The sequence below is a fragment of the Hyperolius riggenbachi genome, chromosome 9 (assembly GCF_040937935.1).
Source record: "Hyperolius riggenbachi isolate aHypRig1 chromosome 9, aHypRig1.pri, whole genome shotgun sequence".
Classification (NCBI taxonomy): Eukaryota; Metazoa; Chordata; class Amphibia; order Anura; family Hyperoliidae; genus Hyperolius; species Hyperolius riggenbachi.
Window position 1 is genome coordinate 23,234,845 of NC_090654.1, and position 71,930 is coordinate 23,306,774.

Consider the following 71,930-nt stretch of genomic DNA (forward strand, 5'->3'; position numbering starts at 1 on the left):
ACACCAAAAACGCTCCACAAAACCGCAAAATGCTAGCTGAAACGCTACAGAAAAAGAAGAAAAAGCGTTTCAAAATCTGCTAGCATTTTGCGGATCTGCTAGCGGTTTTTGGTGTGCACCAGGCCTATGAGCATACCTCCCAACTTTTTGAGATGAGTAAGAGGGACACTTAAGCCACACCCCTGCCACACCCCCATCACTCCACTAGTCACACATACCATAAAGATTTCATAAGAAAAATATGTTGTTTTATCATTCAAACCACACTGGCTCTTTCTATCCTGGTTCATTTTCCTTTATATTAACATTTTAAAATTAAAGGATGGGAATAAAGTTTAGAGTCAAACACATTTTTTGTAGACAAATATATATACGTACATAGAAAGAGGGACAAAGTCCTGAAAGAGGGACAAATGAGGAGGAAAGAGGGACAGGGCTCCCAAAGAGGGACTGTCCCTCCAAAAGATGGAGAGAGGGAGCTATGTTTGAGGACCTAAACAAACTTTTCCTCCCCGGCAAATTTAGGGACAACATTCTGTAGTGCACATTTCCTCCTTGGTGCGGGGATAGAGCAGTAATATAAAGTCATATAAAGTATGGCTCAGTCTTAATATTCAGCAAGGGAAGGTACTGCTGCAATGTGACAGAGCTGATAATGTGATGACATCATATTATCTGTCACACTGCGGTTTCCTTCGCTGCAACTTCTCACTGTGTCATGTTTCTTATTACTGCTGTGTTCCTGTGTACACAAGGGGGGAAAAGATAACCCGGCATAGGAAAAATAGCTGCCGCTAGGGGGCGCTGTGGCTGGATAAAATAAGGCACACCTTCTGCCCCTTTAAATCAAAGTGTCGGATTAAAGAGTAACTGTAACCAAGAATTGAACTTCATCCCAATCAGTAGCTGATACCCCCTTTCCCATGAGAAATCTTTTCCTTTTCTCAAACTGATCATCAGGGGGCGCTGTATGGCTGATATTGTGGTGAAACCCCTCCCACAGTGTGATGTCAGGACCATGGTCCTGGCAGTTTCCTGTCTGTGAACCTTGTTGCATTGTGGGAAATGACAGCGGTTTCCAATTTTCGGCCTTACCCTGTGCCCAAACTTCCAGGCACCTTATTTACATGCAAACGGGGATAGAGGTGGCATAACTACCCAAAACAGGGATTGAAAAGGTGTAATCTAGATTTGAATGGTGGCTATGGATGGCACTTTGCATATCGCTATTATGTACGTCAGGGCCCAGGGTGTCAAACCCAAATACAAAGTGGGCTAAAATTGTACACTGGGACTGAATCGTGGGCCAACCTCAATGTCTATTGGCCACCTTCCTCCCTTATAAAGTTCCCAGGTGTCTTATAGCCCCCCTCCAACCCTTATGCAGTTCCCTGGCGTCTAGTGACCCTCCTCCCTCCCCTATACAGTTCCCTGGTGTCTAGTGGTCCTCCTTCCTCCCCATACAGTTCCCAGGTGTCTAGAGGCCATCTCTCTCCCCTATACACAGTTCCCTGGTGTCTAGTGGCCCCCATCCCTCCCCTATACAGTTTCCTGGTGTCTGGTGGTCTTCCTTCCTCCCCTGTACAGTTCCATTGTGTCTAGAGGCCCCTCTCTCCCCTATACAGTTCCCTGGTGTCTAGTGGTCCTCCTTCCTCCCCTATACAGTTCCCTGGTGTCTAGTGGCCCCCCATCAGTCCCCTATACAGTTTCCTTGTGTCTAGTGGTCCTCCTTCCTCCCCTATACAGTTTCCTGGTGTCTAGTGGTCCTCCTTCCTCCTCTATACAGTTTCCTGGTGTCTAATGCTTTACCCCTCCCTCACCCATATGGCTTCCCTGGTGTTCTAGGGGTTTCACCTCCAGTATAGCTTCCCTGGTGGACTAGAGTGGGCCAAACATAATGTAAAGTGGGGAAACCACTGAGGGCCAAATGTAATGGCTCTGGGGGCCAGATTTGGCCCGCGGGCCGGAGTTTGACATGTATGATGTACATTGTCTAACAGAATCCTCCTGAATTTGTCAGTGAATAGGCTACTCTCGCCAAGCGCCTGCCCAGGGTTTGGCACCCTCTTATACATATTAATACAAATTGGATCCCCAGCAATTAGGAAACAATTGTAACACATTAAGCACAGAGCTGGAGCAGCGTAGTAACCTATCCCGACACCAGATACTGCGGTAACCGGATAGGAGATACCTGCTGCGTGAGATGGAGTCACCGCTGTCAGCAGAGGACTCTTCCTTGTCAACATTCCTCTCTACCGGGGCGACCGTATAAGGTGACAAGTGTATGGGGATTTACCCAGCCCACCAAGAAGAAAACTATCATTTTCATTGGTCCAACATTTTGGGCGATTTTCTCCCCCCACCTGCAACCCCTCCCCCCCCCCCCTGCCGTGCGCTCGGGTGGGCGCTGTGTTTTTTTTTTACAGTGCTTTTCTAAAGCGCTTTTGCAGAGTAACTCTGACGGGAATCAGGAAGTGAACTCTTTGACCCGGAAAAGAATAAATACAATGTATTTATTCTTAAAAGCGGGAACGCAATCGCCGGATCAAGCAATTTGTGAGCGTTTTGCGCTTTTCCGATACCTTCCATTGTAGCAAGATCGCCCTGCAAATGGTACATGCAGCGCTTTGCTGAGCGGAAAGTGGCTGAAACGTGCGGATATGAACTATCCCATAAGCATTCATTCCACTAGCGATTTCAGGGTGTTTTTAAAAATCCCGGCGTTCAAAAAAAAAGCAAAACGTCCTAGGTGTGAACACGCCCTTAAAGCGGACCTGAACTCAGAACTTCCTCTCTGCTACGCATGTGCAGTACTCATAGGGAAGCACGGCCATGAGCAATATTCAACATTATTAAGTATAGTGCTATATAAATACATAATGATACTAATAATGATAAGACATTACACTATGACTATGGTAGGATTAGATTATTATTATTTATTTATAAAGCGACAACATATTCCGTGGCGCTGTACAATGTAAGAAAACAACAAGGGATACATAATGATACAGACAATGATATACATGAAATATGAATACTGATACACAATACAGCACTGCTGATTACAATTTGATTTAACATGATGACTAAAATGTATAAATCTCTAACAGTGTGCAAGCAATTAAATTAATAACATTCCATGACACAAAAGGGTAAGAGCCCTGCCCTTGTGAGCTTACAATCTAAAGGAATGGGGTGGAAACAAGAGGTGGGGGAAGTATACAGTATATGTACAGGCAGTGTGTAATTAGTAGGGATGGGACGAATCCACAATTTTTTGGAATCCGAATCCGAATCTGAAAAGTAGGGATGGGACGAATCCACAATTTCTTCGAATCCGAATCCGGATCCGAATCTAAAAAGGTTCTCGAATATCTCGAACCTTTCGAATCCCGAATCTAACGAATCCTGCACATACGAATTGTGCGATCCGTGGTATAGTTGCCCGCAGTATAGGTAGCGAGGTAAAGGTGCCTTCAGTATAGCTAGCTAGGTATGGGTGCCTTCAATATTTCAGTATAGGTAGCAAGGTATATGGGCCTTCAGTATAGGTAGCAGGGTATATGTGCCTTCAGTATAGGTAGAAAGGTATATGGGCCTTCAGTATAGGTAGCAGGGTATATAGGCCTTCAGTATAGGTAGCAGGGTATATGTGCCTTCAGTATAGGTAGCAGGGTATATGTGCCTTCAGTATAGGTAGCAGGGTATATGTGCCTTCAGTATAGGTAGCAGGGTATATGTGCCTTCAGTATAGGTAGCAGGGTATATGGGCCTTCAGTATAGGTAGCAGGGTATATGGGCCTTCAGTATAGGTAGCAGGGTATAGGGGCCTTCAGTATAGATAGCAGGGTATATGTGCCTTCAGTATAGGTAGCAGGGTATATAGGCCTTCAGTATAGGTAGCAAGGTATATGTGCCTTCAGTATAGGTAGCAGGGTATATGGGCCTTCAGTATAGGTAGCAGGGTATATGGGCCTTCAGTATAGGTAGCAGGGTATATGGGCCTTCAGTATAGGTAGCAGGGTATATGGGCCTTCAGTATAGGTAGCAGGGTATATGGGCCTTCAGTATAGGTAGCAGGGTATATGGGCCTTCAGTATAGGTAGCAGGGTATATAGGCCTTCAGTATAGGTAGCAGGGTATAGGGGCCTTCAGTATAGGTAGCAGGGTATATGGGCCTTCAGTATAGGTAGCAGGGTATATAGAGGCCTTAAGTATAGGTAGGTATGTAGGTAGGTATAGGGGCCTTTAGGTAGGTAAAGGGACCTTCAGTATAGGTAGCAGGGTATAGGGCCTTCAGTATAGGTAACAGGGTACATAGAGGCCTTAAGTATAGGTAGGTATGTAGGTAGGTATAGGGGCCTTTAGGTAGGTAAAGGGACCTTCAGTATAGGTAGCAGGGTATAGGGCCTTAAGTATAGGTAGGTATGTAGGTAGGTAGGTATAGGGGCCTTTAGGTAGGTAGGTATAGGGGCCTTTAGGTAGGTAGGTAGGTACGTATAGGGGGCCTTTAGGTAGGTATAGTGGCCTGTAGGTAGGTAGGTAAGTATAGTGGCCGGTAGGTAGGTAGGTATAGTGTCCTGTAGGTAGGTAGGTAGTTAAAGGGACCTTCAGTATATGTAGCAGGGTATAGGGCCTTAAGTATAGGTAGGTATGTAGGTAGGTAGGTATAGGGGCCTTTAGGTAGGTAGGTATAGGGGCCTTTAGGTAGGTAGGCACGTATAGGGGGCCTTTAAGTAGGTAGGTAGGTATAGAGGCCTGTAGGTAGGTATAGGGGCCTTTAGGTAGGTAGGTAAGTATAGGGGCCTTTAGGTAGGTAGGTAGGTATAGGGGCCTTTAGGTAGGTAGGTAGGTAGGTACGTATAGGGGGCCTTTAGGTAGGTATAGTGGCCTGTAGGTAGGTAGGTAGGTATAGTGGCCGGTAGGTAGGTAGGTATAGTGTCCTGTAGGTAGGTAGGTAGTTAAAGGGACCTTCAGTATAGGTAGCAGGGTATAAGGCCTTAAGTATAGGTAGGTATGTAGGTAGGTAGGTATAGGGGCCTTTAGGTAGGTAGGTATAGGGGCCTTTAGGTAGGTAGGCACGTATAGGGGGCCTTTAGGTAGGTAGGTATAGATGCCTTTAGGTAGGTATAGGGGCCTTTAGGTAGGTACATATAGGGGGCCTTTAGGTAGGTATAGGGGCCTGTAGGTAGGTAGGTATAGTGGTAGGTAGGTAGTATAGGGGGCCTTTAGGTAGGTATAGGGGCCTGTAGGTAGGTAGGTATAGTGCCCGGTAGGTAGGTAGGTACGTATAGGGGGCCTTTAGGTAGGTATAGTGGCAGGTAGGTAGGTAAAGTGGTAGGTAGGTAGGTGTCGCTCCCCCCCGTGCCTCCTCCGCTCACCCCCATGGCCTCCTCCGTCCCCCGTGCCTCCTCGCTCACCCCTGCATAAGTATCAACTCACATGTCCAGTGGAGCGCAGACAGAGCGGCAGACCTCATCCTTACTTCTCGGTTCCCTCTAGTGGCCGGACCGGCTTTTACTGATGACGTCAGCGAGAGGTCTGCCGCTCTGTCTGCGCTCCACTGGACGGGTGAGTTGATACAAAGTATGCGGGCGGCCGGGCGGAGGAGGCGCGGGGCGGTCGGAGGAGGCGCAGGTCGGAGGAGGACGAGTGCGAGCGGCGGATGCGCGGCGATGCAGCGTCGGGATTCGGCGGATTCGTAAAGTGGAAAATGGCGTCGGGATTCGAATCCACGAATCTCGAATATTTCCCAATATTCGAGGGATTCGTGGATTCGCCGGATTCGTCGTCCCATCTCTACTGAAAAGGTTCTCGAATATCTCGAACCTTTCGAATCCCGAATCTAACGAATCCTGCACATAAGAATTGTGCGATCCGTGGTATAATTGCCCGCAGTATAGGTAGCGAGGTAAAGGTGCCTTCAGTATAGCTAGCTAGGTATGGGTGCCTTCAATATTGGTAGCTTTCAGTATAGGTAGCAAGGTATAGGGGCCTGCAGTATAGGTAGCAAGGTATATGGGCCTTCAGTATAGGTAGCAGGGTATATAGGCCTTCAGTATAGGTAGCAGGGTATATAGGCCTTCAGTATAGGTAGAAAGGTATATGGGCCTTCAGTATAGGTAGCAAGGTATATGGGCCTTCAGTATAGGTAGCAGGGTATATGGGCCTTCAGTATAGGTAGCAGGGTATATGGGCCTTCAGTATAGGTAGCAGGGTATATGGGCCTTCAGTATAGGTAGCAGGGTATATGGGCCTTCAGTATAGGTAGCAGGGTATATAGGCCTTCAGTATAGGTAGCAGGGTATATAGGTCTTCAGTATAGGTAGCAGGGTATAGGGCCTTAAGTATAGGTAGGTATGTAGGTCGGTAGGTATAGGGGCCTTTAGGTAGGTAGGTATAGGGGCCTTTAGGTAGGTAGGCACGTATAGGGGGCCTTTAGGTAGGTATAGGGGCCTTTAGGTAGGTAGGTAGGTAGGTATAGAGGCCTGTAGGTAGGTATAGGGGCCTTTAGGTAGGTAGGTACGTATAGGGGCCTTTAGGTAGGTAGGTAGGTATAGGGGCCTTTAGGTAGGTAGGTAGGTATAGGGGCCTTTAGGTAGGTAGGTACGTATAGGGGGCCTTTAGGTAGGTAGGTACGTATAGGGGCCTTTAGGTAGGTAGGTAGGTATAGGGGCCTTTAGGTAGGTAGGTAGGTATAGTGGCCTGTAGGTAGGTAGGTATAGTGGCCGGTAGGTAGGTATAGTGTCCTGTAGGTAGGTAGGTAGGTAGTTAAAGGGACCTTCAGTATAGGTAGCAGGGTATAGGGCCTTAAGTATAGGTAGATATGTAGGTAGGTAGGTATAGGGGCCTTTAGGTAGGTAGGTAGGTATAGGGGCCTTTAGGTAGGTAGGTATAGGGGCCTTTAGGTAGGTAGGTAGGTAGGTACATATAGGGGGCCTTTAGGTAGGTATAGGGGCCTGTAGGTAGGTAGGGATAGTGGTAGGTAGGTAGGTAGGTACGTATCCTTTAGGTAGGTATAGGGGCCTGTAGGTAGGTAGGTATAGTGGCGGGTAGGTAGGTAGGTACGTATAGGGGGCCTTTAGGTAGGTATAGAGGTAGGTATAGAGGTAGGTATAGAGGTAGGTAGGTAGGTAGGTGTCGCTCCCCCTCCCCCCCCCCCCGTGCCTCCTCCGCTCACCCCCACGGCCTCCTCCGTCCCCCGTGCCTGCATAAGTATCAACTCACCTGTCCAGTGGAGCGCAGAGCGGCAGACCTCGTCGTTACTTCTCGGTTCCCTCTAGTGGCCGGACCGGCTTTTACTGATGACGTCATTGTAAAAGCCGTCACTAGAGGGAACCAGGAAGTGAGCGAGAGGTCTGCCGCTCTGCGCTCCACTGGACAGGTGAGTTGATACAATGTATGCGGGCGGGCGGAGGAGGCGCGGGGCGGGCGGAGGAGACGCGGGGGGGCTCGGAGGAGGACGAGCGGCGGATGCGCGGCGATGCAGCGTCGGGATTTGGCGGATTCGCAAAGTGGAAAATGGCATCGGGATTCGAATCCACGAATCTCGAATATTTCCCAATATTCGAGGGATTCGTGGATTCGCCGGATTCGTCGTCCCATCCCTAGTAATTAGGTTATGTAGTGGGTGCATGGCCTAAGCTAGAGAATATGCTTGTCGGAAAAGGTGGGTTTTGAGGGAGCGTTTAAAGATTTCAAAGGTGAGAGAGTGGCGGATGTGCTGTGGAAGGGCATTCCAGAGGAGGGGTGAGGCACATGCGAAGTCTTGTACATGTGAATGTGAGGAGGTAATTGTAGAGGATAAAAGAAGCTCGTTTGCATATCTGAGATTGCGGTTGGGTTGGTATCTGGAGACTAGAGATTGTGGAGAGCTTTGTAGGTTAGGGGTAAGGGCCCATTTCCACTGTTGCGACGCGATTTCGCCGGCATCCCGACGCTTGTAAAAACGCATGCGGATGCGTTTCCGCATGCGTTTTTACCCGCAATTTCGCGTGCCAGGGCAAAATAACATTGAAAAAGGTGCGAAATCGCACGCGAATCGCGGGTAAAAACGCATGTAAAAAACGCATGCGTTTTTCCTATTAAATACATTAGCGGCGATTCGCATGGATTCCCGACACAGGCGAATTCTGTGGGTCCCGTCGTGCAGATTTGGCCCGCCGCCAAATCGCTCCCGCACGCCGCACATATGGAAACAGCCCCGGCCACTTCAATGTACCAAGCGAATCCGCATGTCGGCGCCGCATGCGGATTCGCTATGGTGGAAACGAGCCCTAAGAGTTTGAACTGGATCCTCTGGTTAATTGGCAGCCAGCGAAGAGCTTGACAGAGAGGAGCAGCAGAGGAGGAGCGAGAGGAGAGATGAATAAGTCAAGCAGCAGAGTTCAGTACAGAATTGGTAGGATGGTAGGATTAGACTGTGAGCTCCTCTGAGGACAGCCAGTGACATGACTATGTACTCTGTAAAGTGCTGCAGGAGATGTCAGTGCTATATAAATACATAATAATAATATGGTAGGACATTATATGGCTATCAATTAACAAAGAGGGTACGGGATATCACCCAAAATCGGCTCGTCTCACCCATAAAAGTGTATATGCATTAAAAAGGAGAAATATAGGGAGCGCAGAGCTGGTGTATAATAGTATGAAATATTTATTACAACTTCTTATGGCCTATAGACATACAAAAACAGACAAACATATACCCTCCCTTAAAAACAAAAACCTGGAGCAACCGTGGGGCTATAGCAGCTGCATAAGACCGGAGTGCACTCCTATTTGGTCCATGAACATGCATGTAATTGAATTTTTCTTCAGGCCCAACGGTAACTTTAAGTCCAGGTGCAAACCAGATGAGGTCACCGGCAATGGCACGTTCAATCAACCCGTATAGGTATTTATATCAGTGTAGACCTCTGCAAACCAATTGCATACGCATCTCATTACTGACACTGCAATCGTGTCAAACCTCCGCTCCCCGCAGATACTACCCGGAAGCGTGTCTCGGCTTGGATCACCCGAACCTCCGCATCTCTTCCTCCCCCCGCTTCGCTACTGACAGAACTAAGAATCCTAACAGCGCTGCATGATGCCCCGATGACGACCGACACTATGGTGTGGTGAGATTATATCTACGGCAAAGCTCAATGAACGGCTGCTGTTTATTATAGGAAGTGATGGGAAAGTAAGCTGTGCTCCATCTGCGGGGAGCGGAGGTTTGACACGATTGCAGTGTCAGTAATGAGATGCGTATGCAATTGGTTTGCAGAGGTCTACACTGATATAAATACCTATACGGGTTGATTGAACGTGCCATTGCCGGTGACCTCATCTGGTTTGCACCTGGACTTAAAGTTACCGTTGGGCCTGAAGAAAAATTCAATTACATGCATGTTCATGGACCAAATAGGAGTGCACTCCGGTCTTATGCAGCTGCTATAGCCCCACGGTTGCTCCAGGTTTTTGTTTTTAAGGGAGGGTATATGTTTGTCTGTTTTTGTATGTCTATAGGCCATAAGAAGTTGTAATAAATATTTCATACTATTATACACCAGCTCTGCGCTCCCTATATTTCTCCTTTTTAATACATTATATGGCTATGGTAGGATTAGATTGTGAGCTCCTCTGAGGACAGCCAGTGACATGACTATGTACTCTGTAATGTGCTGCAGAAGAGGTCAGTGCTATATAAATACATAATAATAATGTGGTAGGACATTAGACTATGACTATGGTAGGATTAGATTGTGAGCACCTCTGAGGACAGTCAGTGACATGACTATGTACTCTGTACAGTGCAGCAGAAGATGTCAACAACATATACTGTAAATATAATAATTATAGTACATAGTAACAAATAATGATAGAATTTCCTTTCAGGTGAGAAAAGATCACAAACAGTGCCATCTAGTGGTGGTGTCCTACATTACAGAGTATCTCACTCTTCATGTACAGGTTATTGAGGTCTGTAAATTAAGAACCCAGTTGCCACTGTCGTGTGAGCTGTAGTGAGATGGAAATGGTGCAGGTCCTCTCTGGCCGATTTCCACTTAGCTGGCATGTGTCTTGCAGGACGCACGCCGCCACTTGTAGCGATGTGAGTCCACATCCTCTGATGCAGGAGACCTGGGTTTGAATCTCTGCTCTTTCTGTTCAGTAAGCCAGCACCTATTCAGCAGGAGACCTTGGGCAAGTCTCCCTAACACTGCTACTGCCTATAGAGCGCTCCCTAGTGGCTGCATGCCTGGCACTTTGAGTCCACCAGGAGAACAGCACAATATAAATGCTCTGTGTCTTGACATCGGCATTGCTTAGCTGTGCCATGCACGGCTGTAGGGATTCCAGTGCTTGCTACAGGAAATTGCAGCATGCCGCCCAGAACCACACTGCAGTGTGATATGGAGGGCAAGCCATAGGAAGGATAGGCAGAGTTTCCCTGGTTGACCTGCCTGCGGGGAAACGTTGCAAACTTGGGCTGGATTTGGTCCTAGTGGTAATAGGTCCTTAAACAATACCAGTTGCCTGGCAGTCCTGCTGGCCTATTTGGCTGCAGTAGTGTCTGAATCACACCAGAAACAAGCTTGCACCTAATCTTGTCAGATCTGACAGTAATGCCAGAAACACCTGATCAGCTGCATGCTTGTTCAGGGGCTAGGGCTAAAAGTATTGGGGACAGAGAATCAGCACAACAGCCAGGCAATCTGCATTGTTTATAAGGAAAGGAGTAAGTCAGCCTCCATAGACTTCTCGCTTCAGGTCCCTTAAAGGACTCACAAAGTGAGTAAAAAAAAAAACCCTATTTTTACTTACCTGGGTCTTCTTCCGGTCCCTACAAGTCACATGTGTCCCTCGTCACAGCTCTGGTCTTCTCCAGTCTACCCCTAGCAGCCTCAGAAGATCGCCGCCCCCCGGATGGGTCTGCAACTTCTGCACATGCGTGAGTCCACGTCACCAGGAGCATAACGCATCTGCTCAGTGAGTAGTATTGCTTCCGATGACGCGCTCATGTGCAGAAGTAAATGCTATACACGGCATTTACACGCTAATGACTGGTGCACACCAAGAGCGCTTCTAAGGCGCTTTTTAAAATGCTTGCGCTTCAAAAAGCGCTTGGCTAATGTATTGGAATGGGATGGAGCACACCAGAGCGATGAGCTTTTTTCCCAAACGCTTTCTGCTGCTTTCTGAGGCGATTCAGCCTCAATGTTAAGTATAGGAAAGTGGAAAATCGCTCTGAAAAGCGCTAGATCAGAACGATTTTCCAAGCGTTTTGTTACAGAAGCTGTTCAGTTACTGCTGTAAAGTAAAAAAATAGAAAAAACGCTCCAAAAATCGCTAGGCACATGCCTAGAATCACCTTTAAAAAAATCACTTCAAAAAGCGGTAAGCGTTTTATTTTACGCTAGTGCTTGTTGGTGTGCATAAACCATAAAGGCCGGTGGAGTAGACAATATGGAATGTAGGGGTTGGTCCATGACATGCTAATAATTCTGAGCTGATGCCAAGTTTATCTAACTGTATGCAGCTTGTAAATGGACCAATGAAATCCTGCATGGTGTGGGTGTAGCTAGACCAGGAAGACACGCCCCCTCTGCTGTGACTGAAAAGAATCCCTGGCTTGGATAACTGAACCTTTAACACCACTTTTCCCACAAATAAGCATGTAAGAGTGAGTTCACCCTATGCGCATTGCATTGAATTCACCCTATGCACATTGCATTGGGCCGTGTTGAGGTCACACTATGCACGTTAGCATTGAGCTGTAATGAGTTCATACTATGCGCATAGCCTTGAGCCGTGTTGGGTTCACACTATGCGCGTTGCATTGACCTGTGTTGTTTTCACACTATGCGCGCTGCATTGACCTGTGTTGTTTTCACACTATGCGCGTTGCATTGACCTGTGTTGTTTTCACACTATGCGCGTTGCATTGAGCTGTGTTTAGTTCATCCTATGCACACTACATTGAGCAGTGTTGAATTCACACTATGGGCTTGATTCACAAAGCCATGATAACTCATATCATGGTCATGCTAGCGTTTTGCGCGCCCTATAATGCGCATAACGGTTTTCGCACGCAATTACAAATTCGTGAAAATTCATGATTGCGCGTGGAAACAGTTATGTGCATTATAGCGCGCGCAAAACGCTGGCACAACCGTGATATGAGTTATCACGGCTTTGTGAATCAAGCCCTATGCGCGTTGCATTAAGCTGTGTTGAGTTCACACTATGCGCGCTGCATTGACATGTGTTGAGTTCACACTATGCACGTTGCATTGACCTGTGTTGAGTTCACACTATGCTCGCTGCATTGACTTGTGTTGAGTTCACACTATGCTCGCTGCATTGACCTGTGTTGAGTTCACACTATGCGCGTTGCATTGACCTGTGTTGAGTTCACACTATGCACGTTGCATTGACTTGTGTTGAGTTCACACTATGCTCGCTGCATTGACCTGTGTTGAGTTCACACTATGCGCGTTGCATTGACCTGTGTTGAGTTCACGCTATGCGCGCTGCATTGACCCGTGTTGAGTTCACACTATGCGCATTGCATTGACCTGTGTTGAGTTCACACTATGCGCTTTGCATTGACCTGTGTTGTGTTCACACTATGCGCATTGCATTGAGCTGTGTTGGATCACACTATGCGCGCTGCATTGACCTGTGTTGAGTTCACACTATGTGCGCTGCATTGAGCTGTGTTGAGTTCACACTATGTGCGCTGCATTGAGCTGTGTTGGATCACACTATGTGCGCTGCATTGAGCTGTGTTGTTGCAGGTGATCGCACTGATCATACAATAGGACTGCCATGTTCACATCCCTGCGTTGTAACCTACCACATTATCCTACTGGACTTTCTACAGCATGTCTGGCTTGCATGCAAATGTAATGAATTGTATGCAGGTTGAAAATGTAGGACTAGTCTAGTTTAGGGGACCCGGCAGGAAACCTCATAGGAAACAGTTCTCCAATCACAGCACTCTCTACAGCTGGAAGCATTGCGATTGGCCGAATAATGTGGCCGTAGTTTACTCCAACCTATCGCTTTGGTACTGAAAGGCTATGGGAGGTAGCCCAGAGTAGCGTTGTGTTAGGGGGTGATTGCTGCACTACAGCACATCTGCAATGTATCCGGAGCGATTGCATTCAGGCCAGCGAGGGCCAAATCGCGATCGGTCCGGAGTCACCGCGAAACTGTGATATTGTGGTGATTCATAAATCGCTCATGATTTCCGAATCGCCAAATGCTTCTCCAAGTCGGCCCCTGGCCAGAGGCTGTGAGCGTACTAGGCAGCGCAGAAACCCATGCACTCTGCATTGTGCAGTTTTTCATTTTTGTGTGCTTTTTCCCCCCTCCCGGCGCTCCACTGTGTGCTGCGTTTCTGGTAAAAGCGCTTTTCCAGAGCGGTTTTGTGATTCCCTCCCTGACGCAAGCAGGGGGAGCAGTAACTCACCTCTCCGAGATCCACATGTTGCATATCTCCTTTCTCCTTCTGTCCATGCTGTTGCCATCACATTCTGTTGCCATCACATTCTGTTGTCCATCACATGTCCCCTGTGGTACTACTTCCAGGTCGCTGTCTCTCAGTAGTACGCATGCCCTGGCCCGACGGTGCCGGTGCGCATCTTTGATTGCACTCCTGTGGCTGGGCATGCTTCATGACATCCCACACATGTGCAAAGCATGCCTGGCCACAGGCGCGCAATCAAGGACGCGCACCGCCAGGCCAGGGTATGTGTACTACTGAGAGACAGTGACCCGGGAGTAGTAAAGGGCCATAGCTGTTCGCAGGCAAGCTGTTCTCCTATGCAGGCAAGCTGTTCGCCTACATCGCTTGTGGTGACATGCTCTTATATCACCACAAGGGGGCACTGATACCAAGGCGGCTAAGTAGACTGAAGGCGGAAGAAGATAAGCAGTGTGTGGATCACAGAGAGGTAAGTTACTATGGCAGCATAGTGGAGGAGAGAGGGAGGACCTCTCTGGCAACCTATAAAGTGGGAGGTAAGAGGGGCCCACTGGCTACCTATACAAGGAAGGGGGGTGCTAACTGGCTACCTATAAGAACATCAAGCAGTTGCCAGGCAGCAGCAAGCAGTTGTGAGGCCCAGTGCACACCATAAACCTCTAACACAGGGGTCTCAAACTCAATTTACCTGGGGGCCGCAGGAGGCAAAGTCAGGATGAGGCTGGGCCGCATAAGGAATTTCACAATAGCGGCGCATGGCCGCCTCTGCCCGCCCCTCTCACTCTTCCTTCACAGAGAGGGGCGGGGAGAGGCGGCGATTTGACGTCAGGAGGGGCAGAGCTGAAGCTGAAAGCTCTGCCCCTTCCAGGAAGTGCCGGCGGATTGTCCCCCGGGCGATTTGGGGGCTCTGCAGCCCTCGTTTAGCGGCGGATATGCGGCGGATTACTTGGGAGCACTGAAGCGAACTATAAGGAAGCTTTTGCCGGCGAGGGCCACAAAATATTGTATCGAGGGCCGCAAATGGCCCGCGAGTTTGAGACCCCTGCTCTAACAGATCCGCAAAATGCTAGAGGTTTTTGAAGCAGATTTCAGAGCCATTCTAGGCACGTTTAGAGACGTTTTCTACACATGCCTAGCGGTTTTATGTAGCAGATAACAAATTTTGTTATAGTAAAGCTGTTGCTGAACAGCTTCTGTAACAAAAACGCCTGGAAAACCGCTCTGCTCTAGCGTTTTTCAGAGTGGTTTTCCACTTTCCTATACTTTACATTGAGGCAGAAACGCCTCAGAAATCTAAAAAATGCTGCAGCCCCCGAGTTTGCGTTTGTGGAAAAAAACGAACTGCTCTGGTGTGCACCATCCCATTCACTTTCATTAGCCAAGTGGTTTTCCCCCTGCAAGGGTTTTAAAAAACGCTCCAGAACCGCTCTGGTGTGCACCAGCTCTTAAGGCTCATACACACATCAGACCATAGTCTTTGGAAAATGAAAGATCACAGACCAATCTTACCCCCTTCCATGTAGTATGAGAGCCATACCTACACAGTCTATTCTATGGAGCTGAACTCCCCATCAGACAGAAATCTTTGCAAGATGCTGCACACACAGATGCTGTACAGACACAAAAGATCAGTATCTGCAAAAGATCTGTTCCTGGCTCTATTCACTATTCACACCTGCGTTTTCAAAACACCGGCAATTTTTGCCAGCATTTTGCAGGAGTGATTTTTCCACGATTTCATGCGGAAGAATCACTGGACAGTGTGGCGATTTTGCCGCGATCGTGTTTAGCGCTTCTATAGCACTGAGACGCGATTGCCGGGAAATCACCTGAAAATGGGGCAGGCTACGTGTTTGCGTTGGGCGTTTTTGCCCGTTTTTGCGTGATTTGTGGCGATTAGCGCAAATCGCCCAAGTAAGAACGGGGCCAAAACGCTCTAGTGTGAATGGGGCCTCAGAGTTTGAGAGGCATTTCACTGCCTATCAGTTGTCTGTGGAAAAGAGGCCTTAGTATCTCACTGATAAAGAGACTGGGCTCTATTCACAAAGGGCAGGTCAGTAAAATAATTGTCTTCAGTAAAATACCTTATCCGGTATTTTACACTTTTTCTTTCCAAATTCACAAAAGTTTTCCCTCATGAGGCAGAAGTTCGGTAATTTACATAACAAACATGCCTCAATTCACTAATCCCTGGTTGGTAAGGGCTCATTTCCACTATAGCGAATCCGCATGCGTTGTCCGCATGCGGATTCGCACAGCCAATACAAGTGGATGGGCCTGTTTCCACTTGTGCGTTGTGCGGAGCGTTTTTGTGTGCGGGGAAAATCTGCACGGTAGAGCCGTCAGAATTCGCTCCCCGCACACCGCTAAGCGAATCGCATACAATGTATCTAATAGGGAAATCGCATGCGGTTTTGGCATGCGTTTTTCCCCGCGATTTCGCATAGGAGGTAATGTTAATTTACACAGGCAGTAACATGGTTAAAATTGCCCACCTACTACCCTATGCGAAATCGCATGCGAAATCACGGGAAAAAACGCATGCAAAATCGCACCCGCATGCGATTTCGTCTGCGGTGATTTCCTGGCGATTCCGCACCGCACAAGTGGAAATGCAGCCTAAAGGCTCATACACACATCAGACTATAGTCTTTGGAAAATGAAAGATCACAGACCAATCTTACCACCCTTCATGTAGTATGAGAGCCATACTCTACACAGTCTTTTCTATGGAGCTGAACTCCCCATTACACAGAAATCTTTGCAAGATGCTGCACACACAGATGCTGTACACATGCAACGCATCAGTATCTGCAAAAGATCTGTTCCTGCCAAAGATCCATTCCTGCAAATTGCAATGATAGTCTATGAGATCTGCAGATCATCATACACACATGATTTAACTGACATTCATCTGCAGATCAAGCAATCATCCGCAGATCTGAAAATCCATCCTGGTGGATCTGATCTGCAGATGAATGTCAGTTAAATCATGTGTGTATGATGATCTGCAGATCTCATAGACTATCATTACAATTTGCAGAAACGGATTTTTGGTAGAAACAGATCTTTTGCAGCTACAGATCTTTTGAGTGTGTACAGCATCTGTGTGTGCAGCATCTTGCAAAGATTTCTGTCTGATGTGGAGTTCAGCTCCATAGAAAAGACTGTGTAGAGTATGGCTCTCATACTACATGGAAGGGGGTAAGATTGGTCTGTGATCTTTCATTTTCCAAAGACTATAGTCTGATGTGTGTATGCACCTTAAGTGTTACTTACCAGCATGTAGCAGGGCTGCAGGCAGGCATGGGAGCTGTGTGTAGGACTAGGTTTTCCCTACAGTGCAAAAACCCTGTTATCCCTTCATATGCAGCCACCAGGGGGAGCTCTTCTGTATGCTACACTACAAATAAGCACATCTGAAGGGATGCTGGGATGCCTTTTGGAAATGTCTCCCCCCCCCCCCCCCCCCCCCCCCCCCCCTCTGCTTTGCTACACTGGAAGTCCCACCCGATTACCCTTCGCTTCAAATCAGCGTGAGAAGCAGGCTGTTTGGTTCTTCCTATTGGCTGTCTGTCAAATCTACCGCACAGAGACAGCAGGGGGAGAGCAAATTATTGGCTGCTGTGAGCTGAAGTAAATTACTGAACACTTTTTGCTGGTAAACTTAATGCGGAAATCTTTGTGAATTGGCATCTCTTGAGGCAATTACCGCACAAGTCGGTAATTTACCTGACTAGTCGGTAATGTTTATTTTCTGTGTGGTGGTGATGGGTTTAGTGAATTGGAATTTGGGAAGATTATCGGTAAAATCAGCCGTTTTCAGCATTATCAAATGCGGTAATGCTTTGTGAATATAGCCCATAGTATGTAAACAAGACTGTGTTGTTAGCAGCAGCAGGGGGCACACGACAAAGCTATTTACAAGCTGGATAATCTGCAGATGAGCTGATAGATTTGAGCTGCCTTGGATGAGAATCTTACCTACTGGACAACCACATTTTTTTTTTTTTTTTTTACCGATCGACTGTGGCGGAACACTGCGCTACTAATGGCAAATAAGTGCATTCTCTTGCATGCAAATTTGCAATGAGCTCTTTTACAACCAGCTAACGCCCATAGGCGTCAGCAGGTCTTAAAGAGACACTGAAGCGAAAAAAAAAATGATGATATTATGATTTGTATGTGTAGTACAGCTAAGACATAAAACATTAAGATCAGATACATCAGTCTAATTGTTTCCAGTACAGGAAGAGTTAAGAAACTCCAGTTGTTATCTCTATGCAAACAAGCCATTAACTCTCTGACTAAAGGCCCATACACACGTCGGATTTCTGCGAACGACGGGTCGTTTGAACGTCCCGTCCCGTCATTCACCCGCTAAATCGGGCGTGTGTACAGACTATTGTTCGTTTGATAAGAGTGAGTTTGAGTGATCCACCGGGCGGATCGCTCAAAACCACTCTTATCAAACGAACGATAGTCTGTACACACGCCCGATTTAGCGGGCGAACGACGGGACGTTCAAACGACCCGTCGTTCGCGGAAATCCGACGTGTGTATGGGCCTTAAGTCTAGTCAGTGGAGAGGGCTGTTATCTGACTTTTATTATCTCAACTGTAAGTGAACTGTTTACTTTTCCTCTGCTAGAGGAGAGGTCATTACTTCACAGACTGCTCTGAAAGAATCATTTTGAATGCTGAGTGTTGTGTAATCTGCACATATTATAGAATGATGCAATGTTAGAAAAAACACTATATACCTGAAAATAAAAGTATGAGAATATTTTCTTTGCTGCTAATCTTCTAGTAATTATTCATAGTACACAACCAATTCACTATATCATATTTTTTTTTTCGCTTCAGTGTCTCTTTAAGTGGGTTACCATGGAAACGGCCGCTCCATGTCAGTTCACGGAGGGTGTCTTCGTGAACAGCCGGAGAGCCGCCGATCGCGGCTCGCCGGCAAAATGTAAACACGCGGGGAAGAAATCCCCGCTGTTTACTTCATACGGCGCTGCTGCGCAGCAGCGCCGTAGAGCAGATCGACGATCCCCGGCCTCTGATTGGCCAAGGATCGCCGTCATTTGATAGGCTGAAGCCTATCCTACAATGCGCAGGACGGATATCCGTCCTGCGCTGCTCACAGGGGGAGGGAGAGGGAGGGAGTGCCGAAAACGCTGCAGAGGGGGGCTTTGAAGAGCCCCCCCCCGCAAAGCGCAGCAAGCCGGCGGCGATCAGACCCCCCCAGGAGGACATCCCCCTAGTGGGGAAAAAAGGGGGTAAGTCTGATCGCCCTGGTATAATCCTGATCTGTGCTGCGGGCTGGAGAGTCCACGCAGCACCGATCAGAAGAAAATCCCCTGGTCCTTAAGTGGTTAAAGAGACTCTGAAGTGAGAAATAAGCCTAATATTGTTTCTAGTACAGGAAAAGTTAAACTCCAGTTGTTATCTATGCAAAAGACCCATTGAGCCCCATGACTTTCAAAGTCGCAGAGAGCTCCGTCTTCTCAACTTGTCAGTCACTGTAACTTATGTTTCTCTCCAGTGGACAGGTCAATAGCTCATTGGTCTGCTCTGTAAAATCATTTAGAATTTTGAGTAGTGTGTACAATGCACATATTAGAGAATGATGCAATGTTAGAAAAAACACTATATAACTGAACATAAAAATGAGAATATTTTCTTTGCTACTAATGTTCTAGTAATTATCTATACTACACAACCAATTCATTGGCTATCATTCATAAAACTGTTGTCGGTACAGTAAATCCATGCGGGAAAACACCGCTGGCGGTATTTTAGACTCCTGGCTGCTCATTCATAAAAATGTTGCAGTTGCGATAGCAGTGCGGAGATTTCCCAAACTAGGCAGGCGGTAGGCTTGCGGAGACACGGAAGCTGCCGAGTTGATACATTTCTCCGTGTTCCGCTCTGCTGCAGCTGCCTGGGAGGTCTGTGTCTCCATTAAAGCTACATACACATGGGGGACAATTGTCCCCCGTTGCATGCGCGCACGCGAACAGGGAGCGACAGCTGTCCACACGTCTCGCCAGAAAGGCAGAGATGCGGCGGACGCTGTTTGTGAATGGAGCATCCCCCGGCCGGATGCTCCATTCACTCACGTAGGTCTCCTGTCGCTAGCCCGCGTATTTACGCGGGACTAGCGACAGTTCCGGCGAAGTCGCGGCGACAGCTGTAGCCGGCGATTGAACATGTCAATCGCCTGGGGACACCTCCGACCGGCGACGGTTCGGGGCGCGCGCGTTATACACACGGGCGACCTGTCGCCGCAACACGCGCGTGCCACGTGGTTGCGCCGATGGCCGTACCCCGTGTGTATGGGCCTTAACTTAACATTGTTATCGGTATTTCCCGACCTCACACCGATTGTGTAAATCTTTATGAATTAACATTTTGTTACATTTGTTACGATAGTCACAGCACAAGGCGGTGATTTATCGCTCAGCTTTTCATGCGGAAAGAGCCTTTATGAATGGAGTCAGGGGCGTAGCAATAGGAGGTGCAGAGGTTGCGACCGCATCGGGGCCCTTGGGGCTGAGGGGCCCCAATAGGCCTTCCCCCAACTGCAGTATTGGCTCTCTATTGGTCCTGTGCTCATAATAATCATTTCTATAAATACTTTGAATAGTGGTAATCATTAACAAACTGTTCCCCATCCCCTTCTTGCACCTCTGACACTGTAGTTGCCATTGGCAGGTTTTGGTGCACCGTATCAATTGTAATGGATAGAGTACTTGGGGGGGCCCCAATGTAAAACTTGCATCAGGGCTCACAGCTCCTTAGCTACGCCACTGAATGGAGTTCTTGCATTGTGTTCAGTAAAGTCGGCTGTTTTCAGCATTTCCGCATGCGGGAATGCTTTATGAAATGCAAATTGATAGACTTACAACCTTGCAGTGCAATTTTTTCACACTGTGTGTTTTCTCATTGATGATCGATGAGCTTCGGTACAATAACAGGCATTGCAGTGCAGAAGAATGCGCATAATGTTCCAAATATCATGTGGCAAATAACTTTTTTTCTCTTAAAGAGAGTCTGAAGCGAGAATAAATCTCGCTTCAGACCTCAGATAGCAGGGGCATGTGTGCCCCTGCTAAAACGCCGCTATCCCGCGGCTTAACGGGGGTCCCTCCACCCCCAAATCCCCCTCCGTGCAGCGGGGGGAGCGCTTCCGCATTGGGGCAGGGCTAACCGCCGCAGCCCTGCCCCACGCGCGTCTGTCAGGCGCGTATCTCCGCCTCTCCCCCGCCCCTCTCAGTCTTCCTTCACTGAGAGGGGCGGGGGAGAGGCGGTGATGCGCGTCTGATAGACGCGACTGGAGGCAGGGCTGCAGCCGTTAGCCCTGCCTCCAGGAAGAGAATTTTACGACCAAGTTTGCGACCAACTTTTGCGGGGGTGGGTTTGGGGGTGAAGGGACCCCCGTTTAGCGGCGCGTATGCGGTGGTTTAGCAGGGGCACACATGCCCCTGCTAACTATGAGCTCTGAAGCGAGATTTATTCTCGCTTCAGAGTCTCTTTAACTGTGCTGGAAAGTGTGAATTCTCAATAAGGATAACCACACGTTGGGTGTTGGCTAATGCTGAATCAGCATTGCTGATGATGTAACACAGACATGACACAACACCTCTCTGCGTTTAGATAATCTGATTTGCAAACATCTAGACACAAATCTATATAATCCGTGAAACCTATACACAAGTCCTGCGTGACCTACATCTCTGACCTGGTCAGCAGATACACACCTGGCCGCCCACTTCACTCCTCCAACAACCTCCTCCTAACCACCTGACGCATCTCCCACTCACACGCACGACTACAGGACTTTACTAGTGCTGCCTCCATCCTATGGAACTGTCTCCCACTGCCACCCGGCTTGCACCCTCCTTCAGCACCATCAGACAAGCCCTCATAACTCACCTCTTCAAGGAGGCCTGCCCCAACCACTTGATGCTGCTATCACCCCCTCCCTTTAAACTTTGTTCACATCTAAAATCGAAGTCGCTGAGAGATGAGTTTTGTGATTTTGAGTGAGTTTTCTCTCCCTCCCCTCCCGGTGCTTCCCTGCGCGCTACGATTTTGTGTAAAGCGCTTTTAAAAGCCCTTTTGCAGAGTGATTTCTTTTTTCACTCCCTGACTCAAGTCAGGAAGTGAACTGTTTGACCTGGGAAAGAATAAATACATTGGGCTCGATTCACAAAGCGGTGATAACCCAGTTAAAGACTTTAGGCGTGATAACCATTTTACCATGCTTAAACTCAGTTTAGGCATGATAAGTTTAGGGATGATAAGTTTAGATAAGTTTAGATCGCTTGCAAAGTCCCGCACGCAAAGCAGCGCCATTAAACTCTATGCAAAGTGCACCAGACTTTGCTAGTGCAAAACTTTTGATCAGCTGTGCACTGCGGTGCTAACCCAGTTGGTGCCTAAACTTATCACGCCTAAACTTATCACGCCTAAACTTATCACACCTAAACTTATCACACCTAAACAGAGTTTAGGCGTGATAAAGGGCTTTTCACTAGCGTGCTAACTGTTAGCACCGCTTTGTGAATCAGGCCCATTGTATTTATTCTTAAAAGCGCGAACGCAATCGATGTACAAAGAGATTTTGTGAGCATTTTGTGTTTTTCCTATACCTTCCATTGTAGCAAGTCCGCCCTAAAAAAAGGTACAGGCAGCGTCTTGCTGAGCGGATCGGAAACGAACCGCTCAGATGTAAACACTCTCATAGAGAATCATCGCACAAGGGCTTTTAAGGCAATTTTGGAAATCACCAGCGCTTGCAAAAAGCCCTAGGTGTGAAGCAGCCCTTGTGCTAGGAATACACGGTTCGTTTTTGAGCCAGATAAAACATTTCCGACAAGTCCGATCTCCCATTCTATCCTTTCGCCACTCGATTTGTGATAGAAGCAGGGCGGGATTTAGGCCAAGGCCACCTAGGCCATGGCCTAGGGCGCCACAGAAGGAAGGGCACCAAAGCAGCAGCAGACTAAACAAGTGCAGCATTTGCAAGCTTGCAAATGCTGCAATGCAGGGAGATAGGCAAGCGCCTGACTGTGCAGCAGCCACCTCGCTCTCTGCGCACGTTTGCATTGTGGCCGGCGGTTATAGACTTAGGCAACGTTGGAGAAGGAAAGGAAGAGGAAGCTTCTGCACTGGAGAAGAGCGGAGTAATGAGTGACACTGATGGCTGCTGCGGTGTGAAGGTGAGCTGGCTACCTACACTGAATGGTTGGGGGGGGGGGGGGAGGGATTAAAGGAGTCATCTGGCTACCTATACTGGAGGGGGGGTCATCAGGCTACCTATACTAGAGGGAAGGGGGGAGGGGTCATCTCACTACCTATACTGAAGGGGGGAGGGCTGGTGACAGTGGCCTAGGGCAGTAAAGAGTACAAATCTGGCCCTGGATAGAAGTGAATGGAATAATATAAGAAAAAAATGAGCGGAAGATAATAGAAATCGACTGCAGAATCTGGTGGTAAAATTATCAAACGGGAGAACCAAAGGGTGGAATCGAACCGTGTATGCCCAGCATTAGAGTGTAAGCCTTTGGTAGTAGACTCCCTCCTTGTGTATCAAGTGTAACTTTATTTATTGTGCAGAGCTGCGCTGTGTAATATATGGGAGCTATATCAATCAATATATCGATTAAATAACATGCCTACAGGGAAGTGTGTTTTTATCAGGGCTGTGGAGTCGGGACAAAATTCTTCCGACTCCGACTGCTCAGTTTATGAACCATGACTCCAACTCCGACTCCGGGTACCCAAAATGGCTCCGACTCCTCGACTCCGACTCCTTAGCCTAATACTTAACAGGGCTGTGGATTTTGTACAAAAATCATCCGACTCCGACTCCTCCGTTTATGAAATCAACGACTCCAACTCCGGGTGCCCAAAATTGCCCGACTCCGACTCCTCGACTCCGACTCCACAGCCCTGGTTTTTATGCAGCACTCAGCAACACACTTATGGTACGTACACACTTGCGACTATGGTCGTTTCTAGCAGCAGCTTAACGATCGGTCTGCCGACAATCGGGTAAAGAACTTTACCAAACGATCATTAAGTACAACGACAAACGAACGATATCGGCACGATGAGAAAATCTAACAGGACGTATCGTATCGAGCGACAATCGTTACAGAACTATAGTGTGTACAGTTATCTGCCGTGCATGATCGTTACAAGAGCCAATGCGCCTGCGTTGGATTCTGCCCACCTTCCGTACTTCCTGTGTAGCGCGGCCCGTAATGATCATTACATTATAAATTTCAAATAAACTTTGTTTTCAAGTTACCTATCATATATTTGTATCTATTGTAACCCCAGGTTTGTGTTTTTTTTTTTAAAATATATATAAATATGTACGCAACGTTTCCCTCTGGTCGTTCTTTTCTGCAAGGAAACTATAGTTCCTTGCAAACGATCGTTATCACAAGTGTGTACGTACCATAAGGCTGGGAGCACACTAGGCAATGCGGAAAGCCATGCGCTTTAGAAATTTTTGTTATATTTTTAGTGTTTTTTTTCAATTTGTTTCCCTTTTTCAATGGAGTAAAATACAGTAGCATATTTAATAAAAAAAAATGCATCAAAAGCGCATGTAAAAACTCAGCCCTCTGTGTTTCCAGTGAAATACATGCGTTTTACATGCGTTTTTGAGAAATATGCAGCAAGCTGTGCGTTTTCAAAAACACACAATGTAAACCCTACATATATGTGTTGTTTTCATGCGGCCCATAGACTTTAATTATGGGCAAAACCGCTAGCGATTCTGCCTAGTATACTCCTAGCCTAAAGGTGCACACCATTGATACAATCTTAGGGCCCATCCACACTAGAAGCGCTTTTCTGAGCATTTTGCGATTGATCAGAGTTTTTTTTTAAATTGCTCCCATTCACTTTCATTAAAATCGTGGACAAATCACCGCGATTTTGCAATCGTGTACGTGAAAATCGCGGTGATTTTTTCCGCAATTTTTACTGTGATTTTAATGAAAGTGATTGGGAGCAATTAAAAAAAAAAAAACTCTGATCAATCGCAAAACACTCAGAAAAGCGCTTCTAGTGTGAATGGGCCCTCACAGCTTTTATGTAATATGAGGGACTACTTTAAAGAGGAACTCCAGTGAAAATAATCTAATAAAAAAAGTGCTTCATTTTTACAATAATTATGTATAAATGATTTAGTCAGTTTTTGCCCATTGTAAAATCTTTTAAATCCCTGATTTACATTCTGACATTTATTACATGGTGACATTTTTACTGTTGGCAGGTGATGTAGCTGCTGCATGTTTTTTTGGCAGTTGGAAACAGCTGTAAACAGCTATTTCCCACAATGCAACAAGGTTCACAGACAGCTACTGATTAGGATAAAGTTCAATTCTTGGTCGGAATTTCTCTTTAAAGGAAACATGAAGTGAGAGAGATATGGAGGCTGCCATATTTATTTTTTACCAATACCAGGTGCCTGGCAGTCTTGCTTATCTCTTTGGCTGCAGTAGTGTCTGAGTTACACACCTGAAACAAGCATGCAGCTAATCTTATCAGGCTTCAGTCAGAGTACCTGATTTGCATGCTTGTTAAGGGCCCATTCACACTAGAACCTCTTTTCTGAGCATTTTGCGATTGATTCGCGTTTTCTAAAATCGCTCCCATTCACTTTCATTAAAATGGCAGGAATACAATTTTGGCAGTTAATCTGCTGTTCAGGAAATGCTGTTGAAAACAAAGAAAACCCTGAGAATCCCCCATGAGGAGATGGACTGGCCCAAAACCTGTCGGTTCTGTCATTTTTACTGCCTACTTTTTTCGCGATAGTGGTCCTTTAATAAGAAAAAAAAATGGCAGCCTCCATATCCCTCTTGTTACAGCTGTCCTTTAAACAATACCAGTTGCCTGGCAGCCCTGCTGATCTATTTGGCTGCAGTAGTGTCTGAATCACACCAGAAACAAGCATGCGGATAATCTTGTCAGAAACACCTCATCTACTGCATGCTTGTTCGGGCTCTATGGTTGAAAGTATTAGAGGCGGAGGATCAGCAGGACAGCCAGGCAACTGGTATTGCTTACAGGGAAATAAATATGGCCGCTTCTATAGGTTTCACACCTCGGGTTCACTTAAAAAGAAAAAGAGTAAGCTTTTGGCTGATAAACCTTCTTCAGACTCTATTCCTTTTTAAAGGGCAACTGAAGTAAGTGGTATGTGGAGGCTGCCATATTTATTTCCTTATAAACAATATCAGTTGCCTGGCTGTCCTGCTGATCCTCTGCCTCTAAGGGCTCGTTTCCATTATCGCGAATCCGCATGCGTCCAACGCATGCGGATTCGCACATGTAATGCAAGTGGATGGGCCTGTTTCCACTGTAGCGTTGTTGAGGTGCGTTTTTTTTCAGCGGTGAAAAAACGCACAAAAGAGCCGCAGAATTCGCCTGCGAGTGGAATGCATGCGAATCCCATGCAATGTATTTAATAGGGAAATCGCATGCGATTTGCCCATGCGGTTTTTGACGCAAATTCGCATAGGTACCAATGTAAATTCACACAGGCAGTGACATGGTTAAAATCGCATATACCCTCACCTATGCGAATTCGCATGCGAAATCGCGGCAAAAAACGCACGGGGAAGCGCATCCGCATGTGATTTCATCAACGGTGGAATCCAAGCGATTCCGCACCACAATAGTGGAAACGAGCCCTAATACTTTTAGCCATAGACCCTGAACAAGCATTCAGCAGATCAGGTGTTTCTGACATTGTCAGAACTGACAAGATTAGCAGCATGCTTGTTTCTGGCGTGATTCAGACACTACTGCATCCTAATAGACCAGCAGGACTGCCAGGCAACTGGTATTGTATACAAGGAAATGGCCTCCATATATTTCTCACTTCAGTTGTCCTTTAACGTGAACCTTAACTGAGAGGGATATGGATGTTTCTTTTTAAACAATACCAGTTGCATGGCAGCCCTGCTGATCTCTTTGGCTGCAGTAGTGTCTGAATCACACACCTGAAACAAGCATGCAGCTAATCCAGTCTGACTTCAGACAGAGCACCTGATCTGCATGCTTGTTCAGGGGCTGTGGCTGACAGTATTAGGCCACATACACACATCAGACTATAGTCTTTGGAAAATGAAAGATCACAGACCAATCTTACCACCCTTCATATAGTATGAGAGCCATACTCTACACAGTCTTTTCTATGGAGCTGAACTCCCCATCAGAAAAAATCTTTGCAAGATGCTGCACACACAGATGCTGTACAGACACAAAAGATCAGTAGCTGCAAAAGATCTGTTCCTGCCAAGAATCCATTCCTGCAAATTGCAATGATAGTCTATGAGATCTGCAGATCATCATACACACATGATTTAACTGACATTCATCTGCAGATCAGATCCACCAGGATGGATTTTCAGATCTGCAGATCTGCAGATGAATGTCAGTTAAATCATGTGTGTATGATGATCTGCAGATCCCATAGACTATCATTGCAATTTGCAGGAATGGATTTTTGGCAGGAACAGATCTTTTGCAGATACTGATCTTTTGTGTCTGTACAGCATCTGTGTGTGCAGCATCTTGCAAAGATTTTTTCCTGATGTGGAGTTCAGCTCCATAGAAAAGACTGTGTAGAGTATGGCTCTTATACTACAGGAAGGGTGGTAAGATTGGTCTGTGATCTTTCATTTTCCAAAGACTATGGTCTGATGTGTGTATGGGGCCTTAGAGACACAGGATTAGCAGGGATGTTGGGCAACTGGTATTATTTTAAAAGGAAAAATCCATATCCTTCTCAGTTTAGGTTCCCTTTAAGTCAGCCAATAAATGGTATGATCCTGATTCAGAACGTCTTCCTTTTACTGATGGCTGGTCCGGTACAATACTCTGCTGCGGACATGTAATGAGTTAACCTTGTCACACACATATGCTCCAGAAACAGGAGGCCTATGTAAATAGCTGGATGTCCTTAGCAGCTCTGATAGGGCCGGACTGTCTCGCAGATTGTGATTGGCCGGGAAGGTACACACCCCCCTCACACATGTTCTGACCCACCTATTCTCCTTTCTGCAGCTCTTTTCAGAATGTGGACTCGCTGGATCCGCAGATTTTGCCCGCAGCCCGGCCGGCCGCAGTCCAGCGTCGCTCATCTGCGGGGGATTCTGAACGAAGAGCTCGCAAACATCAAGGAAGCCGGGACATGGAAGAGCGAGAGGATCATCACCTCCAAGCAGGGACCCCACATCACCGTGCAGGGGAAAAGCACAGGTATATTACACGTGCCTGCGGACCAGAGAAAACGCGTTCTATCGTTCAGCAGATGGCAGATCTCGTGTGAAAGTCAACTTTCCAGGCTTTTATCTCCACTTTACACTTGGCAAAATATTACGAGGGTGAAGCGGAGATTTGCACGGGGCTAATCAGATACCGAGATCGGATAATAGGTTACCTGAAAGCAAAGTACACACATCCAATCTTGATTGACCAATTTAACCATGTAGTGTTAAAGTGGATCCGAGATAAACTTTTACTCATTGCATAATTGTGTTCCTTTCATATAGTTTATAGGGCATTCCTCAAGCTAAATTCTTTTTTTTGTTTAGTTTTAATACTCTAATTCCCTATAAACTAAACAAGCCTCGCCCACAGCTCCTTTTGTGCCTTGGCACTGTAGCAGGGGCTTATGGGAGCTCAGTCTGGGCAGGAGGAGGAGGAGGAGGTTACTAGCCATTGGATTTCAGAGGCAGAGGGGAGGAGGGAGGAGGAGAGGGGACTGAATTTACACACAGGCAAGCTGATAGCATCTCCAGCCCTCATCCTGTGACAATGTGACAAACAGAACATGGCTGCTCTCATTGTATCACAGGAATAAATAATCATAAACTTTTGAAGCTGTTTGCAGCTAGATTTGCTGTATAAACAATCTAAACTCTAGATAAGATATATAGACAAGTTACTTGTTATAGTTAGCTTTTCATCTCGGATCCGTCTTAAGCTACGTACACACTTTAGACTATAGTCGTTTGAAACGGCTCCGAAACAATCGTTTGGCAGATAATCATGCATAAATCTTTCACAAACTTATGCTCAACACACACCATACAATCTTGGTTGTTCAATCTTACACCTTTCATGTAGTATAAGAGATTATCCAATCAACCATTGAAGGTATTTTCAATCTGTTGGCCCTTATACTACATAAATTTGGTAAATCTGTACAACCAAGATTGTATGGTGTGTGCTGAGCTTAAGGATGAATGACTGACATCAGTGGAAGACACAGATTGGTCGGGAAAGATCTGATTCAGCGACAATCGTTTATCTCAAAAAGTGTGTATGGATATCGTTAACGATCATTGGCACATGCGCAGAATCATCATGCGCAGTGTTCACTACTGATCTGTCGTTTGAACATAAAGCTAGTTGTTATATCTTGTATAAGGTCGTTCAATTAAGTGATCGGCATTCCAGCTGGCTTATGCTCGTTCATCGGCTAATTACGTTATCTGTTGTTGCAAATGATCGTAGTCTAAAATGTGTATGTAGCTTAAGGGCCCATTCACACCTGAGCGGGAATCGCACGATTCCCGCTCACGGCAAACCGCTAGCGGTTCTGCAAGAACCGCTACACAATGTAGCGAGTGGCAGTGTTCTCACTGCCGCGGTTGCGGTTAGCGATAACCGCAACCGCGCTGCATGCAGCGGTTTGCCGGCGACGAGCGTTCCGCGATTTGAGATCGTGATTAGCGTGCATAGCACGCTAATCGCGATCGCTCCAAACCCGCCGCAGTGTCCAGTGATTTTTTTTTTCCGCGCTGATCGCGGGAAAATCACTCCCGCAGAACGCCGGCGGTAATCGCTGGCGTTCTGCGGTTTTAAGTGTGAACGGGCCCTTAAGCCTAATACACACCATACAATTTCCTGTCAGATAGATGGGTCAAATAGATCCCTTCTGATAGGTCCGGTCTGATTTATGATCGTTTTTCTGATCGCTTTTGCATAGAAGTGATCAGAAAATCGATAAGGAAAAAAAAATCTGATCGGATCTGTCAGGTCAATAGATAATTTCCATCTATCTAATTGGAAATTGCATGGTGTGTACCAGGCATTAGAGCTTGCCTACACAGTCTATTCATACTATTCAAATTCTGTTGTCCCCAGCATAGACATGGTAAAATTGGCCAATCAAGATTGGATATGTGTACGCACCTATACAGGGGGTTTTGTTTCTGGTAGGAGAAGGAGAATTCACGTGGGCTGAACCAGAACTCTGCACAGGGCTAATCAGATTTCGAAAGCTAATGGTACATCTAAAAGGTAACTATACACAATACAATCACATCTATCAATTTTCCTTTTTTTATTTTTTTTAATAAAAACAATTAATTGTATGAGTAATTGAAATGAAATTTGATTTTTTTCCCCATTTTTTTTAAAATAAAAATCTGATGCCTTGGAAAGAAATCAAATAGAAAAATATACTGTAAAATCTGTTTTTATTCAATTATTTGTGTGATATTTTCAGAAATATCTATCATAAATGTTTGGTATATTGGCCAATCCAAATTGGGTGTGTGTACTAGGCTTTATCCGATCAAACCAAGTGGCTACTGGTTAATTAAACAGCTGCTATCTGATTAACGATGCTGGACTTGATTAGGATTTTCCATGGACTGTTAGGCAGTGAAATGCCTCTCAAACTCTCACAACTGCTCACTGCTGCCTGGTAACTGCTTGTTGCTGCCTGGTGACTGCTCACTGCTGCCTGGTAACTGCTTGTTGCTGCCTGGTGACTGCTCACTGCTGCCTGGTAACTGCTTGTTGCTGCCTGGTGACTGCTCACTGCTACCGGGTAACTGCTTGCTGAGCACACAGCTCAACAGTCTGTGGAAAAGAAGCCAAGGCCGCTTTCCCACGGGCAGTTGAACTGTGTGCTCAGCAAGTAGTTACAAGGCAGCGGTGAGCAGTTACAAGGCAGCGGTGAGCAGTTACAAGGCAGCGGTGAGCAGTTACAAGGCAGCGGTGAGCAGTTACAAGGCAGCGGCGGTGAGCAGTTACAAGGCAGCGGCGGTGAGCAGTTACAAGGCAGCGGCGGTGAGCAGTTACAAGGCAGCGGCGGTGAGCAGTTACTAGGCAGCGGCGGTGAGCAGTTACTAGGCAGCGGCGGTGAGCAGTTACTAGGCAGCGGCGGTGAGCAGTTACTAGGCAGCGGCGGTGAGCAGTTACTAGGCAGCGGCGGTGAGCAGTTACTAGGCAGCGGCGGTGAGCAGTTACTAGGCAGCGGCGGTGAGCAGTTACTAGGCAGCGGCGGTGAGCAGTTACTAGGCAGCGGCGGTGAGCAGTTACTAGGCAGCGGCGGTGAGCAGTTACTAGGCAGCGGCGGTGAGCAGTTACTAGGCAGCGGCGGTGAGCAGTTACTAGGCAGCGGCGGTGAGCAGTTACTAGGCAGCGGCGGTGAGCAGTTACTAGGCAGCGGCGGTGAGCAGTTACTAGGCAGCGGCGGTGAGCAGTTACTAGGCAGCGGCGGTGAGCAGTTACTAGGCAGCGGCGGTGAGCAGTTACTAGGCAGCGGCGGTGAGCAGTTACTAGGCAGCGGCGGTGAGCAGTTACTAGGCAGCGGCGGTGAGCAGTTACTAGGCAGCGGCGGTGAGCAGTTACTAGGCAGCGGCGGTGAGCAGTTACTAGGCAGCGGCGGTGAGCAGTTACTAGGCAGCGGCGGTGAGCAGTTACTAGGCAGCGGCAGTGAGCAGTTACTAGGCAGCGGCAGTGAGCAGTTACTAGGCAGCGGCAGTGAGCAGTTACTAGGCAGCGGCAGTGAGCAGTTACTAGGCAGCGGCAGTGAGCAGTTACTAGGCAGCGGCAGTGAGCAGTTACTAGGCAGCAGTTACTAGGCAGCAGTTACTAGGCAGCAGTTACTAGGCAGCAGTTACTAGGCAGCAGTTACTAGGCAGCAGTTACTAGGCAGCAGTTACTAGGCAGCAGCGAGCCGTTACTAGGCAGCAGCGAGCCGTTACTAGGCAGCAGCGAGCCGTTACTAGGCAGCAGCGAGCCGTTACTAGGCAGCAGCGAGCCGTTACTAGGCAGCAGCGAGCCGTTACTAGGCAGCAGCGAGCCGTTACTAGGCAGCAGCGAGCCGTTACTAGGCAGCAGCGAGCCGTTACTAGGCAGCAGCGAGCCGTTACTAGGCAGCAGCGAGCCGTTACTAGGCAGCAGCGAGCCGTTACTAGGCAGCAGCGAGCCGTTACTAGGCAGCAGCGAGCCGTTACTAGGCAGCAGCGAGCCGTTACTAGGCAGCAGCGAGCCGTTACTAGGCAGCAGCGAGCCGTTGTCAGGAAACGGTGAGTCATTCCCAGGCAGCAGTGAGCCAATCAAACTGTCTGTGGAAATGAGGCCTTATGCTGGGAATACACCATGAGATTTTTCAGCAGATAGATGGTTTGATAGATAATTTCCGACAGGTCCGATCTTATTTTCGATCGTTTTTCTGATCCATTTCTCATAGAAGTGAATGGAAATCAATTAGAATCGATCGGATAGTAGATCTGCTGAAGAATGTCATTGTGTATTCCCAGCATTAGGGCTCATTTCCACGGGCAGTTGTACGGTGTCCTCAGGAAGCAGTGAGCAGTGACCAGGCGTCAGTGAGCAGTTACCAGGCGTCAGTGAGCAGTTACCAGGCGTCAGTGAGCAGTTACCAGGCGTCAGTGAGCAGTTACCAGGCAGCAACAAGCAGTTACCAGGCGTCAGTGAGCAGTTACCAGGCGTCAGTGAGCAGTTACCAGGCGTCAGTGAGCAGTTACCAGGCGTCAGTGAGCAGTTACCAGGCGTCAGTGAGCAGTTACCAGGCGTCAGTGAGCAGTTACCAGGCGTCAGTGAGCAGTTACCAGGCGTCAGTGAGCAGTTACCAGGCAGCAGTAAGCAGTTGTGAGAGTTTGAGAGGCATTTCACTGCCTATCAACAGTCCATGGAAAAGGGGCCTAACTTCACATGCATGAAAAAAGGGCGCCAGGAAAAAGGGCCCTGCTGGATAACGAAATTTTAATAACGATAAACATCGGTGTCAAACTTGGTTAACGATAAGTACCGTTTTAAAAACAGATGGGAAATAATAACGGAAAGATATAAACGTTAAAAATCGTTATGTAATTCAACAATACAACTTAACCCAACCCTACTCTCACACAGAACCCCCCTCCGGTGGTGCCTAACCCTAACCACCCCCCTCCGGTGGTGCCTAACCCTAACAACCCCCCTGGTGGTGCCTAACACTTACCACCACCCCCGGTGTATCGCTAATCAGAACGCTGTACAGTTTTCTGTACAATGCTTCCAAGTGTAGGGGAATGGCTATTGAAATCTCCCTAGGAACCGCTGCACTCGGGGCTGCAGCAATTCCTAGCAAGATCTGCTAAAAAAAAAAAAATAAAAAAAAAAATAAATAAATAAAGAATTGTCACATCTATGTATAAAGTTGAGAACAGTCAATCAAATGTGATCCTTTTAAAAAACTGCGTACACACGTCAGATAAAAATCCTTGCCCAGGAATCTGCCGCTTAGGTTTGATTGACAGATCGTTCACACGATGCTGCACACATGCAAATATATCTATTCCTACAAAACCTGAGAAATGTTTTTGTAGTCGATTTACTTACATCTTTTTCATGCTTGCGCTGTGCACACAGGAGTTTAGAAATATCTGGCGATCTTATACACACCTTGAGACAAATATCTTTGATTGCTATTTTATAAGGATTATTGGCAAATCGATAATCTTTAGTTTCCAAAGACTTTTATCTCACGTGTGTACGACTTGGCGGCCGATCGACCATCCAATTCGATTATTATAATCGAATTGGATGAAAATTGTTGCCGCTTAGTGTATGACTGACAAAGCGACCAATTTCGGGACAGAAATTGGTCGCTTTGTCTATCGCGCATGCTGCAAGATGTCGGGCCAAAGTTGCTTGGGTGGGTGTGCGGCAGTAGAGCAGCGATTTGCGAGCGACAACACAATGAAACCCCCTTCGCAATGTATAAACGGCTATCCGTACACACTACTGACGCATAGTGTCTGACGTCAGACGCTATGCGCCGACGTCAGACGCTATGCGCCAACGTCAGACGCTAGGCGCCTGTAGCATGCAGTAGTGTGTACGGAGAGCCGCCTGGAGGTTATGGGGCACCGCGCGGAGGATGCTACATGAGAGGTAACGTATAAATCCACACATGGGGGGAACATTAATACATTGGGGCAACGGCGGGGCGGGCGCGGCGGGCTCAGCCGATTCCCTGAAGATTTCATGCTGAAATCGGACGGGAATCGGCCTGCAGTGTATGGGCAGATTTAACAAGAGACAAATGTATCTCTAATCAGATTCGATTAGAGATAAATTTGTCTCTTTGTCGAATCTGCCCATAATCCTTAGGTCTATGGGCACCTTTAGTCTGAATTTTGAAAAGATGATCTAATTTATTATTGAGCAGTTCACGATGGCCTTAAAGGACACCTGAAATGTGAAAAAAAGTTAGATATTTACCTCCAGTAGTACCAGGGCCGGTTCTGTCATGAAGAAAGGTGAAACACTTTCATCAGGCACAGAGATTACAGGGGCAGCATGTTTGTACTGTGTGGTTACACTTACAGCATGCGGACAAAGCAGGAGGAGAAGCGATAGGAGAGCGAGGTGAAGAGGTCATCATTGGGGATAAAAACAGCTTTTTGTGCTGTGTGAGGAGTCTGACAGTGAGTGAGGAGGGGGGAGGCAGGAGAGCAGCATTGGGGAAAAGCAGCTTGTTGTGCTATGTGAGGAGTCTGACAGTGAGTAAGGAGGGGGGAGGCAGGGGAGCAGCAGTGTTTCATTTGACTTGCACAGCAGAAGGGAGGAGGTGGCACTGCTGTCCTGACTGAGGAGGAATGGAGCTAAATGAAGCAGACTAAATTGACGGGTGCTGTGATCATTCCGAATTGGGGGTGGGGTCTGCTCTGGATCCTCACAAGTTTGCCTCAGGCAGCAAAAAGTCTAGAACCAGCTGTGAGTAGTACCCATTTGGACTGGGCATGTGCAAGTAAGTAAGGTCTGTTTAATCCGCACGCCCATTAGAATTAAGCTCTCGTGCACAATGGTAAAAGCCATTCACGAGTGATTATTTTACAACCGACTAAACGCCAACATTGCGGATCAGTCTATAGAGGGAATTTAACCCTTAAGACCACATCACAAAAAATTGCCAAATTTAAAATACATGAGAACACATACAAATAAGAAGTATGTTTCTTCCAGAGTAAAATGAACTGTAAATGACTTTTCTCCTACGTTGCTGTCCAACAGGTTTTTGACTAGTCCATTTCTTCATGAGGGAATCTCAATATTTAATGTATTCTTTACAAAAGCACTTTATGGGAAGGGTCTATACCAGGCATGGGCAAACTTGGCCCTCCAGCTGTTACGGAACTACAAGTCCCACAATGCATTGAAGGAGACTGACAGCCACAGTCATGACTCATAAAGGCAAATGCATTGTGGGACTTGTAGTTCCGTAACAGCTGGAGGGCCAAGTTTGCCCATGCCTGATCTATACAAAGGTGCAAACCACAATCCCCCTCCTCCCCTCTTACTTATCTGCACACTATGGCCCAGTTCACACCGAGCGGTTTTAGGAGCGATCCGCCTGTGAAAACGCTTGGCTAATGTATCTCAATGGGATGGTGCACATCAGCGGTTTGAGGTTTTTAGCAAACCGCAAACGTGCCTCTTGCTTCACGTTTGCGGTTTGCAGAAGCGTTTCTGCCTCAATGTAAAGTATAGGACAAAAGCAAAAAGCGGTTTTCCAGGCGTTTTTGTTACATTAGCTGTTCAGTAACCGCTTTACTGTAACAATATTTGTAATCTGCTGCACAAAAATGCACCCAAAACCGCTCGGTATGTTTAGAAAACCTCTCTATACATGCCTAGAATCGCTCTGAAATCTGCTACAAAAACCTCTAGCGTTTTGTGGATCTGCTAGCGGTTTTGGTGTGCACTGGGCCTATTCTGGAAGTGCCATTTAGGGCTGATTCACACTACAAGAGCTTTTTAAATGCTAGAGATTGTTAAAAGCTCTTGCTAATGTCATGCTATTTATTTATTTATTTATTTTTAATAAAATCACATCACTCCAGTGTGAACACACACATGGAATAACATTAGCAAGAGCTTTTAAAATCACAAAGCGCTTAGAAACGCTCTTGTAGTGTGAATTAGCCCTTACTAAGTGTTTTTGAAAATAAAGAAAACCCTAAGAATCCGCCCATTAGGAGATGGACTAGTCTAAACCCTGTCGGTTCTGTCAGATTTCTACCACCTACTGTAAGCGACAGCAACATAGGAGAAATGTTTTTTATAGTTAATTTTGCTCTGGAGGAAATGTACTTCTTATTTGTATATGTTTACATGTATTATACATTTTAACATTTTTCGCTATAGTAGTCCTTTAAAGAGACTCTGAAGCGAGAATAAATCTCGCTTCAGAGCTCATACTTAGCAGGGGCATGTGTGCCCCTGCTAAACCGCCGCTATCGCGCCACTAAACGGGGGTCCCTTCACCCCCAAACCCACCCCTCCAAGACTTGGTCGTAGTCTTGGTCGTAAATCTTCCCTTCCTGGAGGCAGGGCTAACGGCTGCAGCCCTGCCTCCAGTCGCGTTTGTCAGACGCGCATCGCTGCCTCTCCCCCGCCCCTCTCAGTGAAGGAAGACTGAGAGGGGCGGGGGAGAGGCGGAGATACGCGCTGACAGATGCGCGTGGGGCAGGGCTAAGGCGGTTAGCCCTGCCCCAATGCGGAAGCGCTCCCCCGCTTTACGGAGGGGATTTGGGGGTGAAGGGACCCCCGTTAAGCCGCGGGATAGTGGCGGTTTAGCAGGGGCACAAATGCCCCTGCTAACTATGAGCTCTGAAGCGAGATTTATTCATGCTTCAGACTCTCTTTAACGTCAATGCCCAATGCTTGGTATTGGCTAGATTAGATGTTTTTGTCTTATTGAATTGGGCAAAAAGGTTGTACAGTGTATGACCCACTTTAGACACATACTTACGTAAGGGTCCGTGTGGTAAAAGCACACACAAATTAGCAATGTATGTATGGTGTTTGGCCACATTTTATACTGACACTGGTTTCCTTTTTGTATATTTTTATGTAAGGCTGGAAAACCGCTCAGTATGTAAAATATGCAGTAATGGGGTGAGCCTGGAGGGGGAGACATACTCTCTGCGCTGTAATGTATACATGTGGTTGAAGACGTGGAGTGCATTCCTGCTCCAAAACTGCTGATGTGAGCATTCTGTCCCCCCCCCCCCCCTCCGCTGGATCATCCCTGGAATCCTGCAGAGATGGCGTCTGTCGCACGAAACAGTCCTGTGTCTTTCCACATTCATTACAGTCTAGACGAGCCAGAGAAGCAAATTACACGTGCAGAAATTATGCCGGGCCAGTTCATGTCATTAAAATAATACAAACCAGTCTGGCCAGACAGCTGTGAGTGGAGCGGCGTGTTTATTCCTGCCGGGGGAGGGTGTGGCTATGTCACCGTGGCTCTCTTGCTGCTAGGCGCAGGACTGGGAAAGCTAGTTGTGGCTTTGATCGCCACTTTTTAACTAGTTGATGCTTTTAGGCCCCATTCACACCACGGACTGTTTATAGGCAGTAAAATGCCTCTCAAACTCTCAGAACTGCTTGCTGCTGCCTAGTTACTGCTCACTGACGTCTGGTATCTGCTTGCTGAGCACACAGTTCAACTTTCAGTGTAAAAGAGGCCTAAAATATAATATAATCCCACTTTAACCTGCTTGGCGGTAATCCCGAGCTAGGGTCGGGGTGGAAAACCGTAGCTAAGAGCGGTAATCCCGAGTTCTGCTCGGGGTAGCCGCCGGAAGCTGTTTGCAGGGCTATGCGCGCAGCGGGCGTTTCTACATACCTCCCGAGGAATCCCGATGTTGACCGCCATTCTTCTTCCTCTCCTCCAAGGCTGTGTTTCACTTTAGAGTTGCAGCGCCACCCGGAGGATGGAGGGGAAACTGCAGCGCTGCAGATCTCCCTAGCAGCATAATTTTTAGACCCTTAAATCTGGAAAGAATCATAATGCCAAGGGGGTTAAAGAGGCACTGTAGTGACCAGGGCCGGATTACCAACCAGGCAACAAAAGCAGTCGCTTGGGGCCCCATTCAGAGTCAAAGGGGCCCCATCAGCACATAAACCAGCCCTTGCCATCCTGTCAGCGGTGGCTGGATGGTATAATGGTAAAAGGGACTCTGAGCAGTGCAGTAACTATGGAAAGATGCATATCATTTTAAAGCTCTCTTTCTCCTCTTTCCAATTATATATAAACGGCTGCTCTATGCCTTTTAGTTTTCCATATTTTCGCGATCGAAATCGCGGCCACAGGACGACTTTTCTCCAAAGTCAGCGGTGGCTGGATGGTATAATGGTTAAAGGGACTCTGAGCAGTGCAGTAACTATGGAAAGATGCATATCATTTTAAAGCTCTCTTTCTCCTCTTTCCAATGATATATAAACGGCTGCTCTATGCCTTTTAGTTTTCAATATTTCCGTGATCGAAATCACGGCCACAGGACGACTTTTCTCCAAAGTTGGCAGCTCGATTCAGCACAATGCAATGAAATATAAGGAACCCAGGGGGATATAATTACAAACATCATGCTGGTAGGTGTGAGGATGTAATGAATTAGTTGTGGGTATGCTTAAAGGCATATCCACAGGCACTGCTTGGAGTCCCTTTAAGGGCTCTGCCGCTGACACAGGAGACCAGGGTTCGAATCTCGGCTTAGCCTGTTCAGTAAGCCAGCACCTATTCAGTAGGAGACCGTAGGCAAGTCTCTCTAACACTCCTACTGCCTATAGGGCGCGTCCTAGTGGCTGCAGCTCTGGTGCTTTGAGTCCACCAGGAGAAAAGCGCGATATAAATGTTATTTGTCTTGTCTTGTCAAATGATGCCATGCGCTGCTGATTGTCTTCAGAGCCAGGCTCTCCTCCTAGGTCCCCCTCCTGCTACTGTGCGCTCTGCCGCTGCCCACTCCTCCCTCCCTTCCCACAGAGAACCACAGCTGCAGCTAGAATGATAGCAGCAGATGGCAAACGCTCACTCACCTATCCATGATCCAAGCGATAGAGATCCCGTCATCTGAAACCCATCTGTCTCTTCTACAGTGCAGCCGCTCGCTCTGAACTTCCTGATTCTCAGATCAGACAGGAAGTAGGAAGTAGTAATAATAGTAGTAACAGAGTGGCAGCACTCTAGAGGAGACAGATGGGCTCCGGATGACGGGACCTCTATTGCTTGGATCGCAATAGGTGAATGTGAGTCATCTGGTGCTGTCATTCTCCCCCGCTGCGGCTGCCTTCTCTGCTGGACTATCGTATTCACTGGGATGGAGGCTGCATGGTGGCTGTCTAGTTTGGGAGGAAATTGGTTGTTCGGTGGTGGGGGTGGTTATGTAATTATGTGTTATGTAATTATGTCTGGGGAACGGCTTCCGATTTGGCGGTGTCCAGAGCTTTCTGCTATTGCCAGGCTGGAGATGCAGGGGGAAAGTGCTGCTGCTGTGATATCTGGCGCCCTGTTCACAGGGGTGCCCCAGTCTCTGAGTGCAAATGTCCCAGCCATTCATCTCTCACTCTGCATTTTGCCGCTGCTATTCCCTGCATTGTGCACCCAGAGGAAAGCGTGCTGTTGCCCATAGCAACCAGTAGCTCGGCTGCCCGGTGTGTGCGGCATATTGCTGTGCAGCTGCATCTTCTGATTCTATTACGACATGATGGGGGGGGCCCAAATCAGTTACTTTGCTTAGGGCCCCATTTAGCCTTAATCCGGCTCTGGTAGTGACCTATAAAAATGTCACGAACCTCCGATTTTCAGTTCGCGAACCCTGTTCGCGAACCTCAGCGAAAGGTTCGGTTCGCGAACCGCAATAGACTTCAATGGGGAGGCGAACTTTGAAAAATAGAAATAGAAAAAATTCTGTCAGCTGGAAAAATGATAGAAAACATGTTTCGAGGGCTCTAATACCTGGAGGCAAACATGATTCAGTGAAATACACATCAAAAGTCCCAGCCAAAAATCTAGTTTTCACATAAGCCCCTATTTTAGGCCTCCCTCCACCCTCCTACCCTCCTACCTATTCCCTCCTCGGAGGAGGGTCTCATCTGCCAGGGAATTCCAGTATTTCAAAAACCAGCTTACATACTGTGACTGGGATTTGAACCCAGGTCTCAGTGTATGGTAGGTAACTAACATATCCATTATACCACCAACACTACTAGCTGAACTAGCCTAGCATGTACCATTTATGCTCAATCCAAGAGAAAAATTAGACAAGACAAATAACATTTATATCGCGCTTTTCTCCTGGCAGACTCAAAGCACCAGAGCTGCAGCCACTAGGGCACACTCTATAGGCAGTAGCAGTGTTAGGAAGACTTGCCTAAGGTCTCCTACTGAATAGGTGCTGGCTTACTGAACAGACAGAGCTGAGATTTGAACTGTGGTCGAGAGAGAGAGAGAAAGAAAGAGAAAGAGAGACACTGCAGAACGTTTTATGCCACCAGAAGGCAACTTTACCACCTAAAACCACCGGTGAGAGTCTGGGTAAAGATATTCAACAGCATCATCACCCCAATCCTGCTCTATAGCAGTGAGGTATTTTTCTCTTGCATTAAGCGTTAATGGTACATGCTAGGCTAGTTTCAGCTACTTTCAGATAGTAGTGTTGGTGGTATAATGGATATGTTAGTTACCCTCCATACACTGAGACCTGGGTTCAAATCCCTGTCACAGTATGTAAGCTGGTTTTTTAAATACTGGAATTCCCTGGCAGATGAGACCCTCCTCCCTCCGGGAGGAGAGAATAGGTAGAAGGGAGGAGGGACGAGGGTCCCACAAGAGGCTAATTAAAATCTCCCTAGCAGATTGTGTAGCAGCTGTTCCTTAACTAATTAGTGTAGGTAGACTAGTGAGTCAAATGGTATAAGGACCTAGCTTGGAGGAGGGAGGGGGGGGGGGGGGCAGGCCTCCAGCATTGAGAGCAGTGTGTTTGGCAATAATGTGCCTGCTGACTGTGATGTAGAGGGTCAAAGTTTTGCTCACTAGAGCATTATGGGGCGAATCGTACTTCTGGGAAAGTTCGCCTTTGGTAGGCGAACACGAACCACCGAAGTTCGCCTGGAACCGTTCGCCGGCGAACCGTTCGCGACTTCTCTAGTGACCTAAAGGAGAAGGCAGTAAATTATCCAGGATATCCACTTTAATGATGTTTTTTTTCCTGTTTTCAGTATCAGAAATACAGTATCTAAATTTTGGTATGTAGTATGTCTGTATATTGGTACGTAGTACCGCCCTCCCAGTGGTGCTTAGCGTACGCAGTTTTAGATATGTGGTATTTTCCCCCCTGAGCATTCTGGGAGTCTCCAGGTATATTTTCTATGGGGGGGGGGGGGGGGGGAACAGTATAGCAACAGAGGCTAGGCATTATATGCAGACCCAGCCTCTGTGTGCTGATAGCATTCTTAGAACCCACCTCGGGTTCGATTTAAGGACAGTGAATGGGGTGGGATAGAGGAGGGAATAGGAGGGTGATAGGCGGGGACATCACAGCAAGCCTGCCTCTTCCTGTCTGAAAATTTCACTTTTGCCAAAAATCAACTGTTTTGAGAAATGATTACGGGGGAGGGAATGACGAAAGGAACGGACAACATGCAGAGGGTTGTGCATTCAGCATCAACATACCTCTCTGCTTGTCTTGGGCCTCTTTTCCATGGACAGTTGAACTGTGTGCTCAGCAAACAGTTGCCAGGCAGCAGTTGTGAGAGCTTGAGAGGCATTTCACTGCCTATCAACTGCCTATGGAAAAGAGACCTTCGGAGTTATGGCTTTCTTCACCACTTTCTAACTAGTTGAGGGCTCACTTCCAAGGGTAGTTGAGCTGTGTGCAGGTAGCAGTGAGCAGTTGCCAGGCAGCAGTCAGCAGTTACCAAGCAGCAGTCAGCAGTTACCAAGCAGCTGTGAGCAGTTACCAGGCAGTGACAAGTAGTTACCAGGCAGTTGTGAGAGTTTGAGAGGCATTTCACTGCCTATCAACTGTCCGTGGAAAAGCCGTCCTTAACCTGCCTGGCGTTCTATTAAGATCGCCAGGCAGGCTGCGGGAGGGTTTTTTTTGAATAAAAAAAAACTATTTCATGCAGCCAACTGAAAGTTGGCTGCATGAAAGCCCACTAGAGGGCGCTCCGGAGGCGTTCTTCCGATCGCCTCCGGCGCCCAGAATAAACAAGGAAGGCCGCAATGAGCGGCCTTCCTTGTTTTGCTTATATCGTCGCCATAGCGACGAGCGGAGTGACGTCATCGACGTCAGCCGACGTCCTGACGTCAGCCGCCTCCGATCCAGCCCTTAGCGCTGGCCGGAACTTTTTGTTCCGGCTACGCTGGGCTCAGGCGGCTGGGGGGACCCTCTTTCGCCGCTGCTCGCGGCGGATCGCCGCAGAGCGGCGGCGATCAGGCAGCACACGCGGCTGGCAAAGTGCCGGCTGCGTGTGCTGCACTTTATTTGAGCCAAATCGGCCCAGCAGGGCCTGAGCGGCAGGCTCCGGCGGTACTGGACGAGCTGAGCTCGTCCAGACCGCCCAGCAGGTTAAGTAGCTTTGCCTCGGGTGAGGTGATTCCATGTCTAACTTTAACTTTTTTTTTCTTTTTTTTTGTAGGCATTTTAAACTTTTGTGCCAATAACTACCTCGGCCTCTCAAGCCACCCTGAGGTTATTCATGCCGGACATGAAGCGCTGGAAAAGTATGGAGCCGGTCTGAGCTCTGTGAGGTTCATCTGTGGAACCCAGGTGAGTATTCCTCACAGGATGTATGTGGTGGGTCCTGCCATGCCATACCTACCGTGTTTCCCCTAAAGTAAGACATCCCCTGAGAATAAGCCCTAGCAGGACTTCCTAGCATGCTTGGAATATAAGACATCCCCTGAATGTAAGCCCTAGCAGCAGCCCACATGACACCGACAAGTCACGCTCAATACAAAGCATGGATACAGGAGAGCAGCAGTATAATGTGAGTTCTATAGTCCTGTATATGTGTGTCAGGCAATTTGTGTTTTTGTTGGAGCCAGCCCTCCTGATCTGTCGTGATAAGCATCAGCAGCACTTCACCTTATCCCAGGACACACAGCTTATCCTATCATAGCTCTGGGGAGCCTGACAGAGTTCTCTGCCTGCAAGAAATACTCTTACCCACATGATCAGCAGAATCAATTTCTTGTAAGTGAGAGCCAATATCTGCAAACCACAAGCTCTGTGCATGCTGCTTGTGTTTCAGCGTGGCGTTCAGTATTTACATGTTGTATAGGAAAACTACCAGTGTTTCCCCCCCAAAATAAGACATCCTCTGAAAATAAGCCCAAGCACTTCTTTTGGAGCAAAAATGTAATATGACAGTGTCTTATTTTCTGGTAATCGCGGTAGGAAGAACAAATGCCGTGCTAATCATTCTGGGCTGATGTCAATTTTGTTCTAGTTGCTTGCAAATTTATGTATCTTGGAAATGGACCAAGGACATCTTTGCTGTATTAGTTCATTTCCAAGATTTATACAATTGCATATAATTAGAACAAAATTCGCATGAATTCAGATTTATTATCATCGTTTCAAAGGATGCCTGAAGTAAGAGGTATACGGAGGCTGCCATATTTATTTCATTTTAAACAATACCAGTTGCCTGGCAGTCCTGCTGCTTTATTTGGCTGCAGTAGTGTCTGAATCACACCAGAAACAAGCATACAGCTAATCTTGTTAGATCTGACAACAATGTCAGAAACACCTGATCTGCTGCATGCTTATTAAGGGTCTGTGTTTAAAAGTATTAAGGTGCGTACACACATGCGACTATAGTCGTTTGTAACGATCGTTCCCCGATCTTTACCAACGACGATCGTTACAAAAAACGAACCACCGACTATTAAGGCAAACGATGAACGAGCCAAATCGCTACAAAAGAAAGTTCTGTCTCGGCGGATTTTAACCAACGACGATCGTTTGCAAAAGTAGTACATCATTGGAAACGGCCGTTCGTACTAGGCTTGACATGCGCATTTCACTATTTCTCCATGAAACTTCTCATTTTTATGCGCAGGCGCAATAGTTGCTTTATGTGATGTAACGTTCATTCTAACGATCAGATCGTTACACACCTTTTAAAACTAACTTTACTTAGGTCGTTCTTTCATCAATTAAAAGTTCGTTCGTCGTTCTCAATGAACGATCATTGTCGCATGTGTGTACGTAGCATTAGAGGCAGAGGATCAGCAGGATAGCCAGGCAACTGGTATTCCTTAAAAGGGAATAAATATGGCAACTTTCATATCCCTCTTGCTTCAGTTGTCCTTTAAAGGACACCGAGGTGAAAATAAACGAATGAAATAAACAATTTGATCGATCTTCCTTCTCCTAAAAATGACACTTTAAGATATTCCACAAAACCTGATTACACTAGATCAATACACAATTATTACCTCGTGAATGGGACTAATTAAAACGTAACTTTTACTAGTTTACATATAAAATAGATCAAGACTATTTAACCATCTTAGCGGTCTGGACGAGCTCAGCTCGTCCATCACCGCCGATGGCTGCCGCTCAGGCCCTGCTGGGCCGATTTCAACCAAATAAAAAGCAGCACACGCAGCCGGCACTTTGCCAGCCGCGTGTGCTGCCTGATCGCCGCTGCAGCGCGGCGATCCGCCGCGTGCAGCGGCGAAAGAGGGTCCCCCCAGCCGCCCGAGCCCAGCGTAGCCGGAACAAACAGTTCCGGCCAGCGCTAAGGGCTGGATCGGAGGCGGCTGACGTCAGGACGTCGGCTGACGTCCATGACGTCACTCCGCTCGTCGCCATGGCGACGAGGGAAGCGAAACACGGAGGGCCGCTCATTGCGGCCTTCCGTGTTATCTCTTGCCGCCGGAGGCGATCGGAAGATCGCCTCCGGAGCGCCCTCTAGTGGGCTTTCATGCAGCCAACTTTCAGTTGGCTGCATGAAATAGTTTTTTTTTATTTAAAAAAAACCCTCCCGCAGCCACCCTGGCGATTTAATCAGAACGCCAGGGTGGTTATGCTGCCTGTCATGTATAAATAGATCTCTGATTAATGAACTAGGAGTCGTTAGTGAGCATCTTTAGAGAATATTTCTCTGCCCCATAGTTCATAACATACATTAATATATTACACAAAACCCCCACCAAAAAATAACCCAACATGTTTCACTTCCTAGCGGAAGCTTTTTCAAGGGAATAAAGTGAAGGGCGACAGTGCATAGGTGCTAAGGTGCAATTACATTAAAACAAAAACCAGAGAGTTATGTAGCATGTCTGCTCATAAAATAAAACATTTCTTTAAAAATATGATCTATAGGAAGAATAATGTAAATGATTCTGACAAACATTGTCTAGACTCCTCCTCCTTGCTCTTTCCTCAGAATATACACAAAGATCTGGCCCTGTATAGACTCCTCCTCCTTGCTCTTTCCTCAGAATATACACAAAGATCTGGCCCTGTATAGACTCCTCCTCCTTGCTCTTTCCTCAGAATATACACAAAGATCTGGCCCTGTATAGACTCCTCCTCCTTTCTCTTTCCTCAGAATATACACAAAGATCTGGCCCTGTATAGACTCCTCCTCCTTGCTCTTTCCTCAGAATATACACAAAGATCTAGAACAGAAGATTGCACAGTTCCATAACAGGGAGGACGCCATCTTATACATCAGCTGTTTTGATGCCAACGCTGGGGTATTTGAGGTAAGTGTTTGCAACTGCACATGCTGTATTTTTAACGGACAACTGAAGTTGGAGGGATTTGGAGGCTGCCATCTTTATTTCCTTTTAAAAAATACCAGTTGCCTGGCTGTCCTGCTGAGCTTTCATGCATCAGTAGTGTCTGAATCACACACCTGAAACATGCATGTGGCAAACGTAAGTTAACATCTGATCTGCATGCTTGTTCAGGGTCCAGGGATAAAAGTATAAGAGGCAGATGATCAGCAGGACAGCCAGGCAATGCGCATTGTTTAAAAGGAAATACATATGGCAGCCTCCATATCCCTCCATATCAATGAGCGCTGTAATAACAGTGTAGGAGATTTGGGCGCAGCCGGCGCCACCATTGACCGTAATAGGAATTACTGATATAGCGGCGCACAGTCAGTAACTTCGGCGCCGTCAGAAGACTGAGATGAAGTTTCTTTTAAAACACAATAATTTGGCCGCCAGCAATAGCTGGAAGCCGAATTACATCATTCCCTACTATCCATGGCGGCCTGGAGGGGGAATAGTATTTAACGCCTCCGGGACTTGTGCAGCAGCAGGATAAGCCATATACCGGCTGTATCCTGCACCCAAATCTCCTGCGCCAATTCATATGTATGCGAAAAACATCCCCGGGGGATACTTGCCTTACCCGGGGGTCCTCTGGATCCTAATGAGACTTTCCCCATCCTCCTAAGTAGAGGGGATCCAGCACCGGCAGCCCCAGAAAATCCACTGGCAAATGTGGTGGCGCAGTAGGGGCTTCATCGTGCGTTAATATAAGCCTGATTGCGTCCGCTCTACTGCGCAGGTGCAGTGTGGGCATGCCGCCTTGCCGCCTGCGAGCTTCTGGCGTCTGAATAGCTGTCAGCTGAATTACGTCTTATCCACGAGTCAGTGGTGGCCTGGAGGGGGAATAGGAATGAACGCTGCCGGGACTTGTGCAGGAGCAGGGTGAGCTGTCTTTCGGCTTTACCCTGAACCCAAATTTCCTGGTGCTAATATCACTGTCCCAATGTTTGCATGTGACAGTGCTCCAGTAATCTGCCATCAGATTGACCATCAGATAAATCCCTAATCTGATCAGAGGGGGTGCCTGCCCACACACTGCAAAGATTTCAATCTTCCTAGCACCACTGCCGTCCGGCCAAGACACCATCCCATGTAACGTGCACCCCCCCCCCTCCTCCTGGGCCGAGTGTGTCACATGGTAGGTACAGGCTCTCACGGCTGCAATTCAAAAAGATGCAGGACACAGGAGGAGGCCAAGAGATTTTACAGGTGAGTATGCAACAGCCACCACGGGTCCGAGGGATACACATTACATACGGAGGTGAGGGAGACCGGCCAGGGGTCCATTGGGAAATCAAAAGCCTATACCAACATGCACACGACTGAGCCTTTCCAACCAAGATTTTTACAACATACACAATCAATCCTTTTAACCAATTTTGTCCCAAATACTGATAAAATCGATGGATCAGGTGCTGCCAGCGGATGAACGAAGGTGACCCAGAGCACGCCGGGGGACCTCACGGAATACAGGGGGCATGAAGAAGCCCCAAGAAGGTAAAACTCTACAAATTTAAACACGGTTCAGGCGTGCTTTATCTTTTCTTCTGTATTTTCATATGACTGTGACCTTAAACATTAAACATCATGTGATTTTTTTTTTTTTTTTTTTTTTTTTTACTAGAAAGATTCAGCTGAGAATGTCCAGAGGTACTGCCCCTGACTATGAAGCATGATGTCATGAGTTTGACTCTAGGGTTAGAGAAAAAAGTAGATAAAGAAAACAAGTTAAAGGGAACCTGGAGTGAGAGGGATATGAAGGCTGCCATATTGATGCACTTTTAAACCATGCCAGTTTTCTGGCAGCCCTGTTACTCTTCTGGCATAAGTAGTGTAAGTCAAAACCCTGGAACAAGCATATGGCTAATCCAGTAAAACCTAAATCGGCGTACCTGATCTGCTGCATGCTTGTTCAGGGTCTATGGCTAAAAGTAAAGAGGCAGAGGATCAGCAGGACAGCCAGACAACTGGTATATCTGAGCTCCATTGTTTATTATTCAGCTAGTTGATCTTTACTACTCAGCACTGCAGTAAAGCAATAATTCAGAAATACTTTAAAAAAACATTATTCCTAATTTAAACAAAAATGAGAAAAATAAACTATATACTTATGCTTGAATGCATGGTACTTTCACAGATTGCCTTATTGCTGTGTTACTGAGTCTCTTGTGGGTTTCAGGCCTTGCTGACGCCGGAAGACGCGGTGCTGTCAGATGAACTGAACCACGCCTCCATCATTGACGGGATCCGCCTCTGCAAGGCCAACAAGTACCGCTACAAACACCTGGACCTCAATGACCTGGAGGCCAAGTTAAAGGAAGCTCAGGTAGTCTATCTAACAATCGCACGTTTTAATTGTTGCTGGGGATGAGTGAGCAAAAGGTTAAAGTTCGGTCTCAAAGCGAATCAATTGGGGGGATGGGTGGGGGGGGGGGGGGGGGGGGGCGCGCTCGCTTGCCAACATTGTTCTGGGGGACCCAGCATATTAAAGTTCTACGAATGCCTGCAGTCTGTTCAGATTGTAGTCTGTGCTCTTCTTAATGTAAGAGGTTTTACACCTGGTGTGCAGAGTGTTGGCAGTATCAACAGAATTACTTGAAACGGCAGTATAGTAAACCAACCACAAGATGTCACTGTGTGTAAAGTGAAGTAATAATCTGTATGGTATTGTGATTTCTCTGTTCTCTGTCTCTGTTCTAAGTAAGCTACATTTCCTGATGGTGGTGTAAGTTTAATATCTGCATGTTTTGTTGGAGCAGAGTGTTCTGTACACGCAGATACCCAATATAACAAGTCAGAACTCTTTACTGAAGAAAAACATGCAGCGATATATCACACACCACCATCAGGAAATGCTGCTTACTTAGAACAGAGAGAATAGAGTGAATACAGGAAATAACAATCCCATTCAGATCAACATCACATTATACATACAGTTAGTGACATCTAGTGGATGTTTTACTATGCTGCAGTTTAAACTTCTTAAAGGGAACCAGAGACGAAGCACCCTTGTGTATTTTACCATATATATCAGTAAGAACATTAGAGAAAACGCCTACCCTGCTCTGTTTCATCCTCACTGCTAAGTGTCTGTTATCAGCTGTGATAAGAATCCCTGGACTGAGCATTCAGTCTGGCTTTGCAGGGAATAATTATAGCTGAGTCATTATGGCAGAGCCACAAGGGGGCAGGCTTGGGCTTGAAAAGACACCAGAGAAGACAGACTCAGCTATAATCTTTCAGTAGCCAAGCTAGACTGAGTGCTCAGTCGGGGATTCTTATCAGAGGTCATACCAGTCAGATTAAAGAGAACCCGAGGTGTGTTTAAAGAATGTTATCTACATACAGAGGCTGGATCTGCCTATACAGCCCAGCCTCTGTTGCTATCCCAAACCCCACTAAGGCCCCCCTGCACTCTGCAATCCCTCATAAATCACAGCCGTGCTGTGAGGCTGTGTTTACATCTGGAGTGTCAGTCTCAGCTGCTCCCCCGCCTCCTGCATAGCTCCGGTCCCTGCCCCCGTCCCTTCCCTCCAATCAGCAGGGAGGGAAGGGATGCAGGCGGGGACCGGAGTTCTGCAGGAGGCGGGGAGAGCAGAAGACTGACAGTATAGAGATAAAAACAGCCAGCTCTGACAAGCTGTTTGTCAGCAGCGTGGCTGTGATTTATGAGGGATTGCAGAGTGCAGGGGGACCTTAGGGGGGTTTGGGATAGCAACAGAGGCTGGGCTGTATAGGCAGATCCAGCCTCTGTATGCAGATAATATTCTTCAAACCCAGCTCGGGTTCTCTTTAAGCAGAGAACAATGAAACAAAGAGCAGATTAGGTGTTTACTGTCATGCTCCCACTGATTTATAAGGTAAAATACAAGAGGGTGCTTCATCTCTGGTTCTCTTTAAACCTCCAACATGTTTCCATTAGTAAAGAGTTCTAACTTGTTATACTGGGTGCCTATCTGCGTGTACAGATCACTCTGCTCCATCACAGAGATGGTCAGTTAGATACAAATAATTTCAGCTTGTATCCAAATGCATTGCAAAATGTATGTAGTATTGCGCTGGGTCAAACAAATGCGGTTCCTTGCGATTTGGACCGACCCGATTCCGAGACATGAGCGAAATCTCATTGACAGACTCCACTGGTGTGAATGTATCGGTGGTCCGGTCTGTACATTTCATTCTGCAAATATTCTCTTTTTGTAGAAACACCGGCTCCGCCTTATCGCCACGGATGGCGTCTTCTCTATGGACGGCGATATCGCTCCGCTTCGAGAGATCTGTGACCTGGCAAAACGCTACAATGCCTTAGTGTTCATAGATGAATGTCACGCCACCGGGTTCATGGGACCAAACGGCCGGTAAGGGAAAATTAAGGTGAACACAATGAATATATAGTGTATACACACAGGACATGAAACAGGGGCGCAAAGAAAATGGGCGCATGTTTTCGTTAATCATTTTTGAAATGTGAATATTTCAAATTATTGTAATAAAATATTGGTATATATTAACGATAGTTTATTACAACTTAACCTAGCCCTACTCTCACACAGAACCCTCTTTTCCAACCCTACCCCCCCTTCCTGATGTTTAACCCTAAAACACCCTTTCTTGACGTCTAACCCTAAAACACAACAAACACACATTCCGCAGTGATTCACCTGCCAGCAGTAACGATTTTGCCACCTGTGATAAACTTAAGAATGTAAATCGGGGTGAGGAAGATATTACTATGGGCAAATATTGACTAAAATATTTATAAATAAATATTGTATAAAAAAATAAGCACTTTTATTCATTAAAGTGAACCTCCGGACTAAGAATCTACTTAGCAGAACTGAGAAGGCTTGGTGTTTCTTTAACAGTTTCACAGCATTAGAACTTTGTTTTTCTTACCAAAGCATCATATTTAGCTGCATTTTTATCTAAGCTCCACCCATCAAAGAAAAAAAGCCTGGGCTTTTTTTCCATGATGCTGTGCAGAGCACGATGGGATTTCCTATGTTGTTGTTCACGTTGCCTAGCAGCTGGGAGGTGTGATCAGCACACAGGACAGTTGGAACTGTGTCTCATGCTCCCTGTCACCTCCTTTCAACCAAAAAGATGGCTGCCATCATGAAATCAAACCTTTGCCTGTTCTTTTAAAAGAGGGTGGGTAAGAGATTATATTACCTATCTATTTTAATTAACATAACTAATGTAACTTAATGACACTATGTTTGTTTAGGCTGGAGTTCCCCTTTAAGTTATATTCAGTAGCGTTCCTCTCTACATCATTCCTTGTTGTTTTTGTTGACCTGTTTCTTTCTCTTGCCAGCGGCACAGATGAACTCCTGGGAGTCACGGACCAAGTGACTATCGTGAACTCCACGCTCGGCAAAGCGTTGGGTGGAGCTGCAGGTCAGAGACATGAAAAATGTGCCTTCTATCTATTATATAACAACCTGACCGTACTTTCTTTTAAGCACAACAAGACTTAAAGAAAAAGACAGAAGGCAGCAGCAGGGTGCACATTCTTGTGCAAAGCACTAAGGGACATAGAGGATAAAAGTTTTCACCATTTTTTTAGGAAAGGGTTCTTTACAGTAAGAGGGATTCAAATTTGGAATGTATTACCCAAGGAAGTAAAATCTGGCAAATTCTATTTCTGCGTTTAACTACTTTCGCCTTTTGGACATTGCTATTACGTCCAAAAGGCTGCTGCTGCTCTCTCCCGCGTGCTCCCGAGCTGCCGTTCGTTAGCCCGGAGCTCAATGAAGGGGAACACAGTTCCCTTTCATTGATCTAAGTCCCCGTTAGAAAGACCAACGGCTTCTTTTAGAAGCCGCAATCTTTCTAAAGATTAAAAGTTTCCCGTCCTCCCTTCACTTCCTGTAAGCGAGAGAGCACTCAGTGACATGACTATGTACTCTGTAAAGTACTGCAGAATGTATCAGTGCTGTAAAGATGCATAATAATAATAATGTGGTAGGACATTATACTATGACTTTGTTAGGAATTAGATTGTGAGCTTCTCTGAGGATAGAAAAATGTCAGTCAGTGACATGACTATGTGCTCTGTAAAGTGCTGCAGAAGATGTTAGTAATAGTGATAATTGTTCCATTCCATTGTAGGTGGATACACAACGGGTCCCAAGCCTGTAATTGACTTGCTGCGGCAGCGCTCCCGGCCGTACCTCTTCTCCAATACTCTACCTCCAGCCGTGGTGGGCAGCGCCTCAAAAGCTCTGGACCTCCTAATGGAAAGCAATGCGATTGCTCAATCTATGGCTGCTAAGACTTCTCGGTGAGCATTTATGACAATGAAGATAAACTGTTGGATTGGGAAAACTTCTCCATCTGAGACAGCTGACATTGTGGTTATTTTTTATTTATAGAGCGCCAACGTCTTCCGTAGCGCTGTACATATTGCAAAACAAATAGCGGTGAGCACAGACACATGAGTAGTTCTCTACAATCAGGACATCCAACAACACAAATACATATATAGGTGATGTGAGAGGCAGGAAAATTGGGCGCATATGAGGAGTGGACAAATCCGGCGCTGCCATTCACTGTAATGTTAAATATCGGCTATTGGGTGCCAAACTGGACGATTTGGGTGCCAGGTGCAGCAGCCATCAAACCACTTTTTTTTGTTTTTGTTTTCAGAATTAGTGGTTTGAAAAATATTGTGATGAAATTCGTTTTGACAATGATCATTTTTGTAAATTATTGGTTTAACTTTTCAACGTTTTGATATTCTACTTTTTTTAAAAATCATTTTGACAATCATAATTTCGTTAAAGGACCACTATCGTGAAAAAAGTGGGCAGTTAAAATCTGACAGAACCGACAGGTTTTGGGCCAGTCCATCTCCTCATGGGAGATTCTGAGGGTTTTCTTTGTTTGCAACAGCATTTCCTGAACAGCAGTTGCAAAGTCTAACTGACAAAATAATGTGCAAGTGAGGCTGGCTGGTATCTTACTATTTACTTACTATTAAGCGCTCTCGCCTTGCAGCGCTGGGTCCCCGGTTCGATCCCAGCCAGGTCAACATCTGTAAGGAGTTTGTATGGTCTCCCCGTGTCTGCGTGGGTTTCCTCCGGGCACTCTGGTTTCCTCCCACCCCCACCCCCAAATAAAACATACAGATAGGTTAATTGGCTCCCCCCTAAAATTGGCCCTAAACTATGATACATGCTTTACACAATACATACATAGACATAGGACTATGGTAGGATTAGATTGTGAGCTCCTCTGAGGGACATTTAATGACAAGACCATATACTCTGTACAGCGCTGCGGAACATGTTGGTGCTACATAAATACTAAATAATAATAATATTTTGGCAGTTAAACTGCTGTTCAAGAAATGCTGTTGAAAACAAAGAAAACACTGAGAATCCCCCATGAGGAGATGGACTGCAACAAAACCTGTTGGTTCTGTCGATTTTAACGGGCTACTTTTTTTTTTGCGATAGTGGCCGTTTAATTATCCTATGCAGCAGAGAAAGGGGGTTTTAAGGTTAGGTGTTAGGAAGGGGGGTTTTAGGGTTAGGAACCACCAGGGGAGTCTTAGGGTTAGGCATCAGTAGAAGGAGGGCTCTGTGTGAGAGTAGGGTTAGGTTTAGTAGTAGTAAATCTCTGTAATCTTTTTTTCGGCTACATGTAAGACGTACACACGATTACACTTAAAATACCTGTATATGGCTGTGGAATACTTAAAATACTGTATTTTTTAGACTATAAGTTTTTCTCCCCCAAAAGTTGGGAAAAAAGTCACTGCCTCTTATAGTCCAAATGCAGGGAGCAGGGCCGGGCCGAGGCATAGGCTGAAGAGGCTCCAGCCTCAGGGCGCAGTGTAGGAGGGGGCGCACAATTCATTCAGCTGTCATTCCTAATTGTGTATGAAGCAGAAAGAAATAAGAAAAGGGGATACATAGCAGTGACTGCAAGCCAGATAACTAGATATTTAGGTGTTGGGGAGGTTGTGGGCCCTTTGCCCCTCTTATTCTAATAGCAATCAGTGTGTGACAGCTGGGGTGGGAGGGATGGAGGGGCGCATTTTGGTGTCTCAGCCTTGGGTGCTGGAGGACCTTGTCCCTGCTCTGGCAGGGAGTTCCTGACTTGTGAATGCCTGCCAATACAAACCTCCAACCCACCGCAATGTCGGGGACTTCCTGTACTGTGCCCATGCAGAGGAGGACACGGGGACACCAAGGGGCATAGGAGGACACAAGGGGGATACAGGGAGGACAGAGGAGGACACACGAGGTACAAGGGGGGGGGGGAAGGGGACATAATCCCCCAGAAGCCCTTTCACCAGGGAGGCACCAGGTTTAGTATAGATTTTTCCCCTGGTTTGTGTCCTCTAAACCTGGGTGCGTCTTATGGTCAGGAGTGTCTTATGTAATTAAAAAACACTTTAGAGACCATTGCTAATTTTAAGCCATATTTCTTTGTAAACCGATATTTTAGCTCTCCTTACCGGAAAATAATGATTTCGGCTCCATCCTGCACCCTTTTTTCACAGCGCCTCTATTTCATCCTCGCGGTGATGTGTGGTTTGAGATTTGTGTTGTGATCGCTGGGTTGCCTACCAATCCTTTTTATTTGGTGCTAAAAATGAACACCAAAAATTCGCTAAATCCTCAATCCCAATATTTGTAATATCCGCTAAAAGCTCAGTCCCTTTAGCAAGAATACACATCCAATAATCTGTAAACAAGTGTGCAACTTTGATGTACTGTATATGCATGCATAGACTGAAGCTACATACACACGTTCAACAAGCGCCCAACGTGCAAACGACCACCCGCACGACACGATGAACCGAATGACCGGAAGTACCGCACGACCTGTATGTCATTACATCAAGTCCAAGTCGTTTAACAGTCGTTCAAACGCCTTATACACACGGATCAACTGCACAATATTAGGCAACCGTAGGCCAACATAGATTTGACCGTTATCAGCTCGTCAAGTCGTTTGCACGCGTACACACAATCAGACAGTTTTGTTTAGCGTGTGTATCAGCCTTTAAAGGACAACAGAAGCAAGAGGAATATGAAGACGTCCGTATTTATTTATTTTTAAACAATACCAGTTGTCTGGCATCCTGCTAATTTTTCATGCATCAGTAGTGTCTGAATCACCCTCCTGAAACAAGCATGCATCAAATGCAGTCAGACATCAGTCAGAAACATTTGATCTGCACGCTTGTTCAGGGTTTATGGCTGAAAGTATTAGAGACAGACAAGCAACAGGACAGCCAGGCAACTGGTATTGTTTAAAGGGAAATCAATATGGCAGCCTCTTTATCCCTTTTATGTAAGGCAGAAAGCTGACACATCTAATATATTTCTTTATCAGTTCAATTCCATATAAATAAGAAAGCCACATTTTGAAACCATGTAGGGTTTCTTTATCAAGGCAAGATTTGCTTGTAGGCAATGGTCTGTCTGCCGCTGCCTGCTGGATACATGTCATGCTAGTGAGTGTCTAGAGGAGTCCACTCTCCCACTTCTACTTCATGAGTATTGCGACAGACAGATCGTTGCCTATTGGATGTGCCAACAGGGGGTGTCATCCGCCTTCTACAGCTGCAGCACTCCCTTGTCTTACCAATGCTCAATCCAGTAGTGTGTGCGAGACGACACAATCACTTAGATGAGCCTCTTTATCCCTCTCACTTCAGTCATCCTTTAAGCAGCGTACACACTTTCAATTTCTGTCACCCACAGGGATCGGGATGTGATCCCTTGGGAAAGCAATCTAGCCTCCACGCTGTGAACAAAAAGTTCCAGAACAGAGTCTGTGTCATGTAAAGTGTACATGAGACAGCGGTGAGAGGAAAATCCATACATACCTGGTGCTTACTCCATCCCCATTGAGACCTTTGGCTCCCTTGTTGTCCTCCCGGGACTTGTCGTTCCATCGCTAGGGTCCTCTGAAGTGTCTGCAGTCCAAGGGTACGGTGCAGGACGGCCGCAAACGGGCAGCCAAACTGTGCGTGCTCAGTATGCCTGGACTGAAGACAGGGGACCCTAGCGGTGGAACAAGACGTCTTGGGAGGACCGCAATGCAACTAAAGGTCTCAGGGATGGAGGAAGCCCCAGGTATGTATGGATTTTTCCACACTTTAAAGGGATACTGTAGGGGGGTCAGGGGAAAATGAGTTGAACTTACCCAGGGCTTCTAATGGCCCCCCCCCCTCCCCCGCAGACATCCTGTGCTAGCGCAGCCACTCACCGATGCTCCGGCCCCGCCTCCGGTTCACTTCTGGAATTTCAGACTTTAAAGTCTGAAAACCACTGCGCCTGCGCAGCTGCATCCTCGCTCCCGCTGACGTCACCAGGGGAGTATTGCACAAGCCCAGTATGGTCTTTGGTCTGCGCTGTATGCTCCTGGTGCCATCAGCGGGAGCGAGGACACGGCAATGCAGGCGCAGTGGTTTTCTGACTTTAAAGTCAGAAATTCCAGAAGTGAACTGGAGGCGGGGCCGGAGCATCGGTGAGTGGCTGCGCGGGCACAGGATGTCTGTGGGGGGCCATTAGAAGCCTCGGGTAACTTAAACTCATTTTCCCCCGACCCCCCTACAGTATCCCTTTAAGAAGCCAAGGATTGCCCTTTAGAACTTCTCAGGTTGGGGCAGCTGGGTACGCCATTCAGATGTGCAGCCACGATGTGCAGAGATTGAAGGACCACGGTATTCTAGGTAGTGATGTAGCCCTGTAGACCTGGAGCAGAGGTGACTCAGGCTGAGGCGTCACCACCAGTGATCTGTGGCTCCACCCCTCATACATGTAACACAGCAGGTAAACGGTTTTATCACTCTGAATGTTTCACACAACATTTACTGTGGTATTTCTCAGGTTCCGGACCAAGATGGCCGCCGCTGGCTTCACCATTGGCGGGATGGGCCATCCGATATGCCCGGTGATGCTGGGAGACGCAAGACTCGCTGCTACAATTGCAGATGACCTGTTAGAAAGAGGTGTGTACCAGTGGCCACGAAGGACTTCACGTTACTCTATTTATTTATTTTTTCTGAAGTATTTTTTTTTTCCTTTTTTTTTGCCTTAATAGAATGTGCACTTCAGTGGCATAGCTAGACATTATGGGCCCCATAACAAATTGTTTATGACGCCATTCGATGAACCCACTCTTGAGCAAGGCGTAGCTAGGGTTTTCAGCACCCAGGGACAAAGACTATTAGTGCGCCCCCTAAAGGGACACTTGCGCCACGCCAAAAAAGTGGTGTGGCCACCTTCATGACCACCATGTACCCATCCTCTGATGGCTACTTCCAGCAGGATAATGCACCATGTCACAAAGCTCAAAGCATTTCACATTGGTTTCTTGAACATTTTACATAAAAATTACATAAAAATGAGTTCACTGTACTAAAATGGCCCCCAAAGTCACCAGATCTCAACCCAATAGAGCATCTTTCGGATGTGATGGAACGGGAGCTTCGTGCCCTGGATGTGCATCCCACAAATCTCCATCAACTGCAAGATGCTATCCTATCAATATGGGCCGACATTTCTAAAGAATGCTTTCAGCACCTTGTTCAATCAATACCATGTAGAATTAGGCAGTTCTGAAGGCGAAAGGGGGGTCAAACGCCGTATTAGTATGGTGTTCCTTTAGGTGAGTGTAAATGCATAATATGGTAGGACAGTACACTAGGAGTGTAGTAGGATTAGACTGTGAGCTCCTCTGAGGACTGTCAGAGACATGACTATGTACTCTGCTTTGCTTGCTTGCTTGCTTATTAAAAAGCAATATAAGTATTGCCTGCCATATTCTAGTCCAGTGTCCAGTCCACTAGTGCTGTTTGACTCTGACTTATGATCTTTTCCTGGCTGGGGGGGAAGGGGGGGGGGGAAGAGGGGGGGGGGAGGCCCAGGCTGGACTGTATATATTTTTTCAAATGAGTCAGGTGGGCAGTCAGCGGCTGGCTGGCCTGGTGCTGGAGACAGTGAGTGGTGCTGTGCACTTACTAGCTGTCTTGCTCGGTGGTGGGTGGCTGTGGCTTGCTGGCTGCGGCTGGCTCTGGCTGCGACCACTCACACTGTGCAGGCTCCCTACTCCCAGCGTTGTCTGCTCCTCCCCCCGTCACCCGGGCAGAGCGAAAGGCTTGGGACTGCCAGTTTTCCGCTCTGCGCAGCGTTCCACTGCAATCTTGGACGCTGCGCAGCGGTGCGCCGACGTGACGTCACTGGGAGAGGGAGATGGAGATCGGGCCGGAAGACGGCGGCCTGGCGCGGCGGAAATAAAAGTAACAAAAAAAAAATAATAAGCACCCTGCTCACCCCAAGCTACGCGTCTGATGCCAATATTGGAAAAGATTCTCCATTTTATGGGTAGCCAGTGTAGTGAGTGAAGGGTTGGTGCTATGTGGCAATGGCGGGGTTGGCTTGGTAACAGTCTTGCGGAAGCATTCTGTACTAGCTGCAGGCGGTGTAGGTCTTTATTTGGAAGGCCTACATAGAGGGCATTGCAATAGTCTATTCAGGGCCGGATTTGTACTTTTTACTGCCCAAGGCCACAGTCACCAGCTGCCCCCATTCAGTATAAGTAGCCAGATGACCCCTCCCCCCCCCTTTCCCTCCAGTATAGGTAGCCAGATGACTCCCTTAATCCCTCCTTTTCCCACCACCCTTTTAGTATAGGTAGCCATATGACCCCTCCCCCCTTTCCCTCCAGTATAAGTAGCCATATGACCCCTCCCCCCTTTCCCTCCAGTATAGGTAGCCAGATGACTCTCTTAATCCCTCCTTTTCCCACCACCCTTTTAGTATAGGTAGCCAGCTCACCTTCACACCGCAGCAGCCATCAGAGTCACTCATTTCTCCGCTCCTCTCCAGTGCAGAAGCTTCCTCTTACCCTCTGCCTCCAATGCTGCCCAAGACCATAAGCGCCCACCACAATGCAAACGTGCACAGAGAGCAAGGTGGCTGCTGCACAGGCGGCTGGCAGCAGAGTACCACGGTCAGGCGCTTGCCTGACCTCCCTGCATTGCAGCATATGCAAGCTTGCATATGCTGCACCAGTTCAACCATGCTGCTTTGGTGCCCTTACTCCTGTAGTGCCCTAGGCCATGGCCTAGGTGGCCTTGGCCTAAATCCGGCCCTGAGTCTAGCCGTGATGTGATGAAGGCATGAACTAGGGTTGTAAAATACTGTGAAGGAATGAGGTGCTTTTTTTTTTTTTTTTTTTTTTTTGCAAAATTCCAGCTAACCTGAAGTGAGTTTTTGTTTTTCTGCTGACAGTAAATTGAACCCGTCTCACACAGTTCTTTATAGTAATCGGAATCTGCATCTGCTCATCACGTATTCCTCGTCCTCCTTACCATCATTTCCTTTATTTCCTTCCAGGTATCTACGTCATCGGGTTCAGCTACCCCGTGGTGCCCAAAGGCAAAGCTCGCATCCGCGTTCAGATCTCGGCAGCGCACAGGGATGAGGACATTGACAATTGCGTGCAGGCGTTCACAGAGGTGGGCCGGAAACATGGCGTGGTGTCGTGAGATACTGGCGGACACGTGGCTGGCCATCGCCTCTGGGGTCCGGACCTCCCGTCACGCTGAAAGGTTTTATACAACGCAAGGGCATTCATTCCTAATACAATACTTGCCTAAAGGCGGGAACGGATTTACCTCTGAAGAGTCTATAGGCACAGAAAGCCTGACGTCTTAAACTCCACCCACCAGCACATGCCATGCCCTGCCTAGGTCATGCGCCCCCTGGTGCTGAAACGGCAGAAAATGATGGCGATATTTATGTACTTTAAAGAAGAGGCAATATTAGTAATGTACAATTGCCATTGCTTGGACCACATATCGCCTGGCCGGCCAATCAAGCTGTTAACTACACTCTCAGAGAATCTCAAGCATCTCATTTAAAGGGGCACAATGGCGGAAAATTGTAAAGTTTGCAATAAGTGCAAACATACAACTAAGAAGTACGTTTTTTTTCAGAGTAAAATGAGCCATAAATGACTTTTCTCCTATGTTGCTGTCACTTACAGTAGGTAGTAGAAATCTGACAGAAGTGACAGGTTTTGGACTAGTCCATCTATTCATGGGGGATTCTCAGGGATTTATTTATTTTCAAAAGCACTTAGTGAATGGCAGTTGCTCTGTCCAACTGCCAAAAAACTGTGTAGCGAGCAGGGAAGCTGGCCAGCATCATTGTTTAAATCCTATTTAGGGAATAAGTTTATAAAGAATAAAAGCCTTGCTGAGAATCCCCTATGAGGAGATGGACGAGCCCAAAGCCTGTCGGTAGTGTCAGATTTCTACTGCCTACTGTAAGTGACAGCATTATAGGAGAAAAGTAATTTATGGCTCATTTTACTCTGGAAAAAAACTTACTTATTATTTGTTTATGCTTGCACATATTTTACATTTTTACAATCTTTCGCCATAGTGCCCCTAGTTCTAGACTCATGCAAATATAAATGTAAATTAATGAATTAAGTGTTTCGGCCAGTACTTAATAAAATTATTCCATGCTCCTCACCGTGGTGTATGTATTTCAAGCCGGATTGGCAGCCATAAACTCAAGATACATTCTGTGTTTATTATGCAGTCTACAATCTGACCCTGCGTTGCAAGCATTGCAATATAATCATAAATGTTTCTGTCGTTATGAAACTTATGTCAGTCAGCCTGGCTCTATTCTGGAACTTAGCTGGGTAGAAGCTTGTTATCTCCCCTCTAATGCTGGGCACACACGTTGCGATTTCCCGCGGGATCGATTCGATTATTTCCAACATGTTCGATCGGGTTTCAAAGGATACAGCCGTCGATTTTGCATACTTAATATGGAAAATCGATGGCTGTATGCATCGAAACCCGATTGAACATGTTGGAAATAATCGAATCGATCCCGTGGATCGCGCGAGAAATCGCAACGTGTGTACCCAGCATAACATTCCTGCTCCTCACTGATTTGGCTGAGAGCAGCTCAGTGTGACACAAGACTGAGAAGGGAAATATACCTCACCTCTGCAGAAGCTGCTGAAATACGATCTATGCTCAGGACCGGATTTGTACTCTTTACCGCCCTAGGCCACTGTCACCAGACCGCCCCCTTCAGTATAGGTAGCGAGATGACCCCTCCCCCTTCCCTCCAGTATAGGTAGCCAGATGACCCCTCTCCCTTTCCCTCCAGTATAGGTAACCATATGACTTCCTTAATCCCTCCTTTTCCCACCCCCCTTTCAGTATAGGTAGCCAGCTCACCTTCACACTGCAGCAGCTATCAGTGTCACTCATTTCTCCACTCATCTCCAGTGCAGAAGCTTCCTCTCCCTTTCCGTCTCCAATGCTGCCGAAGTCCATAACCACCGGCCACAATACAAACGTGCACAGAGAACAAGGTGGCTGCTGCACAGGCGGCTAGCAGCAGAGTACCGCGGTCAGGCGCTAGCCTGATCTCCCTTCATTGCAGCATTTGCAAGCTTGCAAATGCTGCACCAGTGGTGCCCTTGCTCCTGTGGTGCCCTAGGCCATGGCCTAGGCGGCCTTGGCCTAAATCCGGCCCTGTCTATGCTGTGCTCACGTGTGTTTACAAAGCAAGCTAGATATGACAGTGCAGTTTTTAGCACAGAGCTCAGTTGGGCGGAGGTCTGGCAATGCATACACCATTTTAGGCAGGAGAAAAATGAGTAAGGGAGGAAATACCATCAGGATTGGCTTCCGTCAGAGGCAGTAAAGATGGAAAATGCCTGGAACAGTTTTCTCTTTAATTACTACGCCTTGCCTTCCTTAGTTATGCGCATTGCAACGGGCGAAGCAATGTGCATAACATTAACTGTGGGTGGCCCTGCTTCTGTGAAGTATCGCTACCGCAATACTTCACTCGTGGCCGCCACTGTATTAATATAGCAATGTAAATTAATTCAGTAGCGGGCGCGAGTGAAGTATCGCGGTAGCTTCACAGAAGCAGCCACCCACAGTTCATGTCATGCACATTGCTTCGCCTGTTGTAATGCGCGTAACTAAGGAAGGCACACTCCTTACATGGCAGCGCGCACTGCTATGTGAGGTGTGCACTACGGATCATTAAGCCGCGCTGCTTGATAAATCAAGCACATTGTGTATAGCAGTTGTGGCAGCAGTGTGTATAGCAGTTGTGGCAGCAGTGTGTATAGCAGTTGTGGCAGCAGTGTGTATAGCAGTTGTGGCAGCAGTGTGTATAGCACTTGTGGCAGCAGTGTGTATAGCACTTGTGGCAGCAGTGTGTATAGCACTTGTGGCAGCAGTGTGTATAGCACTTGTGGCAGCAGTGTGTATAGCACTTGTGGCAGCAGTGTGTATAGCACTTGTGGCAGCAGTGTGTATAGCACTTGTGGCACACAATGGCCTCAATTCTGGTAGGGTTATCAAACAAATTACCTCATGTGAGGTAATTTACATCATGAGGTAATGACATTTAGCAATTCTGGTAGGTTTTAGTCATGTTTTACCTAATGAGGTAAATTCTGAGGTAATTTGCATGAATTTTACTGAAATTAGGGGGAATGTTAGCACATAATTTACCGATCAGTTTAAGACCTGCCTGTACCTGGAGGTGAAGTCAATTTATATGCATTTTGCAGTTTTCAGTGGAGTTCCTATTCAGGCTGTGTAATAGAAAAGAATAGTAAAAATAAAACTCCAAATATTTACTGGATTTTTTTATTATAAGGGATGCCTATAAACATACTTTTCAGGTTGCTACATAATCAAATACACCTCCCCCCCCCCCCAAACAAAAACAAACAAAACAAAGACTAATTTTATTTGTTTACGGCTGAAATGCCGCACGTTTTACTGCACTTGATGCATTTCACTTTATGCATTTACCACACGTTTTCCTCTTGTTTTGCCGCATGTTCGGAAAGAAGGCAGAAACATTTTTCAGAATTGCTAAGAAAAATAGGAAAATGATGTAGGAGGGTATGAGGTATTTTACCTACATAAAAAACATTGTTTACCTCACATAGCTACCAGAATTGAGGCCATTGTGTATAGTGGATGGGAGCAGAGTTGTGTGGTGCAGTCCTTGCATTCCTGTGGTGAGGCTGCTGCAGTCTGGGCACTGGTGTCCTTGTTTGGGTTATTGTGGGACCTTCACTCTTATCCTAGACTCGCCGTCGTCTCCCTGGGCTTGTTATGTGCTTCCCCTTCTATAACAAATTAACCTCAAATCACACACAACTTATGCCATTCCCAATAAACCCCTTTACTGCCAGGTGGCCATCTGAAATATGTGTTGCGTAAGGTGTCCACTAATGGTACAATCATGTATGTAATAGAGGGGTAAACTGAGTGAATACACTTTGAATAGATACTTTAGGTAGTTCTTCATATTACGTAAGATTGTACAATCAAAATTGCACCATTAGTGGCCACCTTTAACCTATTCTGGCTCTGGTTCCTTAAAGGATACCCGAGATGAAAATAAACAAATGAAATAAACAATTGTATTTATCCTCCTTCTCTTAAAAATGACTTTTTAAGATGATACAGTTTTTTATTTTATATTTAAATCTACTTTTTAAGTTTTTATTGTTTTATTGTTTTTGCTCAATGACACATTCATTGAAGTATGCCAGAGCTAAAATCTATGTACTATTGATTCTTTTATCTCTTGATCCTGCACCCATTGGTTGAACTAATAGGGGGTTTGAGCGTTTTGATTTCTACAATTTGTTCTTTTATCTCTGGCCTGCTCTCAGAAGCCATTTTCAGCTAGGAAAGTGTTTTATAGTTGTGATTTCTTATCAGTGATGGTCACACTGTAGTCTGACCCAATCCTGACCCAGACAGGAACTGCACTTACATACCTGACGCTTGCACAGACTTGCCGTGACTGGCTGAAGTGACGGGACCCGGTACCGAAGTTGCGAGCAGAAGAGGACTTCGGCGTGGGAGCGATCCGAGCTTATGGAGCTGGAGGAAGCCCCCGGTATGTATAAAACTTTTACCTTTCATCAGCTCTGGTACATTTTAAAAAAGAACTTTAACCAAGGATTGCACTTCATCCCAATCAGTAGCGGATACCCCCTTTCCCATGAGAAATCTTTACCTTTTCTCAAATAGATCATCAGCGTATCTGTATGACTGATATTTTACTGAAAACCCTCCCACAGTGTGAGGTCATGACCATGGTCCTGACAGTTTGCTGCCTGTGAACCTTGTTGCATTGTGGGAAATAACAGCTGTTTCCAACAGCCAAGCAAGCAGTCTCTCCCTCTGTGCATAGAACTCTCAGTAACAGACATTCTGCACAGATCACCTGGCAGAACTAAAGATGTCACCCAGGGCCGGCGCTACCATAGAGGCAAAGGAGGCAGCTGCCCCAGGGCCCCAGAGCTTGTAGGGGCCCCCAGTGGCTACAAGAGGAAAACTTTTTTTTCAAATCGGCCTTATAGTTTTTGAGAAAATCGATTTTAAAGTTTCAAAGGAAAAAAAATACACATTTAAAAACCTGTCGACTTTAATGGTTAATAGCAAATCCACCTTAAATGCTAGAAACCCTAAAATTGCAGGATATGTTAAGGAGATCATTAGGAATAAGAGGAAAAAACAATTTTTCAAAAATACCTTATAGTTTTTGAGAAAATTGATTTTAAAGTTTTGAAGGAAAAAGTATACTTTTAAATGCGGTAAATGTCACTTTTAGTAGCAAACCTAACGGTAGTGCAATTTTACATGCATCAAACGAAAGCGCAATAAATTTCCTGATGGGGTTTCCAGGGGGTCTATACGCAGCCGCAGCGCTTTGGCCAGGGATGGCTATACAGCCGCAATATGGCTGTATGAAGATCCCTGGCATTTTGTCCTATTTTACTAATTTATTTTTTTTATGTTTAGAGTGTGGGAATTAAAAAAAAAAAAAAAAAATTATGTGGGGTCCCCCCTCCTGAAACTTTTTAACCCCTTGTCCCCCATGCAGGCTGGGATAGCCAGAATGTGGAGCTCGGACCGATTGGGACTTCACACCCTGACTATACCAGCTGCAAAAAAGGTCTCTTAATGCCAATTTTTGTTCCGGGGTATATGTTGGGGGGGCCCCCCAGGTTTATTTTGCCCTGGGGCCCCATTGTTGCTTAAACCGGCCCTGATGTCACCACCAGTGAAACATTGCAGAATGTAAATCAGGGAGAGGAAAGATTTTACAATGGGGAAACACTGGCTAAATACTCCATAAATGAATATTGTAAACAATAAGTAATTTTATTCATTATGTCATTTTCACTAAAGCTTCTCTTTAAAGGGGTTCTTCCGCGAAATAGAAAAAAAATAAAAAGTGGTTTATTTATAAACTATTAAAAATCCTCTTCAAATAGTGCGAAAAGTGTTTTTAAAAAATGAATAGTTTCATCAAAGTAACACGTAATGTAATCAGTGACAGATGTCGGCCAGGGAGGCTAATCCATTTGTTAGGGGTTTTTTTTTTGTACTATAATATCACAAACATAACTGCTGCGTACCTAGTTGACAGTTCTGTAGTCCGTTGCTGTCAGGAATGGCTCTTACAATTAGAATAACGGCTGTTATCTCCCGGAGCTCTGCGCAGTTATTTATTTTAGTTTCAGGGAGGGAGAGAGAGGACCCCGGAGCAATGAATCAGGCAGAGGGAGATCAGCTGATCAGTGAGAACGTAATTTGTTGACGTCATTGCCCGGCAACCAGACTACGGCGTGTATGCAGAATCCTCTTTATCTCCTGAAAGCGAGTGATCTCTTTGTCGCTGCAAGATTTATGGGTTTGTGTTTTCTTATTAACTTTTAGCTGCCTGGAGAACTCAACACAAACCAATAAATCTTGCAGCGACAAAGAGATCACTCGCTAGAGGATTCTGCATAGACACCCTACGTTCTCACTGATCAGCTGATCTCCCTCTGCCTGATTCATTGCTCCGGGGTCCTCTCTCTCCCTCCGTGAAACTAAAATAAATAACTGCGCAGAGCTCCGGGAGATAACAGCCGTTATTCTAATTGTAAGAGCCATTCCTGACAGCAATGGACTACAGAACTGTCAACTAGGTACGCAGCAGTTATGTTTGTGATATTATAGTACAAAAAAAAACACCCCTAACAAATGGATTAGCCTCCCTGGCGTCATCCGTCACTGATTACATTAGGTGTTACTTTGATGAAACTATTCATTTTTAAAAAACACTTTTCGCACTATTTGAAGAGGATTTTTAATAGTTTATAAATAAACCACTTTTTATTTTTTTCCTATTTCGCGGAAGAACCCCTTTAAGTGCCAAAGCCTTTCTTTCTCACTTTTTGTCAGTGATCGCTGATTGGCTCACAGTGATCACAAGGTCAGCAGCCAATGAAATTAGGTCCTGACTAGCTCACAGAGCTCAGAGTTTGGCAGCAATCGCACCGGAAACATGCAGAGACGGGAGATGGAAAGCTACACCCTGGCAGAGAGATAGGAGGCTCCAAACGGAGCGTAGATTTCGACCAGCTGCGTCCGAAGGAGAATCCTGAAGCGAGAGGGATATGGAGGCTGATATATTTATTTACTTTTAAACAATGCACATTGCCTGGCTGCCCTGCTGATCCTCTGCCTGTAATACTTTTAGCCATAGACCCTGAACAAGCGTATGCAGATCACATAGTTATGACTGGATTAGAAAGCATGCTTGTTTCAGGTGTGTGATCCAGACACTAGTGCAGCCAAAGAGGTCGTCAGGATAGCCCAGCAACTGGTATTGTTTAGGAGGAAATAAATATGGCAGAATCCATATCTCTTCAGTTCAAGTGTACTTTAAAATGTCAATATAAAATTGCTTTAAAAAAAAACAAAAAAAAAAACACAACAAAAACAGGCATTTGCAATTATTCAACTTTACAGGAGCAAGTAGGAATTCCCATGATGCACCATGTCTGCATGAAGACACACCTACAGATCCACGGGTACACAGTGTGCCTATAGAGTATTTATTTTTACAGAGCAGTACTAATCCAACCTGTAGACAGATGTTTCAGGCTTAAAGGACACCTGAAGTAAGAGGTATACAGAGGCTGCCATATTTATTTCCTTTTAACCACTACCAGTTGCCTGGCAGGCCTGCTGGTCTATTTGGCTGCAGTAGTGTCTGAATCACACCAGAAACAAGCATGCAGCTAGTCTCTTGTCAGATCTGACATTATTGTCAGAAACACCTGATCTGCTACATGCTTGTTCAGGGGCTATGGCTCAAAGTATTAGCGGCAGAGGATCAGCAAGACAGCCAGGCAACTGGTACTGCTTAAAAACGAAATAAATATGGCAGCATCAATATGTTTCCGAACCCGAGGTGAAAATGATATGGAGGCTGACATGTTTATTTCCTTTTAACTAATGCACGTTGCCTGGCTGTCCTGCTGATCCTCTGCCTGTATTACTTTAAGCCATAGACCCTGGACAAGCATGCAGATCAGATGTCTACTATGACAAATCAGACAAGATTAACTGCATGCTTGTTTCAGGTGTGATTAAGACCCTACTGACCATAAATATCAGCAGGGCTGCCAGGAAACTGGTATTGTTTAAAAGAAAATAAATATGGCAGCCTCCACATACCTCTCCTTCAGGTTCCTTTTAAAACAGAAGATATTGCAATTATTCTGCTTTACATGAGCAAAAGAAGCATCAGTATTATGTATATTTTACTCATAATAAAACTATTCTTATAAAATTTAAATAAAAAAAATAAAATCTTAAGGATGGAGGAGGAACTAAAGCCGCTTTATTTCTGTAGTGGACTAGCAAAAATAATTTGTATAATGGAAAAAATATTGGCATAAGAAGTCAGTAGATAATCAGATGTGGTGAACTCAAATCCATATAATCAACGAGAGTCAACCAGATTACAGCCCAGATCCCAATTCCCAAATGGGCCGCAATCTACACACCAGAAGCAGGAAACTTCTGAAACTTCTCCAGTGTTTGGATGGAGACTGAATGAATTGGTGAATAGGCATCAAACCACACTATGGCATGAGCTGGCACCGGGGAGAACCCGATATCTTCACCGCCGGGCCAGGCCGAGGCAAAGGCAAGAGAGGCTCCAGCCTCAGGGCGCAGTGTCGGAGGGAGTGCACAACTCACTCAGCTATCATCATTCACCTATTGTGCTTGAAGAAAAGAGAAATAAGAAAAGGGGATGCATGGCAGTGACTGCAAGCCAGATAACTAGAGATTAAGCAGTTGGGGGCCCTGGGGTGCCTCTTAGTCTAATAGCAATCAGGGTGTGACAGCTGGGGTGGAAGGGATGGGGACGCAATTTGGTGTCTCAGCCTTGGGTGCTGGAGGACCTTGTCCCGGCTCTGCTTCACCGGCTGCAGGAACATTTACAGGCAGCCACTACCGGATAAGGCACAACCCTCCACAAGCAGCTCTGGGACGCCCAGCCTTTGGAAGAGTCCAGCACCCAGCAATGCCAGGCTAAAATCTTAATCTGCGTGAGCTGTGCCTGACGGCAAACCATCCCGCGTGGCCAAGAGCATCCGGAGTGACTCTCATCACAGTTAGTGTGCCGCACCCATCGCGGCCAGAAAACCGGCCCCAGATCCACCCAGGTGGACGTGAGTTTGCAGCTTGCCGTCTGTACCAGCCACCGACGCACCTCGTTCAACACCAGCAGTGTATCGTTTTCCGAGAGTTCCGCCGGTAGCCTCAAAGAACCAAAGTCGATATTCTGAGCTTCCAGAGCGAGCTTCTTCTTGTATCGGGTGGCTCCATCATGGAGGTCCTGGCTGAAGACCGACACGTAACTGTTGGTGTCATTGGGCGATGGCTTCTCCACGGACATCCAGAATGGGTCGAAGGAAGATCCCAGGAGCCGGAGCAGACGGGGCACACGGAGGTGCTTGGGTTTTGGAGAGTAGTGATAGTCCAGTGGAGATAAGGAAAGACTGTACGGACGGGTCCCAGAGGAGAGTCTGCGTCGGAGGAAACCAACATCAAATTCTGCTTGGCTCTCCTCCAGACGTTTGGGGTCGGCGGTCTTCTCCAGACGCTTGGGGTCGGCGGTCTTCTCCAGACGCTTGGGGTCGGCGGTCTTCTCCAGGCGTTTGGGGTCTGCGGTCTTCTCCAGGCGTTTCGGGTCTGCGGTCTTCTCCAGGCGTTTGGAGTCGGCGGTCTTCTCCAGACGTTTGAAGTCGGCTGTCTTCTCTAGACGTTTGGGGTCGGCTGCCTTGTCCGGCATCGCTGGACACCAGGGTACCCCAGTCAGCACCATGCAGAGAATGTATTTTCTAAGCAATTTCATTTTATAGTTCAGGTTCCTGAGGTTGTTTTTCTGCTCAGAATGGTCAGTCTTTTTGTTGCCTCTGTTATACACGCTTGTATCTGGCACCATACAGCGCTGGTCTTTATCTCCTGACTGTCCCCCTTCTGTGTGCCACTGAGGGTTTGTCTCAGACAATATCTGACTCTCCCGCCTCCTTTCTTTATTAAACTTCTAATCCTTGAGATAGTTTATTAATACTCCTACGTCTGCCGGCCGGGCCTCCCCCTCACCCTCTACTGGCTGTTACTGGCAAATTCTCAAAAAATTCATTCATAGCCTGGGAGAATATATTAACGTGTAACTCACCAATATGCGACTACTCCTGAAGATCAATTCTAGGCAAGCAGATTATTATTATGTGTTTATATAGCAAGGACATCTTCTGCAGCACTGTACAGAGTACATAGTCATGTCACTGACTGTCCTCAGAGGAGCTCACAATCTAATCATACCATAGCCATAGTCTAATGTCCTAGTCCTACGTATTATTGTGATGTATTTATATAGCACTGACATGTTCAGCAGCACTTTACTGAGTCCATAGTCATGTCACTGACTGTCCTCAGAGGAGCTCACAATCTAATCCTACCATAGCCATAGTCTGTCCTACGTATTATTATGATGTATTTATGTAGCACTGACATCTTCAGCAGCATTTTACTGAGTCCATAGTCATGTCACTGACTGTCCTCAGAGGAGCTCACAATCTAATCCTACCATAGCCACAGTCTAATGTCCTGCCAAATTATTATTATGTATTTATATAGCACTGACATCTTCAGAAGCATTTACAGAGTACATAGTCATGTCACTGACTGTCCTCAGAGGAGCTTACAATAGAATAGAATAGAATTTATTTCACCAAGTACAAATGGGGGGGGGGGGGGGGGGTTGGGGTTGCACCCAGAATTGGTTTGGCTCATACAGGTTCTGGAAGGATAGGGAGAGATAATGTCTGAAAGCCAAGGCCAGAGGATGCCATACTACGGCGCCACCAGTCGCACTTGGCAATCATCTGTCATCCCTAAGGAGACATGGGGGGGGGGGGGGGGGGGGGGGGGAGGGCAAAGGTTTAGCAGTGATGACCCAGTTCTTCATGAAAGCTGATGCTGCTGAGGATCCCGATTGCTGACATCTGGCAGTGCTGGCCAATGTGTTCCAGTTCAAAAGGTGCAGTAGTGTTCATTTCTGTGGTGGATCCCGACTCCTGGGCAGCATTCGGCAGGGCTGGTTAAGATAATCTGGCTGTCACAGGATCATTCGGCTGCGGTGGCATCATGGAAGGGCTGAACCAAAATTTTCACTGCTGCGATGGAGCAGCGGCAGATGGATGGAGCCGGCATCCAGTGAGTCCAAAGGTTTTCCGATCAGCGCTGTGTCCTACCTCAGTGGAGCCTGGACCTCCTGGGTAGTAGCGGTGGACTCAACACGGCCTGTACCTGCACAGACAATGGACTCCGGCAGCAGCAAAAACGGGCGATAGACCTCGGCCGCACCCCCCTGCAATGTGCGCACTGGTGTGACCCAACGCACGACTGCAACCACAGGGGCGTGGCCATGCTTGCTGTGCGCATGCAGTCATGACCATGTCATGCGCATGTGCAGAGCACTCCCAGCCGCATGCGCGATGTAGGATGCGCACAGCCGGCCCAGCACCCGTGTGTTTACATTACGCGTGCGAGCCGCGATCAGCGGCTCACACACTGTTCACGGAGACACCCTCCGTGAACTGGCATGGAAAGGCCGCTCGTACGAGTGGCTGTTTCCATGCTATACCACTAACGACCTGCCGACGCCTATTGGCGTTAGGCGGTCGTTAAGTGGTTAATCCTGGGACCATACTTGCTACCTATACTGGGGTGGACACAATTTTTACTTTTAATATTTTTTTTTTTTGATGGGGAGCTTTGCATTCTCTTCCTCTAGTTCTGGAGAACCTTATCCCATCCCTTTTCAGAACATTTACAAAACGGTGGGTCTTATGGGCCATAGTAGCAAAAACTGTAGAAAGATGTGATGCTAACCATGATAGAAAGGTGCCAGTAGGCTCAGTGCATCTCAGCTTGGACTGTGTTATCTTTATTGAATACATAACTCTCAACTTTTTGAGATAAGAAAGAGGGACACTTTAAAGGATACCCGAGGTGACATGTGACATGATGAGATAGACATGGGTATGTACAGTGCCTAGCACACTAATAACTATGCTGTGTTCCTTTTTTTCTTTCTCTGCCTGGAAGAGTTAAATATCAGGTATGTAAGTGGCTGACTCAGTCCTGACTCAGACAGGAAGTGACTACAGTGTGAACCTCACTGATGAGAAATTCCAAGTAGATTTAAACATAACATAAATCTGTGGAATATCTTAAAAATTCATTTTTAGGAGAAGGAAGATAGATAAAATCGTTTATTTTCGCCTCTGGTGTCCTTTAAAGAGAATCCCTAGGCCTAAGGGATACTTACCCCTGGAGGGGGAAGGCTCTGGATCCTAATGAAGCTTCCCCTGTCCTCTTAACCCTCCGGGATCCAGCGCTGGCAGACTCTGAACAGCCGGGGATGTAAATATTTACCTTCCCGGCTCCAGCGCATGCGCAGTAGCGGCTTTCCGATGGGCTCCAGTGGAAATAGCTGAGCCTGATCAGGTCCGCTCTACTGCATAGGCGACTTGCGCTTGCGTAGTAGAGTGGACCTGATCAGGCTGGGCTATTTCCGTCGGAGCCCATCGGAAAGCCGTTACCGCGCCTGCACTATATGCATCACTCCCAACTTGTTGAGATGAAAAGGAGGGACAAGCCCTGAACCACACCCCTTATCACGCCCCTCTCACACCCCAAGTCACACATCCCATAAAGATCTGGTCCTTTCTATCCTGGTTCATTTCCCTTCACATTAAAGTGAACCTCCGGACTAAAAATCTACTCAGCAGAACTGATGAGGCTTGGTGTTTCTTTAACAGTTTCACAGCATCAGAACTTTGTTTTTCTTACCAAAGCATCATTTTAGCTGCATTTTTAGCTAAGCTCCACCCATCAAAGAAAAAAAGCCCGGGCTTTTTTTCGCTGATGCTGTGCAGAGCATGATGGGATTTCCTATGTTGTTGTTCACGTTGCTTAGCAACTGGGAGAGGTGCTCAGGACACGGGACAGTTGGAACTGTGTCTCATGCTCCTTGTCACCTCCTTTCAACCAAAAAGATGGCTGCCATCATGAAATCAAACGTTTGCCTGG

At 46.7% G+C, this 71,930-nt stretch overlaps 2 protein-coding genes across 3 annotated transcripts; one reads left to right on the top strand and one right to left on the bottom strand.

Annotated features, from left to right (window-relative positions):
• The first annotated feature begins 27,567 nt into the window (after window positions 1-27,567).
• Window positions 27,568-59,401, top strand: GCAT (glycine C-acetyltransferase). Of its 2 annotated transcripts, none has more exons than XM_068252125.1 (9): window positions 27,568-27,786; window positions 42,262-42,392; window positions 45,245-45,346; window positions 47,604-47,750; window positions 49,628-49,782; window positions 50,742-50,824; window positions 51,539-51,710; window positions 56,281-56,402; window positions 58,792-59,401. In XM_068252125.1, the coding sequence occupies exons 1-9, from the start codon at window positions 27,603-27,605 to the stop codon at window positions 58,941-58,943; spliced, it is 1,248 nt and encodes a 415-aa protein (XP_068108226.1). In that variant the 5' UTR covers window positions 27,568-27,602; the 3' UTR covers window positions 58,944-59,401. The 2 variants fall into 2 exon arrangements, with proteins under 2 accessions (XP_068108226.1, XP_068108227.1); XM_068252126.1 differs by lacking the exon at window positions 27,568-27,786 and adding an exon at window positions 29,766-29,835.
• Window positions 59,402-67,175: 7,774 nt separating this feature from the next.
• LOC137533402 (noggin-1-like) lies at window positions 67,176-68,772 on the bottom strand. Its single transcript, XM_068254803.1, has one exon. It carries the CDS (start codon window positions 68,770-68,772, stop codon window positions 67,744-67,746), a length of 1,029 nt encoding a protein of 342 aa, XP_068110904.1. The 3' UTR covers window positions 67,176-67,743.
• Between the last annotated feature and the right edge of the window lie 3,158 nt (window positions 68,773-71,930).

Coding starts and splice junctions, on each gene's coding strand:
- LOC137533402 (XM_068254803.1), bottom strand. CDS start 68,772: ATGGTGCCAGATACAAGCGTGTATAACAGAGGCAACAAAAAGACTGAC.
- GCAT (XM_068252125.1), top strand. CDS start 27,603: ATGTGGACTCGCTGGATCCGCAGATTTTGCCCGCAGCCCGGCCGGCCG. Junction 47,751..49,627: donor CCAAGTTAAAGGAAGCTCAG/GTAGTCTATCTA, acceptor CTCTTTTTGTAG/AAACACCGGCTCCGCCTTAT. Junction 56,403..58,791: donor AGATGACCTGTTAGAAAGAG/GTGTGTACCAGT, acceptor ATTTCCTTCCAG/GTATCTACGTCATCGGGTTC.